The sequence below is a fragment of the Pollachius pollachius genome (assembly GCF_949987615.1).
Source record: "Pollachius pollachius genome assembly, chromosome: 3".
NCBI lineage: Eukaryota > Metazoa > Chordata > Actinopteri > Gadiformes > Gadidae > Pollachius > Pollachius pollachius.
The window spans coordinates 30,807,037-30,879,125 of record NC_136936.1 but is presented as its reverse complement, the minus strand read 5'-3'; the positions used below and the strand labels follow the sequence as shown (position 1 = coordinate 30,879,125).

The window sequence follows — 72,089 nt, the reverse complement described above, 5'->3', positions numbered from 1 at the left end:
TGGAGGTTATAAATCTCCAGAATCATGTTCAGCTTAAGTCCCAGCAACACTCACAACATTTCTGGAGCCTTGTAGACCCAGAAAACTATAAGAACATTCACCAAGCAGCACTTAAAATTTCTGCTTTATTTGGTTCGACATACATTTGTGAAGCTGCTTTTTCTGACATTAATGTCATTAAATCTAAATTCAGAACAAGACTGACAGATGAACATTTAAATGACTGTATTAGAGTGAACCTGAGTGCATACACTCCAGAATACACCTATTTGGTGGACTCCATGCAGTGCCAGTCATCTCACTAACTTTTATAAAGAGTTAGTGTACTTATATCCCATGTGTACAATAAGATGCTTGTAAGATGGTGATAATGGACCTTGAACTTTGTGGCCTATAATAAGAGGTGTAAAATGGTAATGTTTCCTTTGACAATGATGTGAATTTTCAGTGATGTATATGAAAATGTGTAATGTTTCCTTGGACCTTGATTTGAATTTTCAGTGATGTATATGTGGCCCACAAGAAGTGTAAAGTAGTAATGTTTTCTTGGACCTGATGTGAATTGTCAGTGATGTATATGAAAAAGTTAAATGTTTTCTTGGACCTTTGATGAGGAATTATTTTTGATAAGCATTGGGTATTGCAATTTCACACGTGTACAAACAGAAGCTTAAGTCATGAATGATGTAAATAAATACAAGCGATGTGATGCAAGTAGCTCTTGGCCACTTATTTTTTAAGTAGTTAAATTGTTTTGTGTTCTTTAAGTAGCTCTCAGTTGAAAAAAGGTTGGAGACCCCTGATATAAAGACTTCTGTAATTTACACATCATTTTGCCACCTGTTTCAGACTCTTTCTCAAAACCTTGTGGTTGCTCCATATATATTTCACAGTCAATCGGTGCATGCAAATAGGCCGTCTTAATGTCCATCTGGTGCAAGATAAGATTCTCCTGTGCTGCCTTTTGTATGACCACTCTCACACTTGTCATATCTGCTGTGGGTGAAAATGTCTCTTCATAGTCAATCCCTTGTTTTTGACTGTAGCATTTCGCTACAAACCTCGCCTTGTACTTGTCTGATCCGTCGATATCACTCTTGAGTGCATAGACCCACCTACCCCCCACTGCCTGTTTACCCGGTGGCGACTGAGTGAGGCTGTAAGTCTTGTTCTCCTCCAGTGATCGCATCTCCTCATCCATCACATTTTTCGACTGCTTTGACTTTGTTGACGCTATGGCGTCCTGGTAGGTTTGCGGAATGTCGCATACGTCTCTTTAACAGTAGTCAACACATGTTTGCAGTTTGTCAACCTTGTCCTCGGTCTCAAACTCCTGCAGGTGACATGGTCTCCTCCTGTTTCTCGTTGGGTTCCTTCTGTTTACAATCTGTTCAGGTAAAACCTCAGAAGCACCACTTTGAATATCCTGACCTGGTACATTTTCCACACATTCATCAACATATTCTTCCATATTGACCTTGGGATGTACCTCTCTATCACTACATTCTATGTGTGACTCAGGCGTTTGTGTTTCTCTCTCTGTGGCTGCCTTGGTTGGGAATTTTACCAACCTGTTTTTCTGAACCCTCTCTGTGTCAGGATAGTATACCAGGTAAGCTGGGCTGTTTTTGTCATAGCCTATGAACACACCATGCTGACACCTAGAGTCTAGCTTGCCCTTTTCTTCATTGTAGGTAAAACACACTAATCCAAATTTTTGCAGTTTAGATACATTTGGCACCCTGCCATTTAACAGCTCGCATGGCGTTTTCTTTGTGCGTCTGCTGTAACACTGTTTCTCAGGTAAGCTGCTGTCTGGATAGCATAGTTCCATAGCTTGTTTGGTAGTTTACTATCTATCAGAAAACATCTGCCCATATCATACAGTGTTCGCCACCCTCTCTCTGCTGTGCCGTTTTGGTGGGGCGAATAGGGCGCAGACGTCTCGTGCCTGATTTTATTCTTCCTTAAGTGTTTGGAAGTCTCCACATGTAAACCCAGTGCCGTTCTCTGAACGGATACACTTGACTTCTCCATAAGGTGCTATGTCTGCCAAGAACCTTTCTGTGGCCTGTACTGTATCACTTTTGGACCTTAGAAAATACACCAATATGGTACCTGAGTAGTCGTCTGTAAAAGACTGTGTATATTTTTGTCCATCTATGCTCGGTGTTCGCATGGGACCTGCTTAGTCAGTGTGCACAAGTTCCAAAGGTTTCTTAGCCTTACTGTCTGGCTCCCTATTCCTTGTTTGGGTGAATTTGCCCTGTTTACACACTTCACAAAATGCTGGCCTTACTACACCTCCCTTTATCTCCATGCCTTTCACTATACCCTGTAACTTCTGTACATCTTTGTAGTTACAATGACCCAAAATCTCATGCCAGGTTGGTACATCATGACACACACATTGATTACATTGGTCAACATCCATTTCAACAGTTGGCAAGTAAAACAAATTTTGGCTTCCGTGGGTATCAAACCTGCTGCCATCTTTGGTAACAATGCGACTGTCCTCTTTCTCAGGTGAGCGTCGCTCCTCTGTTTATTGCTCTTGCGACCGAAAAGATGTCGTGTGGGTATGAAGGTATGTACAGTGCCTCTTGAAGTTGCGCTCTGTGCTGGCGTCCGGCGTGGTCTAGTAGGTAGATCACCGCCGTTCCTCTCCGTTGTGCTATTCCACTGCACTTGGTTCCGTCGGCCAACTCCACTGAATGGGACTCGGGCCGGAATGAGTCATCGAAGCTCTTGAACTTTCCGATGTCATTGACAATGTGGGATGTCGCTCCTCCGTCCACCATGATGCCCTTTATGTTCACATTGTCCGGTGGTTTCTTTCTTTTGGTGTGGTTGACCTTGAAGAGGTGGTCCTGGTTGGTATTCGGTTCCTCTGCGACTCTTCTGGCTCCATCTTGAGTCCTCTTTTTCCTGCATATAGACTACTGGTGTGAGTTGCTCTTGCAGTAACCGCACCACACTTTTATGGAGCGTGCTCTTGACTTGTGTCCTTTTATTCCACACCTGTAGCAGGTCACGTCGGAATCTTCACTTTTTCTGCTGCTGGCGTGCGTTTTGGCGGGGCCTCGGCTTGGCCTCACACTCGTCTTCATCACGTTGTCTGCAGATTCTACTGTGTTTATTTTCTCAGACTCTTCATAAATCCGTAGCCTTCTCTTGAAGTCTGTGAATGTAACCTTATCCTCATTCTGTGTTACATGGACGGCTAGTGGCTTGAAGGAGTCTGGTAGTCCGTTTAATACCATGGCTATGGTCAGTCCATCACTCATGGTCTCATCCGCATCTCTCAAAGCAGTAATGACGTTTTCCGCTCTTATCATATAGTCAGTAGCACTCTCGTTCTCTGCCATGCTTAACTTGGTCAAAGTCGTGTACAGGTTTATTACTCAAGGCTTGCTTTTTCCCGAATAATGTTGTTCCCTCAATATTCCCAGGGCTTTCCTGCCGTCATCGGCTGCATCGTGCCTGATCAGTGATAGGCTTTTATCGTCTATCAGTCTTACCAGTTCAGCATAGCAATCAGCATTCTTTGCGTCATCTTGGGCTTGCTGTTCTGCGTTGGCGCCGGCAGGCTCATTCAATATTGTCCTTTTAGCTTAAGAATGTGCAAGTGGCCTAGGAATCTTGTTTCCCACAGTTCGTATTTGTCTTCTGATCCATCGAATAAAAGCTTTGCTGCAATGATTCTTGCAATTGTGCTTTCCATTTTTGCTTACGCGCCAATTTCACTAAATTTCACACTATTGGCCTCTTTGCTAGTCTCTTAGGTTGCTATACTTTCAATGCTAAGCTAGGTTGTTATCTTCTTTAGCTTTCACGTTATACGTCGCTACTCACGTTTCACTTCTTCCGAGAATCTAAACGCTCACTTATCTCCAAGCTGGTACACAAGGCATTCACGTTAGCCTAGCATGTCCAAGTTCCGTGTCTATACTGCGTGGCAACTTCTTCCGGTAATCCGTCCGAGATGCTCGTTAACTTGCTTGTGTCCAAACTCTTCCTGGGCCCATAACCTATTAAGCTGAGATGAAGCAGTGACTCCTCGTCCCTGGCATGGGACTAAGCAAAGTGAATAAGAATAAGCAAAGCGATAGATTCTCTTTAGCCTTTATGCCGTATTTATCCTCTCGAATACATGACTGACTACCGTCCAGTCAGTTCAACGACAATGTACAACGTGACAGATTGACCTGCGCGTTACTTCACTACAACATAGTGACATCATCACGTTGTCCCTTCAGAGTAAGGGTGCAATCATATATGAACACTTAACATGTTTTCGTTCTCTGTTATAGGGACACGGTCTCTTTAAGAATCACTTGACTTCTGTGTTGATATCCCGGTCGGTGCGATGTTTGAATTTAACGGTTTTTATATGACAAAATGAACGACCCGCCGTTGCTTGTCGAGGTGAGAAATTGTCTCTTCCCTTATTTTATTGCAATTTCTACAGTCTATAGACAGAACGTGTTACCTGGCAGAGTTTGTCGACGTGTTTAAAAACATAATGTCTTACCTGGGCGAGTGTCGCTTTGGTGTGCGCGCGTGTGTGCGCTTTCGTGTATGTGTCGCTGCCTTTTTGTTGACGTGAGGTGTGTGCGCGTGCTTATGTGTCTGCGTGTGTGCCCATGTTTGTGCGTTTCCGTGTATGTTCATACGCATGTTCGTGCTTGCGTGTGTGTTCTTAATTGCATGTGTGCCGATGGCGGAGACGTTAAACGTCTTACCTGTGTGTGTGTGTGTGTGCGCTTCCGTGTGTGTCGCTGCCATTTGTGTTGACGTGTGGTGTGTGTGTGTGTGTGTGTGTGTGTGTGCAGTGTGTGCGCATGTGTGTGTGTTTCCGTGTATGTTGGTGCGCATGTGCTTGCGGTTTATATATGCCTTTGCGCTTGGCACATGCGCACTTGAGTAACTGGTGCGACAGGCCTGCTATTATTGTAGTAAGATTATATAGATATCTAAATATTATATATTACATTATATATTATATTATATAGATATTATAGTGCTCCAGGAGTCCGCACACGGCAACAATCACTTTTATCTCCATGTTGCGGTTCAATCTGGACTTTAGGGAGTGAACGCTGATTGGCTGTCACGACCAAGCATCAAGCAACCTTCATTTATGGTGTGAACGCACCTTGAGTCTAACTGTCTCTCTGTCTGTGTTACTGTCTCTCTGTCGGTTTAGCTGTCTCTCTAACTGTCTCCCTGTCTGTTTAACTATCTCTCTTTTTTCCCTTGGTGTAATTGTTTCAGTTTAACAAAGATGTTCTCATAAGAATGTAGGCCAACATGCTCCATGTGTGTTAAGTGTCCACCAGGGGTGACATGGAGAGCAGACAGCGTACAGGGTAATGATAGGGGCCAACCAGTGTTCATGTACCAGATACTTATCTAACGCTACTTCCAATTCATCTTAACACATTTAAGGTGAGAAATATGTATCTTGGATGAAAACTATTGGCCTGCGACATCCAAATGACCAAATGACAGCTGCTCATGGTGTAGCCTCAGGCCAGGGAGCCATCTCTAGAGGAGCTCACATCACATCCATCTGTTAGGTATTGGCAAATGGTAGAGTATTTACATTAACCCGTAGATTGTTGTTATCTGCACAGAGGCAGGAATAGCCCATGCACAGCCGAAATTGACCGAGGTCTTCATCTTACAACATCTTGCAGTTGATTCTGTTACAGTACATTATTCAACCGGAGTTGCATTGACCTCTATCTATAATAGCTCTGGTTTAACTGTCTCTCTCTCAGTTTAACTGTGTAGTTTGAAACTAGGAAATTTAATTTAAATCACCCAATAACTATAACCATTAAGGAATATCTCTCCCAAACTCAAAATCATGTTGTATTACAACTAGAGGTAGCGGGTGCAACTTTCAAAATCAAAGTAAAAAAAAAAAGTGAACGTAAGAGTGTGCGTTAATGTGTAAATTTGTATTAATCGCGTTTAAATAAGATTGTGTTAACGCGTTAACTTGCCCAGCCCCAATATATATATTTTTGAAAATCCCGAATGGAAATGTACGCAAACATTTTTTATTGCATCGAGATGCATCGATAATCGTTTTAGAATCGGATCGCTGACCTCTGAATCGGAATCGAATCGTGAGATGCCAAGAGATTCCCACCCCTACTTAACATCTGGTAACATTCTAAACTGTTGGCATATAGTAACACGCTAACCTGATAAAGGGGACATGTTATGAAAACACACTTTTCCTGGGATTTGGGGTGTTGTTTTGGGTCTCCCACTGTTACGTATTTTAAGCACATAAGCTGCCCCCACATAGCCACAAGGAAGCAGGATCGAACACACAAGCTGCATTACCTCCACATAGCCACAAGGAAGCAGGATCAAACATATAAGCTGTAATTACTATACATAGCCACAAGGGGAGCAGGACCAACATATAAGCTGCAATAACTACTCCAGCCACAGATGGCAGCACCTATAGACAGGTGAGGAAGCCGGAGCCAATACATTACATAGGCCACGCCTACTTCACATAGGCCACACCTACTTGATACAAACGGGGAGCGGGAGTCAGATGAGGTCAGAGACATATGGCAGCCTTGTTGAAAGACCCGGGGAAAGACCCCGGGGCTGTAAGATAGCTGTGCGGTACCTCTCTCCACGTGTGTTAAATACAATTCCCTCCTTTTGCTTCATAGTTACCATACCGAAATACTTTAACACATGACTTTTTGAGTGAGATATGCATCTCTGAGAAAGGGTTTCTGCGGGGTTGTAAAAGGTATTAAAAGATAGTAAATTAAATTAGCCCAAATTAAGGCCATTAAAACGTAATAAACGTCATCTGACGAGGTATGAAATTTCCAACAAGGCTTATGAGTTTTTCAATGTTTGTAATTTGTGTGCAGGCCTATCTCCTAAAATTACTAAAATTTGCGTGGATTTATTTTTATGTTGCGAGTAGGACCTGAGTGATATCAATGATGTTACGTGGTGCGTGCGCTTAAACAAACTGGACGTACCCGGATGGCTTGCTGCCAAAACACTTGGCGAGTTTGTTTGTTAGTTTAAAGTAATTTGAAAGACAATAATGGAAAAATGCAAATTTTCGGACCTCTGGCTGGAGGAATCGATATTTAAAGACTTATACGGTATAAACGTATGGGGGATTATTTGTTTATCAACGCGGCGGATACGCGTGCAGATGATTGCAAAAATAACATTTGTTTGACCGGTTGCCATGGTTATCTCTGTGTTGTTCATTTGCAGTTGCGGTGTTAATTAGCGATGTTGTCAGCTTACTGTTACATTAAACTGTAATCAAAAACGCGGTTATATGCTATAGACCCTATTGTATCTGTGGTATAAAGGCTGGGACGAATTTCAAATTATAAATATGTACACTGTACGTTGAAAGTATAGACCGTCGCGATTTCCATTTAAACTAAAGGCGCAGTGATTATTCTTCAAAACGAGACCTGGTAAATTGTGAAAAATGAATTAAACTGTAATCAGACAACGTGGTTATATGCTATAGACCCTAGAGTATCTGAGGTATAAAGGCTGGTACGAATTTCGAATTATAAATATGTACAATCCATAACGTTAGCTCTGTGACTCATAGCTCAGTGGACTAGAATACCTCTCGTTGCCAAGTCGTAGCTAAGGTCAGTCCTATTTATGTGAAAAACTTTATGTTTGGATTGTAAAACGCATGAAAATATAAATTAATGATCTTAATTTCTTTTCTTTGGCAAGTGACCATGTTATAAGCGGGATAATGCCCTTTGAGGTGTCAAAAACATGTTTTATCGATCGTAATTAAAGGGGACTACTTTTTGAGGGAGATGAACTCAAACAGAGTATACATTTAATAAGCATGCATACGAAGAAGAAAAAGAATAATTATTAAAGTATTTGAATAGTTTTATTATGTTGGCAAGCAAGAAGTAGAATAAATGGGATAAACAGTCTTATTAAAATATACTTTTTCCACGTAAAACCTTTTCACTGTAATAACAATGTTTAACTAGGTAATTATAACTTAACTTCAACACTGGACACAAAAACTTTTTCTCTCTGACACTCTGTCTATGTCTACTTTGCAACATATTGATTACAAACTACGGACCGAGTCCCGTTGGGACATCTTGATTAATCCAACTCATATGGTCTCTCTCTCTCTCTCTCTCTCTCTCTCTCTCTCTCTCTCTCTCTCTCTCTCTCTCTCTCTCTCTCTCTCTCTCTCTCTCTCTCTCCCTCTCTCTCTGTTGAAGTCGTGCTGGTATTAAAAAATACGGTGAAGGTATTAAAAGGTACAAATTCAACTTAAGAATTTCTGTTTAAACCCTGTGAGAGTAACCCGCCTATAGTTACCAAACGAGTGAGTCAGTTTCGACGCCCCCTCCTACGTAGGAAGGGGGCACATTTGACATCACCTCCTGTTACGATCTGACCTACCATGCTCGCTATTAACCTGGGTAGACAGCCCGTAACCTAAGTCTGTCTCTACGTGGTGTGCTTAACTTGTCTCGCATGCAATCTAGTTGGCACAAACTGAACCCAGGACTTCTCCAAAACTCTCTGGAGAAGTCCTGTTCTCAGCTTCACCCACAACCCCTCTTGGGCTGCTTTAGGGAGCGTGGCAGCAGAAGAGACCTGGTAACATCCCCCCCCCTCGATCCATAGAGTTGGCTCGGCATCGAGGTTGACATCAAACCATTCCCAAACATGCCGTCCGACTTCAGCACTGCATGGAAAGCCTGCGCCTCGTCCGCAACCTCGACGTACGCCAAACCCTTGGGCCTTTCCGAGCGATAGGCGACCTGTAGGTCATCTTTACCAGTGCCATGGCATTTACACAACTCCTGCAGCTGATCTTCAAGAGACTTCCGAGCCTCAGAGTTCCTTATGTGGAAACCAACCGTTTCCCCTTCCCCACGGTCATCCTCCCCGGATCTCTGACCCATAGCTGCACAGGCTACAGCCGACATGCCCGGACGGCCCTGGTACTCCCTTAATGGGTTAACCAAAGCCTCCCTGAGGTGGCTCAGAGTGGGATCCTCTCTCTGCTCTCCAACCAAGGTGTTGTGACTCAACCCCGGCAGCTGGTCAACAACACCACACCATTGATCATAGACTGAGTTGGCTAAGTCAAACGCAGGCGGGTCCATGACCACCCTGCCCTTCACCTTAGCAGTGGGAACATTCACCACGTAGGCCTGATCATAAGCAAGCTTAACTTTCTCAAAGTCCAGAAACAGCCTCTCATGTTGTCGCTCCCTTTCGGACTCGTCCATGTTATCCTGCTGTTCCCGCTCTTTGGCGTTACAAGTTAATTCGCCAACTGCTAGCCACTGCCCCAGTAGCCTGCAAGTCTAGCCCCACCGAGCTTATAACATGCGCCAACCAAAGTATCCTCCACAAGCTACGATCTGACCTACCTCGCTCGCTATTAACCTGGGTAGACAGCCCGTAACCTAAGTCTGTCCCTACGTGGTGTGCTTAAGTAGAGTATTGTTCCTAATCTTTCCCTGGGTGAGAGCAATCTAACCTATCCAGGGGGTTAGGTGCGAGGTACTCACCACAGGTCCACAGCCACCGTAGGCGAACAGCCCCGCGTCCCGCCGCACCGGCACCTAGTCTGCAGGTGACCAGCCCACGTTCTATATTCTTCTTTCAGTTCACCGTGTATATAAAAATCCAAAAGGTTATCTTATCAAAGTCGCCCAGCAACGTGTCTCCATCGGGTTACTTTCATTCACCCCATCACCTGCTGAAACCAGGCAATCTCCACTCAGTCTCAAAACTCTGAGACCCCCTGCCCACTCAGCTGTTGCAACTTACCTGTGATGAGCACCTCAACACCGCCCTCTCTGTGTGACATCAGTACTGACCCTAACCCTAAGCATACGCTACCCTACCGTAACACTCCCACTTCCCCAACCTCCTCCAATCAGAGCATAGCTAAGATTTTGTGGACCAGCGGACGTGCAGCTCTGGTGGAGGGAGCTCGGCAGCTCAGCTCTGGGAGTACAATCCTTTTCCCTGCCGGACTGCCACCAAGCTACCCCCACCGGAGCTGCCAGACTGTCCATAAGAAGAGACATGGAGGAGAAAGGGATTGTACTTCCGGAGCTGAGCTGCCAGACTGCCGCCGAGCTTCCCCCGCCAGACTGCCTGGAGGAGCCGCGAGGCTTCGGCGGCAGTCCGGCAGCTCCGGCGGGTGTACTCCAGGTGCTGAACTGTCACCTGAAGGGTGACAGTTCTGAAGGGACTGAAATAGCCTTTTTATTGCAAGCTATTTCCAGCAAACAGCTTCAAAAACATGTTTTCTGGAACTCATATACTATGTTTACTTGTTGGGGAAACACCATAATATGTCTCCTTTAACATCTGGTAACATGCTAACCTGTTAACATATGGTAACATGCTAACCTGTTAACATCTGGTAACATGCTAACCTTTTAGCATATGGTAAAAAGCTAACCTGTTAACATCTGGTAACATGCTGTCCTGTTTACATCTGGTAACATGCTAACCTGTTAACATCTGGTAACATGCTAACCCGTTGACATGAAGGTAGTTAGTAGTTCTAATAATTTGTGTACATCCCCATTGACATGGGTCACAGGGCATCACAGCGTAAAAAAAGACCGGATAAAGGTCAATCTGACGTGACACAAAACAACCAACACAGTGTTGCTAAACAAGCCGGTTTGAAATATGAGTCTTTAGTATATGCTACACGTGAACCCCCTAAGATGGCGCAATTTGATTGGTCCGCTATCTCGGGATATTGGGCAATATCCGATGATTGAGATCTCAAACTCGGGATATTGTTTTCATCGCAAAATGTCCGCCTCGTCACGCTAATAAAAACAATGACCGCTAATAAAAACAAATATATCCCGGCAAAAAGTGTTATCTTGTTTATTTTTGGAGTGTTGTATATTGAAACAATTATTCGCCTCAGGCTCCGTGAATAGTGGGGAATAGCCCTCTCGACCTTCAGTCTCTGGGGGCTATTCCCCACTATGCACTTCACCTTTGGCGAATAATTGTTAATTAGCTGCTTTGTAAGAGTGTCCACCGAGTCCAGAGCCCATAAAAGCAAAGAGAGTACCTTCCACAGTGAACGAGCACTGACACAAATGGCGCATTTCCAACGGCGGGTGCGGGTCGGTTCGGTGCGGCTTGCTGGAGTAGTGAAGGTGCGGTTCGGCGCAGCTCAGTTACGGCTCGCTTTTCTACCACCGAAATTACCACTTATCGTAGGGCGGGGTTTAAGCCAGATGGCGATAGCCGCGGCAGGTACGTTAGCATCGTGATCTCATAGCAGCCCGACACAGTGTAGCCTGCTAATATATCCAAAGTAAAAGAAGAACGCGAAACAATGAACAAAGAGCAGGAATGTAGGACGTAACAAAGGACGTTCAACTTTCAGCTCCTGGTCCAGCTTCTGGGCGCAAGCCCGCTGGAGCAGTGCATACTTCCGCAATCCATCAGTGCCCAGTGGCCAAGCCTGGTATTGCAGCTGTTTTAGCGGGCTCTGGACGGGTCCCTCGATTCATGGAGGAACAGAAGTGGATATCCCCGCTCACTCCAATACAAGTGGGGAACAGGAATGTGTCTCTGCAAAAAATGTCTGGATATCAATCAAAGGCTCATAATTATCTTTATATAATGTACTAATAAAATGTAAGTTTTCTGTTTTCATAATGCCTTCTCAAGCGTTTTATTAGCAGTCGTTTGCCGGAGAAGGAGGGGTGGGCATGTGATGGGAGTCGTAGTAAAACAAAGGTTGTTTCGGCCCGGCATCCGAGAGGGGTCAGTGCACGGCTACGTTAACTTCTCGTGTTAGTCTCGAGTGGTAATTGTTTTAAAATACAAAAATGAAATTTATATACAAGGTGTTTTTCTTTATTAGGTCAAAAAGGGACAAACTAATCTAAAATAATCATATAAATAATAATTGTTTCCCAGATGGCAGGAGGAGTGTAATTTAAAGATCACATATAGAGAATCAATGCTAACAATGCTAGAAAACGAGAATAGTTCTGGATCCGGCACGTCATGCACTAGGGCGTGGCTAGGCGCCTATGATGCGGGAGCAAATCTCTCCTTGATGTTGCCCTGCGCCATTGAGCAGTTTTCATAGGAATGAATGGGTGCCATTTTTTAATCCGCTGTCCTTTCTTTAAAAGGACCATGGTGGCTTTGAAAACAAAAATGGCTGCGCCCATAAAGATATTTATTAGGGTGCCAAGCACAAAGTGTGAAGGGCACCTATTGTAATTGTTTGTTTTATTAATGTTATTAGGGTGCCAAACACAAAGTGCGAGGCAACCTATTGTAATCGTTAGTGTTATTATTATTCCGCCACGTTTGACTAACACAGCCTAAACCACTTGCACGCTTTTTATGAAACTTTCTACAGCTTTCTACAGCAGCAGACTCAATAACTCATTAACAGAGAGCAAATATTACACTGACTGACCCAAAGGTGGCGCTATAGCAATAGTCCAAAAATACAAACTTTGAACAAGCATAGCTGGTGATCCCTTTGACTTACAGTCATGAAACTTTGCCCACACATGCATATCCTCATGGTGAACAAATCTGCATCAAGAACCTATGACTTTCTTTGGATATATCTACCCCCATCTTTGTTAAAAACACTAAATTCCTTAAGGATCCTAGGTTTTTTGACTTAGACAAAAATCCTTGTCTAAAAGCACCCAGGAGTCATTGACTTCTAAAAAGGGTGTGGTTTAAAACATGTAAAGACTTAAATGCTTATATCAACATCAAAATGGACTCCTAGGATCTTGAGTCCAAAAAAAAAGTTTTTCAGAATCAAATTCTGAACAAGATCAAATCCACATATACAATTAGGGCGTGGCATCGAAATGGGCATGGCATGTGACTAAAATCACCACAGTTCATAGGCGGAATGTTTGATTTGAGCGGGACCAAGGTAGTGGCTGTTGGGGGCCAAAGTTCCAACTGCTCGAGTACAATGAAGTTGATTGACAAAACAACATGGCCACCAGAGGCTCAAAATCGTCCAAAATCAACTTAATGCCAAAAGGCAAGGTTATCTTAAACCAATCATCATCAAACTCATCAAAGGCACATGGGTCAAGATGAACCCCTCCAAAATGTATCCATATCGGGCTATAGGGAGTGGTTAAACAATTAACTGAAAATGCAACCTCTCCAAATTGTACCCAGATCGGGCGAAAGGGGGAGCTATATCAATGAACAGAAAATGCAGACATATTTTCTGCCCTTTTTCTTCTACAGTCATTAAATGTTGAGCAAATGTTCCTAGGAAACCCAGAACCTGTAACAAAATGGCGGCTGGACGTCCAAATTAGCCCAATCAATGATAGGTGACTAAAGGCGGGGTTAACTTGAGTCAATCATCACCAAACTTGTTGGATTTAAAGAAGTGTAGGTTGAGGTTAACCAGGCTAAAGTTAATCAAACTAGGACTTTAGGGGGCGCTAAAGCGATCAATTGAAAACTTTAAAATATCAAGCCTCCTCAGCCTTTTGACATACGGTCATGAAATGTTGTTCGCCCATCAACAGATCCAAGCTGAAGCTATTCCAGCGTTGTCAAACAAAAATCGGTCTTAATTGTTTTCGTCAGGGTCTTAATGGTCTGTCAGGGTGTTAATGGTCTGACGGGGTCTTATTGGTCAGCTTTAGGCTTGGCACTCGTAAAATGCTGCTTGCAGCTTTAATTTTCTTTTGTATTTGTACCACGTTGGTTATTTAATTTTAAACGATCTTGATTAAATTTGAATACACTTGATTTCATTGCTACTTTATTCCGGTCACCAATTTATGCATTGCACGGTCTTGCTGTGCGTGCAATACAATGTAAATTTGTATTGTTTATTTTCGAGCTGGTTTGTTAAAGAGGCTAATCTAGCTAGCAATAACAATGACTAGCCAATGACATGACACAATCACAAAGACAAACGGGAACGCTATAAGTGCTACGAGACAGGAAATGACGTCCTGTGTTTCTCTATGGGACCTCTTTAGCCTTATGTACGTTTTGAAACTCTTCACATTGAAACAGTCTTGATGATGCAAAGAGATGTTTTCTCCTTCTTGCTTACAGGCAGGAATGGTTGTGGATCTGTCTTTATGGTAACGTGTCTGTCTCCAACCTACCTGTCTGTCTGTAGGTGGGGAGGCTGGACTGTATGGCGGACGCAGAGCTGTGCCTGTCTCTCTACATCCAGAAGTCCTGTCTCGCTGTCTTTAAGGGCATGGGGGTCTCGGACTTTGAGGTCCACCACGGTGGGTCGGCAATACTTATTACTGATATTACTATCAATACTATTACAACTATCAATACTATTATTACTGTTACTTAAGAAATATCACACCAGAGGGAGTGCTGTTGTACTGAATATCAGCATGGCTGTGATTCGGTAATAGCTACGCGGCCATAGGCCGCGTGCCGAAGATAATCACAGCCGTGTGTGATATATATTTTTAAGCACCATTTATTAGTTAACAGCAATAAAGAACAACAGATTATAATTTGTTTGTATATTTAATGATTTATTTGGGTCCGCCAACACAAATAGATCCGCAACTGGACTGGGACTGAAATGCTGCCAAGCAACACATAAACACAATAGCAATCTAAGCTACATAATTGACTGTTAATAACATTAAAGGATATTAGAACACCTGTAAAGCGGAGTGAAACATGTATAGTTAAAAGTCCCAGTGCTGTTATACTCTATTAGCACTCATTGAATGCCTCTTGTCTAATCATATTACTTGGTTGGAACTAACTGTAATACTATTGCAACTATCAATGCTTTCCATACTATTATTACTGTTATTACTATCAATACTATTATTACTATCAATACTATTATTACTGTTATTACTATCAATACTATTATTACTATCATATTTATCAATTCATTTTAGATTAGATTAGATCAACTTTAATGTCTGTTTACACAGAAATTTGTCTTGCATTACACATCTCCTCAATCCTCATAGCAAGACATAAAAACCTCACATAAAAAACATTTACACAACATTTAAGGGCCCAAGAGCCCATACACACAGATAAGTCCATACGAGTCAGGGGTATCACAGTCCAATAAATTAAAGGCCATAGATGTCTCTGGGGTGTGTAAAGTGATATTCACTCACTAAGGGGCAGGGCTGTTCACTCACTAGGGGTTAGGGCTGTTCACTCACTAGGGGGCAGGGCTGTTCACTCACTAGGGGTTAGGGCTGGTCACTCACTAGGGGGCAGGGCTGTTCACTCACTAGGGGTTAGGGCTGGTCACTCACTAGGGGGCAGGGCTGTTCACTCACTAGGGGTTAGGGCTGGTCACTCATAAAGGGGTCAGGGCTGTTCACTCACTAGGGGTTAGGGCTGGTCACTCATAAAGGGGTCAGGGCTGTTTACTCTTAGGGGGCAGGGCTGTTCACAGCTGTATCTAATGTCCTCTATAGAGAGTAACAGCTGTGTTTAATGTCCTCTATAGACAGTAATGGTGTGTCTAATGTTCTCTATAGAGAGTAACAGCTGTGTGTACAATGTCCTCTATAGAGACTAACAGCTGTGTGTTTAATGTCCTCTATAGAGAGCAACAGCTGTGTTAAATGTCCTCTATAGAGAGTAAGAGCTGTGTGTTTAATATCCTCTATAGAGAGTAACCGTGTGTCCAATGTCCTATATAGAGAGTAACAACTGTGTGTTTAATGTCCTCTATAGAGAGTAACGGTGTGTCAAATGTCCTCCCAGGGAAGAACGTGCTGTACAACATTGTGGGCTTTGCCAGGGAGAGCGTCAGCGCCCATGTGACTACACTGCTGCCGGACAACTTCCCCTCGGACAGGAAGGAGCCCTGGCTGGTGGACTTCTTCACTCCGGTGGGAAACTACTTCTACTTCTGCTACCAAGGAACACACAAGAGACCAAAATGCTTCCAACTGATGGTTGTTGAGGGGACTGACCAGGAGGGGGAGACAGGGTGCTGAGACTAGCGTTAGACCAGGAGGGGGGGACAGGGTGCTGAGACTAGGGTTAGACCAGGAGGGGGGGACAGGGTGCTGAGACTAGTGTTAGACCAGGAGGGGGAGACAGGGTGCTGAGACTAGCGTCAGACCAGGAGGGGGAGACAGGGTGCTGAGACTAGTGTTAGACCAGGAGGGGGGGACAGGGTGCTGAGACTAGTGTTGGACCAGAAGGGGGAGACAGGGTGCTGAGACTAGTGTTACACCAGGAGGGGAGACAGGGTGGTGAGACTAGTGTTAGACCAGGAGGGGGAGACAGGGTGCTGAGACTAGCGTTAGACCAGGAGGGGGAGACAGGGTGCTAAGACTAGCGTTAGACCAGGAGGGGGAGACAGGGTGCTGAGACTAGTGTTAGACCAGGAGGGGGGGACAGGGTGCTGAGACTAGTGTTAGACCAGGAGGGGAGACAGGGTGGTGAGACTAGTGTTGGACCAGAAGGGGGAGACAGGGTGGTGAGACTAGTGTTAGACCAGGAGGGGAGACAGGGTGCTGAGACTAGTGTTAGACCAGGAGGGGAGACAGGGTGCTGAGACTAGTGTTACACCAGGCAGGGGAGACAGTGTTAGACCAGGAGGGCGAGACAGGGTTATACCAGGAGGGGAGACAGTGTTAGACCAGGAGGGGAGACAGGGTGCTGAGACTAGAGTTAGACCAGTCTCAACTAACCATTTCATACCGCTGCAACTAACCAGTTGTGATTAACCAGTTCACACCGCTGCAACTGACTAGTCTCAACTAACCAGTTCCCACTGCTGTAACTTTCACTGTTACCAAGGAACGCACAAGAGACCAAACTGCTTCCAACTGATGACTGTTGAGGGGACTGACCAGGAGGGGAAGACAGGGTGCTGAGACTAGCGTTAGACCAGGAGGGGGAGACAGGGTGCTGAGACTAGCGTTAGACCAGGAGGGGGAGACAGGGTGCTGAGACTAGTGTTAGACCAGGAGGGGAGACAGGGTGCTGAGACTAGTGTTAGACCAGGAGGGGGAGACAGGGTGCTGAGACTAGTGTTAGACCAGGAGGGGGAGACAGGGTGCTGAGACTAGTGTTGGACCAGAAGGGGGAGACAGGGTGGAGAGACTAGTATTAGACCAGGAGGGGAGACAGGGTGCTGAGACTAGAGTAAAGACCAGTCTCAACTAACCATTTCATACCGCTACAACTAACCAGTTGTGATTAACCAGGTCACACCGCTGCAACTGACTAGTCTCAACTAACCAGTTCCCACTGCTGTAACTTTCACTGCAACGTTTTTAAACCAGTTCTTCTCGTTTTCCCTGAACTAGGCTTTACATGCGCTCTTAACAAGAACCATAGGTCTATGTTTGAGTCAATGTGTGTGTGTGTGTGTGTGTGTGTGTGTGTTTATTTCTTCAATCCTGGTGTTTTCAGTGGTGCCCTCCCTGCCGCGCCTTACTGCCAGAGCTGAGGAAGGCTTCCATTCAGCTGGCTGGACAGATGAGGTTTGGGACTTTGGACTGTACCATTCACCACCACCTCTGTTCTATGGTAAATCTATATCACACTCAGACTGTACCATTTCTCTTTCCCCATCACATTATTAACGTGTTCCATGTTTATTTGTTTTGTGTCAGTACAAGATCCAAGCATACCCCACCACCGTCATATTCAACCGCTCGTCCGTCCACGAGTATGAGGGACAGCACTCCGCTGATGGGATACTGGAATTTATCCAGGTATGCATTTTACAATATATACATAAACATGAAACACTGAACACTGCAACACACATAGCCCACTACACCAATGGCGTCTGGTGGTTTTTAAAGTTAGGGAGGATGCTTGCACTGTTAGTGGCGTATGGTGGCATAAGTATGTGAGACTCAAGTTGTTTCAGGGTGTTTTGGGGAACTACAAAATAGCAGGGAGGGACAATTATGTGAATAAAATTGATACAAATCCACCAGTGGCAGCATTGTACTTTGAAAGCTGGTGGGCAGCATGTATTTGACTACAAGGGCAGGAGGAAAGGATGCAAAGCCAATTAGTCTAATCAGGCCTACTCTTGATTTGTAAAACTAAATAAAAAAATCAAAGAAATCTGGGCCTACCATAGGGCCTATTTTTGCCATCAATGGCTGAAGCTATTGATGTAATTTGGCTATTTTTATTTTCAGCTACAATTGTTTTAAGAAAAATGAAGACACAAGACCAAAAGCGATGCCATTTAAAATGCATCATGCTCTGAATCATTCACTAACATCCTTTCCCCAATATCAAACAGAACGGTCAGAGTAACAAACAATTAAAAGCCAACAAGAACATTATTTCACAACTATTTACATAGGCTGTAAGCCTAACATTGTTTGAGGCAAATGTGGATGTTAATGGATGTTTCAGAATGTTGGTCATGGTGTTAAGACAATTAAGATTGAGGGACTTCATTCATAGAACAATTCAATCCTCCTTGCTGTTTGTGTTGAAAAGATATCAGTGACCTGATCATACCAAACGGGATATTTTTAAAGTGATTTCAGAATAATGGTGTGTGTAGATCCACGTTTTCGCCACCCTTTCAGGCGGCTTGGTAACCAAACGGAGGAGTGTCGAAAAATATGTAGAATATGAAAATATGTTTATTTTGGGACCTTGCCAAACTTTTGGCGGTGGAAACGCCAACGGAAACAGAGCCGCACTGTACAGTGAATGAACAGTAGCGCACTGTTCGGTGGAAACGAGGCATACGACTGAGCGCCGGGTTCGTTGGTTCTCGTAGCCAAGACTTGAGGGGATAACCCCTCCCTCCGGGCTGCTCCAAAGCCAGGGCTCCTGCTTATTGGTTCATAGCGTAGCCAGGGCTCCAGCCTATTCGTGAATAGACGTTGACGCGATCCAGATCCCTTAGCTAGTCACATCCACTCAGAGGAGGACTTTCCTCCTCTCACGCATTGAACCCCATTGAACCCCAACACTTTCGGGGAAATAAATGGGAGTCAATGGAGGCTGAGGGAGGAACGTCCTCCCTGAAGTAACTGTCAATAGGTGATAGGTGGTGCTAATGTCCCTTTACCCAGCGAAATGAACATTACATATACAAAGGCATTAAAGTAGTCATATTTAAGGGCATTAATTCATTACAGTAGTTTGGGCAATCTACATTTTTTATTCTCAACAATGTTAAGGAGGATCTTCCTCCCTCTCCTTACTGGAGAAGCCTCCACTGCACCACACACAGTGAACAGCCTACACTCTAGGGCTAGAACGGCTCCGTCCTCTACAGGAGGACTCATGACGCGGGTTCAAGCCCAAAGCAGCAGAGAGAGGTCCATTCAGGAGGGGTGAAGCAGAGAGATGTCTGTCAAGAGGGTTGAGGCACAGTGGACCGTTCTCAGTGGACTGGCCAGTGTTAGAACTGCACGACGCTGCAGTAAAGGCTGAAGTCTTTTGACAGGCTCTACTAGCAGAAGTAATGCACTATTAGCAATCAGTGTTTCCCCTAGGATGGAGTTGCCGCAGCGGAGGTGAAATGTCATTATTTTTTGCGCACAATTCTTTTTGTGTGCTCGCAAAGCGCACCCTGCCGGGTGGTTTCTATGTGTCTGCCGGCAACAGACATACAGTACATTTGTGCACAGTAATGAGCTGGGGAAATAAGGAGAGATTGAACATATTACAACTATAATCTTTAAAAACATTTTTTACATTTATTCAACAAAAAATATTTTATATCAACAACCACCCCATACAGTAAAATCACATAACACAAATACTACAACAATCGAAAAGGTCTGTGCCTCAAACCAATGCATCTTTCCACTCCCTCCCCTCTCCCCATCACAAAGGTTGTAGTAGGACCATAAATAGGCCATGCCTCTATTGAACAAGTTTTGGGGCTCTAGAGTCAATAATGGCAACGCTACTGAAATTGTTGCTAAAAAAAAAAAGTATATTGACATTTTTGCTAAAAAGAAATTCCTTAAAAATAAGTAGAGATATATTTTTCAAAACTTAAGGTTGCAGTAAGACCTTAAAGAGCCCATGCATAAGGAAAACATTTTAGGGATCTAGAGTCAATAATGGCTACGCTATTGAAATTGTTCCTAAATAAAAAATCCTCAAAAATAAAGGTTGTAGTAGGACCATGAAGAGGCCATACCTCTATGGAACAAGCTTTGGGGCTCTAGAGTCAATAATGGCGACGCTATTGAAATTTTACCATTGTGGTCGTTTTTAGTTTTGAACTTTGCAGAAGGTCCCTAAGCTCGCGGCTAAAAGCCGACAGCTCGTATAAGCCATTGCAATTCAACGTTCGCTAAAGACGGCTCGTTTGGATGAAAACAATGTTGTAACTGGTTCTCTGGGTTACTACACTCAATTGTGTCGCAACGATGTTTCACTGATGATCTATTGAACCGTGAACACCGAATCTGCAGTTCCTCTCCGTTTATGCTTCGCTCACAGCGGGTATTGACCTGGATATGAAGCGTCCGTAGCGCAAAATAACATTTGTTTCTAAAGAGAAGACGGAGCTCTCCTCTCCGTTTATATGCTTTACTCAGATGTGTGAATTGACCTTGATATGAAGCGTCCGTAGCGCAAAATAATATAACATTCGTTTTTTTAAAGAGATAAGAAGGAGCTCTCCTCTCCTCTCCGTTTAAACAAGTGTGTGAATTGACCTGGATATGAAGCGCATATCCAGCGTCCATAGCGCACGGAATATATTATTTAGCGTAGCGCAAAATAATATAGCATTCGTAATTTAAAGAGATAAACTGAAGCTCTCCTCTCCTCTTGTTAAAAAGTAAGAAATTCAGCAGCGGCTGTCATATTTCAGCAGCGGCGTATCGCCGCTGCCAGGTGCATATAGGGGAAAGACTGTCAACGTTTACCAACGATCTATTCACCAATTGTCTCCTACTGATCCAAGCTAATGTTTGTTTACTTATGGCTGTTTTTCCCCCCAAAATACATCAAATATGTATTGATACGCTTAAGACAAAAAACTCAGAACGAGTACCTAAGCAAACACTGTGTGCCTAAAAAAAAAACTGATTTATCTGATCCGTTAGACACTGACTGCACACTGCATCTCTGTGGGATTAAGTTCCTCTGGGTTCTGATCTGGTACACTGGATGTATATCCGATATGTTCACGTTGTTTATCTGCTGAGTTCCCGACACGCTCACAGCATGTCCTTTGCCAATCTGACCAATGAAAACCCTAAGGCAGTGCTTCTCAAATGGCAGGGCGCCGTGAGGTGTCAGGGGGGACACGAGCGGCAGGGGGGACTTGTCATTTTTTTAATAAGTTACTTATTTCATTTGAATTTTAAATAAACATAATACCAAGGGTCAGAAGTTTTACCAGAATTTTGATCTTACAAAGTCATGACAGAGGGACTTGGGGCCCTATTTTAACGGTCTGAAACGCGCGTGAGAAGCGCCAAGCGCAAGTAGCTTTGTGGGCGGTTCTATGGCGATGTCGCTATTTTACCGGCGCAAATCTAAAAAGGGTTGGTCTGAAGTAGCCTAATTACCCGTAGGTGTGGTGTGGGCGTAACGTGCAATAAACCAATGAGAGTGCCATCTCCCATCCCCTTTAAGAGCCATGAGCGCATTTGAATCTGACGAGTTGATATTTTGACAGCGCGTCTGCAGTCTCCGATGAGACAGATGCACATGAATTTCAAACTTCAAATGGCTCAGTTTATGGCCAAATAATATGGCCTTATTCACACATGGAATAAGGTTTTCTTCCACAACTTCAGAAATACTGATTCCTCAAATAAATTTCGGCAAAGAAAACTTATATGATATAACATATGATATGTGGTTACTGTGGTTCTATTTAATGATATACGCAATACATTATTAACATCGTTTCTTATCCTCTTAAACCCGAGCGCCCCCGGGGGCGGGGGCAGCTGCGCCAATGTGTGCTGTCAACATTTGTAAACAGCACCACCATGCTCCAACATGTCCATGGTTGCATACCCATGTAACAGGAAGAAGCTCGGCTAAAAGCACATTTTTACCTAAACAAAACACAATTCTAACTCCAAGCAACTAAATGAGCCCGTAGCAAAACACGCAAAACGTGCATGCGCGCATACTGGCCGCCGCCGATTTCGATACTTCATACCCACACAAAACAACTATATGTAATTTGAAAGCTGAGCCTCCACAGATTCCAATGATATCACTCTTATCAGTCTACGACGAAAACTCACTGAACTAACAGCCAAAGAAGAGCAAAATAAATAAACAAATATAAAACGTTATACAGTGTGATACTTTTGATTAGCGAATGGTGGTTTTTTTACATGGATTTGGGTCCCTCCATTTGACTGTCCCTCGACTCTATTGGCTCTGACGGTTCGGTAGAGGGGTCAATCATCCAAATTGACCAATGCATACCCAATATATCTTCCCGCGTTTGACTGGAAGGTCAGCATAATTCGCGCCAGAAGCGCTGAGAACATTCTCAGAGCAGACACTCCGGCTAGATAGACATAGGCTCCTACAACACGCTTCTTACAATGTTTGCATTCCTAGTTAGTTAGTATTGTGCTAGTTATTTTGTATTTTCTTGCCTTTTTTTCCATTTTTTTATTCTTTTCAAATAAATAATGGCAGGCAGGAGAATGACCTATACGTTTGCGGAGGCACTTGCTATCATTACTAGCGACAGTGGGGCTACTGTAGTCCCTCTCGAGTCCTCGTCTGACGACAGTGACTTGCTGTTGCCAGAACTGGACACGGATTAATTGTACTGCAGGAAGTGCCAGGTCCCTTTGTGCTTCACTTCCAAAAAGAACTGCTTCCAGCAGTGGCATGACAGCTCTTAGTGTATATAGTTAGTTTTAGTTAGTTAGTTATATTTGTTCAAAGTTGCTGCCAGCGTGTTTATATATATATATCTTTATCCCTAGTGATTGTAGTCTTTAGCTGTGTTTTTACCTTTGTTTTTACAGTTTGGTTTTATTATATGTTGTTCTCAAATATATCTGCTCCAGTTGGAGTCAAACTTCGATTGTATGGTTTTCTTTGACTGGAAAAATGTATAGAGGAGGTCTGGGTGAATTTTCAAAACAAGTCAAAACTGTTGAATTTGGATGGAATGAATACCTATAGTGATATGTCAGTGAAATAAAATTAGTTTTACAGTCTGGTACCTTAGAAAGTTCAAATGGCACTGATGGTGCCCAAATGGCACCATTTAGTCCGCCTTGACCTACCTGTACTAAAACCTCTCTAAAATCACTTTATTCACTTTATTAGCATTTATCCTGGAACTCGGTACTCATCAGATGTTGTTATATGTTTCCCTAAAGGTTCTGGGCTACTATCCCATCATTTCAAGGTGGTATTCACTCTAAATAATGTGTTTTCTCTAGGCGAAAATTGAAAATTGACATTTCTTACTATGTTCTAGCTGAATTTACTCTGACACAGTAACATCTATATTGATTCTGACACTTCTACAGCCACCTCACAGGTGTTACCTTCTTTTTGAAACCAACTTTATTCATATAGACCTTGTAGTTGTGGAGACATACTCTATTCATTTTGGGCATGTCATTTCGGGCAGGAGGCCTGTGAAATAGGCCTAGGGCTTAACAGGTTATCAGTATTGTATGCATTATCGTTATCGACTTGTGTTCCTAATTTGCATGTGTCCCCCCGTTAATATACATTGCCATGGACTGTATTATGCGTTACGTGTTTAGTTTGTGTGTGTTTAAACAGATGGACGCACACACGCGCGCCCGCATTCATTAATTCTTTTACACATACACACGCGCGCCCGCATTCATTCATTCTTTTTAACACTCACTCGCGTTAAAACAATGTTTTCTCACTATCAAATACTTATCAATCCTAAAAGTTATGGGCTTATACACGATGTCTGTGTCAAGAAAATATGTGTTTGCTGTGCGGTGTTTGCAGATGCATTGATTTAAAAGTACAACTTATTACCGCTGTATCAGCTGTTCTTTCCCAAATAATATACCAAGAATGTGTGGCTATGTAGATGAGAAAAGCAAAGTGTATGCGCGAGGTGCACAAGTAACATTATGCATGCGCCCTTAAAATAGCATCTGAACAACGCGCCACTGATTTTAAACCAGGTATTTCCTGGTTTGTGGCGCAAGTGATTTCTGAAACTGCAAAATAGCACCAGGGAACGTTTGCGCCAGAACACGCCTCCTCCTTTCGCCGAACCGCCCCTTGGGGCGCAAGATCATTCCCTAATTTACCGACAGGTGGCGGTGGAGGGAAAAGAACGCTCTGCGCCAGTTGCAAAGTAGCAACGACACATGCGTCAGTGTAGAAAGTCAATTGCGCCGGATGCAAGATAGGGCCCCTTGTGTGGATGCTCTGATGTTGTTTATATGATATGTTTTTCTGCTCCAGGATCTTGCCAGTCCATCGGTGTCGGTTCTGGACCCTGAAAGCTTTCAGAGGAGAGTTAAAGGTAACCCAAGCCAAGCTGCTTGTTCAGGGGACTGTATGTTACACATTGACTATACTGAATCTTACAACGACCATGAAATGTCTTTAGAGGCTAAGGAAACATGTTCAATTTAAATACTGACTGCCTTGTCAACAACGCTACACCCAGAATGTTCTCCATCAAAATGTCTGCTCTGGGTCGAAAAATGTAATTTGTCTTGAATTGGTGTGTGTGTGTGTGTGTGTGTGTGTGTGTGTGTAGGTCGTGCTGGAGGAGAGATCTGGGCTGTAGATTTCTATGCCCCCTGGTGTGGCCCCTGTCAAGCCCTGCTGCCAGAATGGAGACGGATGGCCAGGGTACATGTCCAACCTGTCGCTCTCTCGCTGGTGCCTAACCTGTCTCTCTCTCGCTTGTGTCCAACCTGTCTCTCTCTTGCTGGTGTCTAAGCTGTCTCTCTCTCGCTGGTGTCTAACCTGTCTGTCTCGCTGGTGTCCAACCTGTCTCTGTCTCGCTGGTGTCTTACCTGTGTCTCTCTATCGCTGGTGTCCAACCTGTGTGTTTGGGTGTCTCCCTCTCTTTCTCACACTGGTGTCTTACCTGTCTTTCTCTAACTGGTGTCTTACCTGTCTCTCTCTCTCTCTCGAGCTGGTCTTTAACTTGTCTCGCTCTTGCTAGTGTTTAAACCGTCTGTCTCTAGCTGGTCTGCAACCTGTCTGTCTGTCTGTCTGGTCTGTAACCCCTCTGTTGGTCTGTAACCTGTCTGTCTGGTCTGTAACTTGGCTGTCTGGTCTGTAACCTCTATTTCAGGAGAGTCAAACTGAAGCCCCCAGGGCTGGCTGCTTCATCCGGCCCTGGGTCCACATGTCTGTCTCTCTAGCTTGTATCTAACCTGTCTCTCTTTTAAATCTAACCTGTCTGTCTCTTCAGCTTGTATCTTACCTGTCTCTCTAGCTGGGGTCTAACCCGTCTCTCTAGTAACCCGTGTGTCTCTCAAGCTGGTGTCTAACCTGTCTCTCTAGCTGGTAGCAGGCCATGTGATGGTGTCTAACCTGTCTCTCTAGCTGGTAGCAGGCCAGGTGATGGTGTCTAAACTGTCTATCTAGCTGGTAGCAGGCCATGTGATGGTGTCTAACCTGTCTCTCTAGCTGGTAGCAGGCCATGTGATGGTGTCTAACCTGTCTCTAGCTGGTAGCAGGCCAGGTGATGGTGTCTAAACTGTCTATATAGCTGGTAGCAGGCCAGGTGATGGTGTCTAACACGTCTGTTCCTCCAGCTGGTGGCAGGCCAGGTGATGGTGTCTAACCCGTCTGTCTCTCCAGCTGGTAGCAGGCCAGGTGATGGTGGGCTCCATGGACTGTCAGAAGCACCAGTCATTCTGCCGGAGCCAGGGCGTGAGGGCGTACCCTGAGATACGCCTGTACCCCAGCCAGCCCAGCCCCGCAGACACATACATGTATGGCTCCATATCGGTTATTCTGGGCTTATCGTCACAGTGTTGAAGAGATCACCTCAATTATATAGAATAAAACATGTCTGTCTGTCTTTGTGTCTGTGTGTGTTTGTGTGTCTGTCTAGGACTTACAGCGGATGGAACAGAGATGCTCAGTCCCTGAGGATGTGGACACTGAGGTAAGAAATGTATATAACTAAATAAATACATATGTGATGTATGTCATTGAATGAGTTGGCTTGTTATTAGTCTGCTAGATGTAGCTAGTAGATTTGAACAGCTAGTTAGTTCTTTGTCTCCCTGTCTATCTGTCTCCCTGTCTGTCCGTGTAGTGCTCTTCCCAGGGTCTCGGTGGACCTGTCTCCAGAGTCCTTCAGAGACCTGGTCCTACTGGGTCCAGACCACTGGGTCTTGGACTTCTACGCCCCCTGGTGCGGACCATGCCAACACTTTGCTCCCGAGTTTGAAGTCCTGGCAAGGGTGAGAGAACCCTTAACCTATAACCCTTAACTTATAACCCTTAACATATAACTATAACTAATCCATAACCTATAACTACAACTATACTAACCCCTAAACTATAACTAAAACTTACCCATAACCTCTATCGATATTAATCTATAATTATTTCTAACCCTTAACCTATAACTAACCCGTAACCTAGGATTATAACGAACCCTCAACCTCTATATATAACCATCTATAATAACCCTTAATCTTTAACTAGAACTAACCCTTAAACCTATATCTATACTAACACTTAAACTATAATTATATGTTGCTCTTGACCTGTAACTATAAATAAATCAACCCTTAACCTATAAATATGTCTATAAACTTAATAAATAACACTAACCTAAATGTAACTATATAACTAACCTTTTACCTATTCCTATAACTAACCTATAACCGTTAAACTATAATTTACCCTTAATCTATAAATATATCTATAAACTTAAACCCATAACTCTAGTATAGTTCAGTTGTATATTCAGCTGGTTAAAGGAGAGGTTATATGTTCAGATAATTAAAGGGGAGGTTGTATGATCAGAAGTTTAACGGGGAGGATGTATGTCCAGATGGTTAAAGGGGAAGTTGTATTTTCTTTCAGATGGTTAAAGGGGAGGTTCTATGTTCAGCTGTTTAAAGTGGAGGGTGTATTCAGACGGTTAACGGGGAGGTTGTATGTTCAGATTGTTAAAGGGGAGGTTGTATGTTCAGATGGTTAAAGGAGAGGTTGTATGTTCAGATGGTTAAAGGGGAGGTTGTATGTTCAGATGGTTAAAGGGGAAGTTGTATGTTCAGATGGTTTAAGGGGAGGTTGTATATCCTTTCAGATGGTTAAAGGGGAGGTTGTATGTTCAGATGGTTAAAGGGGAGGTTGTATGTTCAGATGGTTAACGGGGAGGTTGTATGTTCAGATTGTTAAAGGGGAGGTTGTATGTTCAGATGGTTAAAGGAGAGGTTGTATGTTCAGATGGTTAAAGGGGAGGTTGTATGTTCAGATGGTTAAAGGGGAAGTTGTATGTTCAGATGGTTTAAGGGGAGGTTGTATATCCTTTCAGATGGTTAAAGGGGAGGTTGTATGTTCAGATGGTTAAAGGGGAGGTTGTATGTTCAGATGGTTAAAGGGGAGGTTGTATTTTCTTTCAGATGGTTAAAGGGGAGGTGCGTTCTGGGAAGCTGGACTGTCAAGCTCACCACCAGACGTGTCAATCAGCTGGAATCACGTCATACCCCACGGTCCGCTTCTACCCCCACCTGGGGACCAGGAGGGTAAGGCTGCTAGGACTATAAGGGAGGGTTAGGAGGGTAAGGTTACTAGGACTATAAGGGAGGGTTAGGAGGGTAAGGCTACTAGGACTATAAGGGAGGGTTAGGAGGGTAAGGTTACTAGGACTATAAGGCAGGGTTAGGAGGGTAAGGTTACTAGGATACTGTGGTTCCCCACTGTGCAGTGGTTCCCGACTGTGCAGTGGTTCCCCACCTCTCATGGGTTCCCCACTGTGGAGTGGGGAACCCATGAGAGGTGGGGAACCACTGTGTAGTGGGGAACCAATTGATGCCCTTAGCTACAATGTATACAGTGATGACATTCTGGCTGGCAAAGCCAGCGTTGAACTCTGGCCTGTTGGCTACACTTTATAGCTAGGTTTGGATATATGTAAGGGATAATGTATAGAGCGCCGGTCATTATCGGGAAAATAAGCCCAGACAGGGCGAACCCTTCCGTCCCTTCAGTTGCTTCGCACTGAAGGGACGATAATGGCCAACGTTCTGTACATTATCCCTCTTATTATACGGCTACTTGCCAAAAATAAATAATAACTTAACTTCACACAGTGTCTTTTAACATTTTTTTGTAGCCAGCGGGGTTAATAAATTACTGGACTACTTGTGATACAAAAGACATGAATCAGAGGCAAAAAATCCACTTTCCTTGACAGCGGTCAATTATGCTTAGCAACTGTCAATTATCAAAAAAATTATTGACCGCAGAACGTTGGTAAGGCCCATGCAAGTGACCGGAGCATTCTACAGCATTAAAGGTTGTATCAGCGATTCTAGGCAAAAACATAATTGATCACATTCAACCGATCTTTCACTCACGATCCGCTAGCTGCCTGCCCCATACGCAGGCCGTCAAAAAAACGCGTCTCTGTGGGCAGCCTTTGCGCCGAGATCGCACACGACAACAAATGGTACTACCAACCACTCAAAACCAAAATAAATAGTATTCAGACCAATCATCGACAAGAGGTGGGTGTTGTGGGGTTTTGCGCTGCATTCATGATAGTTTTTACTTGATGCACGAAACACTGAAGGGAGGGGCGAGCTGGCTCTGTTTGTTTGGGATCAATTTCCAACAGAGGTGACGTCACCCAACATCGTTGATACAACCTTTAAGAAAAGCTGTGTAATAAATATATATATTACCGTATTTCCCGCACTATAACGCGCACCGGATTATAAGACGCACCTTCAATGAATGACCTATTTTAGAACTTTTTTCATAAATAGGGCGCATAGCATAGAAGATACTGCAGTCAAACGTTTGACTGGGGATGCGTTATGCATCCACTAGATGGAGCTGTGCTAATTGTATAGCTCGTCACGCGCAACGCAACTGTGAGGACGAGTTGCTGCATTTAGCAGATATAAAACTGGAACCTTTATGACAAAAAAGTAAAACACAATTACGCAGTTCCAAACCTTAGATTTTTTAAATATCTTGCAAACGTGAATGATACAAAGTAGAGCATCGCACCCTCGAATCTTGTAGTGTGGCCAGTCTTCCGCCCGATTTCCTGGCTCTGTGATCGTATAGTGTGACCTTCCGTGAGTAAGCGCAGTAAAATGCTGTGTGCACTGACTACGATAGCCGTAATGCTGCAAGCGGTGTGGCTTTATCGTAGTCGTAGTGAAACATTTTATTATTATTATTAAATTGTTTTTATTGGTTTTTCATACTGAAACATTTTGACAGAGCGCCGTTTACAACCAGTATGGATCAACCAATTAACCAATTGATCCATATATAAGGCGCTCCGGATTATAAGGCGCACTGTCGTTTTTTGAGAAAATTACCGGCTTTTAAGTGCGCCTTATAGTGCGGAAAATACGGTATTTATATATATATATATATATATATATATATATTAAAAAAATCACAACACTGGTTAGCTATGTATGTGTATATATCTAATCCCTAAACCCTATATGTCCGGGGTATCTCCTCAGCGTGACCAGGGAGGAGAGGTTGTCAACAGCCGCGAGGCCACCGTCATTGCCACAGTCATCAGAGAGAGGTTACAGCGATTGTTGCCACTGCTACACAACAAACTCAATGTAACTATTTGTTTTTAATTTGCATATTTGTCAGGGTCAGATGTAACAGGTTTAAAACATGTGTGTGTGCGTGTGTTTGTGTGTGTGTGTGGTGTTGTTGTGTTGTGTGTGTTACAAACTTGTTTTAATGTTAAATTACCTCCTATGGTCAGATGGTCTACTGGATCAAGCCCCACTATAGGGGCACAGCTAGGCCTTGCTTCCTGTTCCGTAGAGTAGATATTCTACCGAAGAAAACCCACTTACACGAGTGGACGATGCTCTCAGAAGGGGAGGTTTATTACTACGTTTCCTACTGCTGGCTGAGTGTGTTTAAAGGCGTGATATCATGCTTTTCGGCTTTCCCCTTTGCTTTAGACAGAGTTATGTGACATAGTTATATGATGTATGTATACGTGTTTTACGTCTGCAAAGCTAGAAAAATCTAAGTCTGGGCAAGGGAGATTATTTACGCCCACGAGAACGCCCATCAATAAGTGCGTGAATCAGCTTGTCTGCGCTCAAACTTTACTTCCGTAACAGTGTGACGTCAGTGCAGTGGGCAATCCTGAAGTGTGAAGTGAATTTGCTGACACACGCGCAAAGCATTCGATCGCAACAGAGGGGGTGTGCTGACCAATTACAGCAGACTGGGCTACTCGGGAGGGGGGCCTTAAAGCGACATGATACAAACCAAAATGTTTTTGAAAGATGCTGAAATTGGTTTTGCAGAAATGAACAGTGTGAGAATAATAAGAGGTATTGTTAACATACAGGCATGTGACCCTATTCTAGTAGTACCCTCAAATGCAATTATTAACCCTAAATAGCATGATATGGGATCTTTAATCAATCATGGGCCCTCACACAGCCTCCTTCATCAACAGGGGGGGTCGGAACAAACATGAAGCAAAGAGAGGGAAACTGCCCGTTCACAAAGATCTTTGAGATCTTTTAGGAATATTTTTGAAGTCTTATTAGACTCAGTTGTGTATCGCTCAGTATGTACGATGGATTCAACATCATCGACGATCAACATGGAAAGAATGATATCATCATTTATGAGTGGAAGTTGTGAATCAACGCTTGTGTTCAACATCGAGAGGTAAAGCTTGATGTTGGGTTTTTGAACTCTTTGACGGAGCCGTCACACCCGCCGACACAACCCTGCATCTTGGGCGTTTTCACCGGCCGTTTGAGCGCCAGCGAGCCGCCACTCCTCTGATCGCCCTCAGGACCGGGCCGCAGAGAGCTTAAGGACCGCTGCAATGTTTCAGTTGATGTAGGAGCAGTTAGCAACACAACGGATTTGAGCAGAAATTAATAACCAAAGAAAAACATTGTTTCCTAAAGTAAATATTTTAAATTACCTTCAGGTCATGTTGTGACCTGAAGGTCGAGCGTTCGAGCAGGATCTATATTATACGTTGGTAAACATTTTCAAACATTTAATAATGAAATATGATACATAAAGAGGCTTGATAACTACTGGTCATGGGAAAGGGGGTGTTTTCAAACATTTAATAATGAAATAGGATACATAAAGAGGCTTGATAACTACTGGTCAGGTGACAGGAGGTGTTTTCAAGGCTTTCTCGTTATAAAACCACAAAGCCAACCGTTAACCTTTTCTCCATCTTCTCTCAACAGGATGAGCTTTGAGGATCTGGGACTAATAAAGAACAAAGTCCTGAAGCAGATAAGAAATATCCAAAATAACAAGAACCTTTCAATTTGGCCAATCCATAGAGCCTCTCCCCAACCCTGAAGCACATAACGCTCCTCCATGACTCCTCCTTGATCTCCTCTATGACTCCTGCTCCTCCTCCTCCATGACTCTTCCTCCTCTGACTCCTCCTCCTCTATCACTCCTACTCCTTCTCTATGACTCCTCCTCCTTCTCCTCCTGCTCCTCCTCCTTCTATAACTCCTCCTCCTCCTATATGACTCCTCCTCCTACTCTATAACTCCTCCTCCTCCTCTATGACTCCTCCTCCTCCTCTATAACTCCTCCTCCTCCTCTATGACTCCTCCTCCTCTATGACTCCTCCTCCTCCTCTATAACTCCTCCTCCTCTATAACTCCTCCTCCTCTATGACTCCTCCTCCTCCTCTACTCCTCCTCCTCCTCCATGACCGGTTGCAGATTGTAAATGGACACCAGTTTCTCCCACTCATCTCTGGAAGTATTTAATGTATTCAAACAGTGTTATTGGTATTTACTCTGTGAGGTAAAACACTGAACTTCAGATAAGATGTTACTGAACACTGATATTTTATGTAAGCACATTGTTATGTATTAAATATCTTTTACAATTTCAACAAAGTCTGATATCGTTTACTACAAAATGGTTTCTTTTGGGCAAAGGATGTAAAAAGTTCTTAAAATGTTTAAGGTGTAAGTGAACTGAGGTTCATCCAATTCGCCCACAGCGGTTCACCTGGCAGAGTTCAGAGCCTCTGATGGGGGTGCTGGGGCCCAGGGCACCATCCACGCTGGAGGCTACGTCTGCATTCAGCCCTGACACATTATGCCATTTTGATAAGGTCTTTGTTAGGGACGACCAAGTTTATTTTCACAAGACGGAGCAAAGCCACCCTCTGAGAGTTTGGCAACAGTCTGGTTTGATAAAAACCTGTACTCGGTCCTCCTGTAGTCTACGCCTATCCATTGATGACGCGTTATGACGCAAACAATGCCAGAACCCCTGGACTATCTGGCAGAAGATCCACCCTTTTAAAATCCTGTTTTTGGTGAGCGACTGCATTTTTGTCTCATGACCACAGAGTGGCAGCAGACCACCAGGTTCGTGTTCATGTTGATTTTATCACAACGCAAACATAGATCTAGTTTCAGTCCATCTGTCTATTCACATGGTTTCAGTCCGTCTGTCTATTCTGAGTGTCTGGAAAGGGTTCTGATAGTGATGGTATTCAGGGTTAAGTGGTTCTGATAGTGATGGTGTTCAGGGTTGATTGGTTCTGATAGTAATGGTATTCAGGTTGGGTTCTGATAGTGATGGTATTCAGGGTTAGTTCTGATAGTGGTTCCGATAATGGTTCTGATAGTGATGGTGTTCAGCGTTGGTTCTAATAGTTGTTCCGATAATGGTTCTAATAGTAATGCTGTTCAGGGTTCAATGCTTCTGATAGTGCATCCTCCTCCTCCCTGTGTCAGTGAAGGACTCCATCACCCCATGACCCCTGCTGTGGTCATTCTCCTCCTCCTCCTCCTCTCTGTGCCAGTGAAGGCTCCTTCACCCCATGACCCCTGCTGTCGTCCTCCTCTCTCTGCCAGTGAAGGCTCCTTCACCCCATGACCCCTGCTGTCGTCGTCCTCCTCCTCTCTGTGCCAGTGAAGGCTCCTTCACCCCATGACCCTGCTGTCGTCGTCCTCCTCTCTGTGCCAGTGAAGGCTCCTTCACCCCATGACCCCTGCTGTGGTCATTCTCCTCCTCCTCCTCCTCCTCTCTGCCAGTGAAGGCTCCTCCTTCTCCAGCTCCTTGCTGTGTCAGGGTTCTCTGAGACTCTAACCTCTGTTAGCTGGTACAACCCATCATATCATAAATATATAACAAATACATCATTTATATCTTCAACTACTTTACTAGCAATTTTTTTTCGAAATAATTCATATGTGCAATACTTTGGGACTCATATTGCAATGATTTATGCTGTAAATTTTAACTAGCTTATATTCTTACTCATACTATTCTTGCATCATAAAACATATCCAATTTCTTGGTATAAATATGAATTTGAAATATTTTATTTATTGTAGTATTGTGACTTTAGTTTATGTATTGAAGTGTAAAGCACATATTTTTACATACTACTTTGCTTTTTTCTTATACGTTTTCTATGCTTTTATATATCTATATCTATATATATATATATCATTCTAGAATGGGAGCAGCTGTACTGGACCCAGTTCCCCGATACCATCTATAAAGTTTTTCTGATCCTGACTTTTTTAATAAAAAACAATGACATGGTTTTTTCCTTTCCACATTGGAATAACTCTCCCTTGCTTACACAGCTGAGACAACACCATTGCTACTGCGCACACACACACACACACACACACACACACACAGGCTGAGGTTAGTGGTGTGGACTCACAGAGAGCTTTATTTAACCCTAATGAGCTCTCTCACTTGCTCTCCTTTCTGTTTTTCTCTCTCTCTGTCTGTCTTTACATATTATGTTTCTATCTGTCGGTCTCTGTCTGTCGCTCCCTCTTTTCTTTCTCTCTGTCTCTTTCTCTTTTCTGCTTCTCTCTGTCTCTTTATGTTTTCTGTTTCTCCCTCTCTGTGTCTCCGTCTGTCTCTATCTTTTCTGTTTCTCTGTCTGTCTGTCTCTCTTCTGTTTCTCAATATTTTCTGTTTCTCTCCCTCTGTCTGTCTGTCTCTTCTGTTTCTCTCTCTTTGTCTTTCTATCTCTTTTATATTTCTCTCTCTGTGTCTGTGTATCTCTCTCATCTTAATCTGTTGACAGCAGGTTCATAAACTGGTTTTATTTCCATTTAGGGATTCAGCTAACTATCCATAACTTAGTTATCAACATACTAACCAGAAACTACCATTACCTAGTTTACGACTAAAACTCAAACCTAGTTGTCGACTAACTAACCCTAACCAAGTGGTAAACTACTAACCCTAACATAGTTATAAACAAACTAACCCTGACCCAGTTAATGACTACTTAACCCTAGCTGTAGTTATTTCCATAGCCCAACCCATTATGTAAGTAAAGTCACTTCAGTGCAAGCAGTAACTATTGATGACTTAACATAGTGCTCTATATCCTAGTCCATAGACTCATGCTGGAGACGGCTGTGTTTCAGAGGGAGAACATGTGTTTTGGATCTAATCGCATACTGAGGAAATTCTGCTGTACGGGAGAGAAAGTGAGGAGGAGGAGGAGGACAGTGAAGCTATTTATCCTCACAAGGCCTTTGTCACATTCCCGTTTCAGTCTCTCTCTGCTGTCTGCCTCTGTTTCCTGTCTCTTTCTATGTGTCGGTCTCCCTGCTGTCTCTCCCCTCAACAGATCCCTCCCCCCTGAGCCTTGTTGAAGGTACTTCCCCATATTCTATGGGGTGGATATGCTGCTATGACACTTTGTTGTCATAGCAGCATAAATGGTTTGATAGCCTGGCCCTAAACAATTTATTTACTATCTATAAAAGGTAAGACAATATGTCCATAGTGTCTTAGAATATGGAGATACGTCCAATGGACATATATATTGTATGTCCATTGGATAAGACGCATTAAGTGTTATACAGCGCTGCTGCCTGAGATGTACAAGGGAATGACTTCACAGGTTAAAGGACTGCCGTAATGCCCAGAGGGTCAGCTCATCACCCCTCGCTCCTTCTCAGAAACCCTTTGAATCCATTTAATCATCATCCAGGTGCCCTTAGGAGGACAGGGTTGGAACTAGTTGTGCCCTTACCTGAATCCCAAAGTAAAGACTCAGAGACCGGGGCCCTTAAAGTGTAATTCCATTCAAATGGCTTCCATGTTATTGGCTAGGGGCACAGCGAACGCTTCCAAATCTGTGTTTTTTAACCACTAACATTGCTAAAAATAGCACCAAACCTCTGCAGTAGCATGATATGGGTCCCTACACATAAAACGAAGCATCAACAACGTAAATAATATAAGAGGCACCAACAAATTTTAAACAGCGTAGTATCAAGAGAGGAGATTTTTAAGTTAAATTGTTTGGTGCCTCTATTCAATTATTTACGGGAGCCGGTAATCGACTTGTGTAGACTTCCTGAAAACATGGACCTACCGGTAAGCATAGACTTGGAAAACAGTCTTTTTTAATAAATCCCGGTATGCTAACTAAGTGTTGATGGTTATTTTTATGTGCAGGGACCCTAATCATGCTACTGCAGAGGTTTTGTGCTATTTTGAGCAATATTAGTGGTTAAAAAACGCAGATTTGGAAGCGTTCGCTGTGCCCCTAGACAATAACATGGAAGCAATTTGGGGTTTGACATTGCTCCGGGCAACTTTGGGCAAGCTCTATACTCAATTATGAACGAAAAACCCATTTTATGGGTTTTCATGCCGAAAAAGACCCTGGGTTAAATTTTCGCTGGAATTACACTTTAATGTCCACTGTGACCCGGAGCCTTTCGCGCTCCTCACTATGAAACAGAACCTCAGTGTACAGCGGGGGCACGAGCAGCACTACTCTTTGGTTAAGAATGAAGGAATCAACGTTTGCCAATACAGTTTTATTGTACCAGGGAGGGGACACTGCAGACCGAAACCTGCAGTGAGCGGACGTATAACACAGGACCCTCAACTCTAAGATAGTACAACACACAACCCTCAAACTCTATGATCGTACAACATACAACAGTCAAACTCTATGATCGTACAACACACGACAATCAAACCCTATGATTGTACAACACACGACAATCAAACTCTATGATCGTATGACACACACAATATATGCATTAACCTGCCCTGATCAATCACCTAGGTAATGCCCAGTTTATCAAATCCCTTGACCTCACCAAAGGCTTTGGAAGGTTCCATTTACCACAACTGCCTCAGAAAAACAGCCTTTGTAACCAGTGAGAGCCTTTCCACCACGAAAATGCTGCCATTTGGTTTGCACACGTTGTTATTTCAGAGACAGTTGTGTTTTACTGCCCCAGAAACCATCGGCAGCAGCCTACATGGACAGTTTTGATCCATTGCTTGGACTTGGAGGCAGGCAGGACTCACAGTGAACCCCAGCAGGTGCAAGCTAGCCTGCAGCGAGACCAAGCACTTGGGGAAAAGCATTGGTTGGGGCCTTGTCAAACCACAGGGGGAAAAGATAGAGACTATTCCAAATTGTCCTGGAAGCAGATGAAATCCTTATCGGGGATGGCCAACTTACCATGGTGCGTTTCCACCGAGCAGTGATCGGTTAGGTGCAATTAGGTGCGGTACAGTTTACGTTTCCACCGCCAAAAGTGGGAAGGGTCCGAACTTAGCCATGATTAACCGTACCTATTTGTCAGGACCCTTCGGTTGGGATACCAAGTGGTCTGAATGGGTGCCGGAAAGTTGGACCTACACACGCCATCCTTTGATTGGTCGACTGAATCATCACTTCCGTGCCGATTCTGGACAACTGGGAATGCTTTGTTTATTGAAGAAAATGTTGAGCAAAAGCTTGCCGTCCTTCTTGGACGTCCTCCATTGTTACTCTTTGTTTAATGTGTTGCGTTTTTCTTTTTCATTGAATTTATTAGAAGGCTACACTGTCGGGCTGCTATGATGTCACGATGCTTACGTAGCTGCCGTACCATAAGGGTAGAAACCTGAGCCGTAACTGAGCCGCACCTAACTGTACTACACCTACCGCACCTAATCGTACCGGACCTGAGACTTATACAGAACCGTTTTACTTAGTGCTTGACATTCAGAAGGGCTAAGTGACACCCTAAGATGGTGACACTCTAAGTGACACTCTGATATGGTGACGCTTAGGGTGCGTTCACACCAAACGCAACGGGGCGACACGGCTTCATACAAAGTCAACGTAGACACGCATATCAGGCGACATTTGTCACTAGAAAAAACTGCGGCAAGATTTGACAAGTGGCGCGGCATGAACGGCCTGGTTCATTGAGCGCGTAGGGATTTAGTAGAGCGACACAACGCGACACACCGCTCCAGTTGAAATATTTGAACTTTTGCCGCGACAGTTGCGTGATGACAGCCAATCAGCGTTCACTCCCTGAGTGACGTGATATTTTAACAGCGCGTTTGCGGTCTCCACTGAGACAGATGCATGACCACATGAATCTCAAACTTCAAATGGCTCAGTTTATGGCCAAATAATAGGCCTAATTTACACATGGAATAGACTTTTCTTCTACAACTTCAGAAACACTGAGTCGTCATGTCAATTTCGGCAAAGAGAACTTAACACATATATGATATGTGGTCCTGTGGCCGCAACTGTGGGTGACACTCTAAGTGACACTCATAGATGGTGACACTCTAAGTGACACTCTGAGATTGTGACACTCTTAGTGACACTCTAAGATGGTGAAGCGGGCTGCAGCTGCAGAAGAGGCTCTGCTGTCAGCTAGTGCTAAGGCCCTCAGGTTTGTGGTGCAGGCTAACGCCTCAGAGCTGGGTCTAGGAGCAGTCCTCTCCACAACAGTGGGTAATACTCTGTGATATACATAGGCAGGAAGTTGGCACCCTGTGAAAAGTGATATGCTACAACGGAAAAGGAATGTCCATTGTCCCGGGACTATCCGCGCTGACCTCCTGGGACAGACATTCAGCTGAGTCACAGACCAGACCCCCTACAATGGATTTCAAAGTATCATGAAAGCAGCAGCAGAGTAGCACATCAGTTTTCTCAATCTGCAAATCTTCAAAGTTTTGTACGATTTAAGATGATCATGGAAATGCTTCCCTGCCACTGGCGCCTAGACGTCCTGAGGCAGAGGGATGGTGTGACGTGATGAGGGTCAGGGTTTCGCTGGGTTCCCTCCTGCTGGCTAAAGGACTACTATTCAACATGGTTCCCCTGATGACCTGCAATCCAAGGAGCAGCCAGACTCTCACCCTCCTGTCCACTCATAACTATCGACACAAATCCCTATTAGTATGGTTGTAATAGTTGTCATGTTGATGGTCGCATTATCTCCTGTCCTTCCCTAAAGGAAGATCCAGTGTACGCTATGCTAAAATAGACAAGAAAGGAAGCCTCGAAGCACCTTTCCTCATCATTTAAAGAATTCAAACAGCTATCATGGCCACTACTTCGACCGCAGCTCTAGTGTGAGGGACAGCGCCAGACATTTGATCAGTTAACCTTTGTGTCATTAAATAAGATGACTATTCTTACCTTCATTTTGAGTTAACCTGTATAGTTTCTAATTAAACAGGCTTTTCTTTAATACCATTGGTTTTGGCAATTTTCTGGTCACCCACATTATAGAACACTAAGAGGAGCAACCAGCCAACCAAATATATATGTATACATTATTATATATGTATGCCTTTAGATATATACGTATATGTTTATAATAATTCTCCAGATATTCTCTATTATAGTTAGTATACTCCATGAGTGGTATGGTTGCTGGGAGAATTCAGACAAACCACTGAAGTTACCTTTGAGCTAAAGTTCAAACATTTGCACATTATTTTTCTGCCTGACCGTTTTCACTGTTTCCACTCATTGTGTTTGGTTATCGGAAAGCTTTCACACCCAGCTAAACCTTTCACAATCAAAGCTAAGTAACAAATTCTTTTGAATGATATGGTAAATATTTATTCACTTTATAAATGTAGCCCATTTAGTGAATATAACCTCTTTATGCCTAAAATAGACGGAATAAATAGTTGTAATAGTCATTGTATCTAGAATATTTAGATTGTTGGGGCAAATCTGATTCACTTGTGAGTCAGTATTGTACGTTCATGTTGCTATGGTAACATGTAGTATAGTAGTGCAGTATTGTACGGTCATGTTGCTATGATAACATGTAGTATAGTAGTGCAGTATTTTACGGTCATGTTGCTATAGTAACATGTACTATAGTAGTGCAGTATTTTACGGTCATGTTGCTATGGTAACATGTAGTATACTAGTGCAGTATTGTACGGTCATGTTGCTATGGTAACATGTAGTATAGTAGTGCACTATTGCAGGGTCATGTTGCTATGGTAACATGTAGTATAGTAGTGCAGTACTGTGGTCATGTTGCTATGGCAACATGTAGTATAGAAGTACAGTATTGTACAGTACAATGTTATGGTAACATGTATTATAGTAGTGCAGTATTGTACGGTCATTTTGCTATGGTAACATGTAGTATAGAAGTACAGTATTGTAGGGTCATGCTTTATTAGTAATAATAATACTTATAATATATATATATGTATATATATAATAAAAGTGTTATTCAAGTTTATCAAAGAAAATAGTCTGTGGACCTCATAGTGTAGTATTGTAATGTTGGTCTCATATAGTGTAGTATTGTAATGTTGGTGCAGTATCGTGTAGTATTACCATTTGGTGCAGTATGGTGTAGTATTTTATTGTTGGTGCAGTATAGTATAGTATTGTCATGTTAGTGCAGTATAGTGTAGTATTGTCATGTGGGTCTACTGTGGTATAAGAGTAGTACTTTGGTTGTGGTTATATTTGTATTGTATTGTGTATGTCGTGTTGTGTGAGCGCACACACAAGTTCTCAGTGGTGGACGCCACGCTGAGCTCCTCTCCCTGAGGTCCTCTCCTGGAGCACCTGGTCCCAGCGCTGCAGAGAGACGGACAGGGAGGATGATAGACAGGTAGAGGGACAGACAGGTAGAGGGATAGACAGGTAGAGGGATAAGAGAGGTAAAAAGAGGGGAAGGGAAGCAGGTTAAAGAGAAATATTTCCCGAGAGACAAGTTAGATAAAGAAAGACAGGTAAGAGAGATAGGTGGAGAGACAGGTAGAGACAGAGTGACAAACAGATTAGAGAGGTAAGGTTCCCCGGTGAGAGACAAGCCTAAAGGTAAGGTTCCCCGGTGAGAGATAAGCCACATCCCAGCAGACCATGGTGTCCAGACACCAGCACTGATGAGGGAATTCTGGTGGAACACCACCGTAGGACTGCTTGATCCGGGATAGAATAAATCAACACCGTAGTTTCACAACAGTCCTTCACAAGACATTCCCTCCATACCGATCATTCTGAGGTTGGTTTTGTATGAATGAAAAGATCCAGCTGATTAGACCTACTGCAATGTCTCTGTTACCCTGAAGTCCATCATTAATTCATTACGTTATCTACTCTTTTAAAAAACAGTCTGATTTTAGAAATTGATACTGATACTTATAGTGGTACTATAGTTTTGCGTAGCTCAGTATATAGTAAAGAGTGTATTTAGAGTGTATCTCAGTATATTTTGAGTGTATTTAGAGCGTATTTCTTCTTACCTTCACCTTTCTTCCTATCCTGTCTTTCCACTTCTGGGCAACAGAACCTTCAATAAGGAGCAGTCTGACAGACAGACAGACAGACACACACACAAACACACACACACACACACACACACACACACACACACACACACACACACACACACACACACACACACACACACACACACGTAATTCAGTTGATGGATAGGGATAATAATGTCTTACTACTGCTATCAATGCTAGTACTAGGACATGTATTAATATACTACTAATCCTAGTATATGAAGCGATTCGGCTGCATTATGGGAGGAATGGACTTTATTATTCCTAACCATGTTTTAATTACCGTATAACATAAAAGTGTTTTTGTTACCTTAAAATCAGGCCATTAAACATGTACATATATCTACATAGGGGTCCTCTTCCAGGGAGCCATGTTTCTCCTGCCTGTTAAGGGAGTAGAATGATGTTGATATGTGGAGTATTTTTACCTGGACCTCTCCTCGTTCTCGTAGCCCAGGATGATGTAATCCACCCCTGGGGAGAGCGGGGGGCAGGGGCAGGGCGAGGTGTAGAACAGGGTTTGGGTTTCTCTGGGGATGTTCACCAGGGAGGACTTTAACACCTCCTTCACCTCCACGGCGGCCGTGAGCTCCAGACCCCGAGTCCTCACCTCCTTCACCCTGGCCCTGATCACTGAGGGAGAGGATTCACTGATTACAACCAGACCCCCTCAGCTCCTTCACCCTGGCTCTGATCACTGAGGGAGAGGATTCACTGATTACAACCAGACCCCCTCACCTCCTTCACCCTGGCCCTGATTACTGAGGGAGAGGATTCACTGATCACAACCAGACCCCCTCAGCTCCTTCACCCTGGCCCTGATCACTGAGGGAGAGGATTCACTGATCACAACCAGAGCCCCTCAACTCCTTCACCCTGGCTCTGATCACTGAGTGAGAGGATTCACTGATCACAACCAGACCCCCTCACCTCCTTCACCCTGGCCCTGATCACTGAGGGAGAGGATTCACTGATCACAACCAGAGCCCCTCAACTCCTTCACCCTGGCTCTGATCACTGAGTGAGAGGATTCACTGATCACAACCAGACCCCCTCACCTCCTTCACCCTGGCCCTGATCACTGAGGGAGAGGATTCACTGATCACAACCAGAGCCCCTCAACTCCTTCACCCTGGCTCTGATCACTGAGGGAGAGGATTCACTGATCACAACCAGACCCCCTCAGCTCCTTCACCCTGGCTCTGATCACCGAGGAGAGAGGTCACTGATCACTGAGGGAGAGGAGTCACTGAGCACAACACCAGTAACTCTTGATGAAAATGGAGCTGGACATGGAAGGTGTGGTACGACCAGGGATCTAAGGAGCTCAGAGTCACCACAGGGCCACCAGGAAGTTGCATTCTAGATTCAATCATTTGAAACCTTTGATGCAATTCAATATTGAAATCTACATTTTGAAAGTAGAAGTAGATTGTTCTGCACAATGAACAATGAATTCAGGAATAAACTTGTTTTTGTATGTATTAATTAAAAACTTAAATTAAAAACTCACATTCAAGGTGCATATTCAAAATTCTATTGGGAAAAATGTGTTAAAACCTAATTTGGAACGTTGTTCATTCCTTATAAACTAATAAGTTATCATATTTATATTCACTGTGGATTGAGATCCACTCACCATGGTTAAGCACCAGACTTGGATTAAGAAGATATGGTATTGTATTGCGCCTTTATCTTGTCCTTCCAGTACATAAATTCCTGTGCCAGGTGTTTTTTGAATGTAGGTTTTGAATTTGAAGGTGGAATATTAGTTTTGAATTAAAATGTTAAAAGTTTCAAATTATTACATTTAAAATGTAACCTTCTGGTGGCCTTGTTCGGACCCCATATTACTGATTTGATACATTGAGCTTAATGTTGGGAGAGTGGGAAAGATTTAAATATGGTTGTTAAACTCTCTGGGTTTACATGCTACAGCTACAGCTCCTCAATCTTCAAAAGGTATATCTCCTGACCGCTTAACTTATAGTCATGAAACTTGCACACAAGTCTAAATCAGGATTCACAAATTTGCGTCTTGCCGCTTCAAAACTTTGTATTTGTATATAGACCTCTGAAGAATAAGTCGTAGAATACGTTTTGAACTACACACGTTTTCCATCTAGATTTCACTTGGGTTTTGGATTGTCGGTGCTGTTAAAGTTGCATTTATAATCGTTTACTACTTTAATGGCACCGACAATCCAAAACCCAAGTGAAATCTAGATGGAAAAAGTGTGTAGTTCAAAACGTGAGCAGCTTTTACTTTTTCGCCACCTACAGAGTATGTTATGTACGATTTTTCAAAAACCCCATGTTATTTCCCATAGACATTTGACCGATGGAACCAGGAGCCTCGGAGGCAGGACTTATTCTTCAGAGGTCTATTGCAACTTGTAACTATTCTGTTTTTGTTACCTGGCTAGTGTCTGTTGAGGTATATGAGCATTTAGATCAACATTGGCCAGTCTAAATCTTAAATGTATTTACGTATTTTATCTGATGTTCATTGATGTGCTCCGTCCATATCAAATAATCAAATGAAATGCAGTCATTCAGAGTAAGATTCAAAGTTTTTGTCAATAGTGGCATCACAATTTCCCTGGCTGGTGACATAAAATACCACCAAATTGCCCAAATGTTGGATTTGAGTGGAAGCATTTTTGGGATGGTTGCATGATGGCTTTAACTGCTCAGAAAGGACAATAGAAGTCGATTGACTAAACAACATGGCCCAAAGGAGAAAAGGAGGGGTTTACTTGAGCAAATCATCTTCAAATGTAGTGTACTTAAAGAAACATGGGCAATTAGGTACAGGGAGCCTACGTCCAGTAGCACCACCCAGTCTACGTCCTGTAGCACCACCCAGCCTACGTCCTGTAGCACCACCTAGCCTACCTCCTGTAGCACCACCTAGCCTACGTCCTGTAGCACCACCTAGCCTACGTCCTGTAGCACCACCTAGCCTACGTACTGTAGCACCACCCAGCCTATATCCTGTAGCAGCATCCAGCCTATATCCTGTAGCACCACCTAGCCTACGTCCTGTAGCACCACCCAGCCTACGTCCTGTAGCACCACCTAGCCTACGTCCTGTAGCACCACCCAGCCTACGTCCTGTAGCACCACCCAGCCAATATCCTGTAGCACCACCTAGCCTACGTCCTGTAGCACCACCCAGCCTATATCCTGTAGCACCACCCAGCCTATATCCTGTAGCACCACCCAGCCTACATCCTGTAGCACCACCCAGCCTATATCCTGTAGCAGCACCCAGCCTATGTCCTGTAGCACCACCCAGCCTACGTCCTGTAGCACCACCTAGCCTACGTCCTGTAGCACCACCTAGCCTACGTACTGTAGCACCACCCAGCCTATATCCTGTAGCAGCACCCAGCCTACGTCCCTGGAGTACAGTTTAGATTCCCTGCCCGAACCCGACCCTGACCCGACCCGCGGGCCAGGACGATATTTTCCTCAGGCCGGGCCGAGCCAACTTGTGCAACTTTTGTGTACAAAGTTGCACAAGTTGGCTACAGTTAAAAAAAACGCAACACATGTTGCACTCACAATGCATAATCACACCAGGCCTGCATGCTGTGCTGTATTGTAGTAGTGTATTGTGTAGTAGAGATGTGCGGATGAGCTGTAATGTCATCCGCATTCCGCACCCGCTGCTTAATATCAATAATCCATCCGCAATCCACCCGAAGCAATGTTTTTTTCAACAATGGACACCCGCCCGATCATCATTCATTATAGTATATCATCATTCATTATAGCATCCAGCATATGATTTCAACAATGTTTCAGGGCATACGCAACAGGGATGGTCGCACAGTGGAATGCTGATATAAACCAGTGGACGAGCACTGGGCGGAGATGTTCTCGCATTTCAGAAGCAGGGAGATTCTGTAAGAAAAATGTATGTCAAATTTGTCAGTTTGCCGTGTGTCTAGTCAATATGTTAACCTACTTATTATTTAGGTTATTAATGTATTAATACAATTGTCGGGTTTAAATCGGGCTCGGGCTCATAATTACAGTTAATGTGTCGGGCCGGGCCGGTCTCGGTCACAAAGTGCACGGGCTCGGGTAGGGTCGGGCTTAATTTTTTGGGCCCGATCTAAGCGCTGCCCTGTAGCACCACCCAAACAGGATGTTGGTTGCTGTAAATAGGATGTTGGTTGCTGTTAAAGGATGTTGGTTTCTTCCTCAAAGTCTGCTGGCTGTGTTTTAACTTCACTAAACCCTTAAAGTGATCAGAAATTCTTTATTTATCTAAGCATTATAAAATGATTTTCCACAAAAAACATTGCAATTTCTGTTTCTTGGTTCAGGAAGTAGTTTACTTTATTGCCACCCTGGTGCTTTCACTGCCACATTCGGACATAATTGGTCTCCCACAAAGGATGTTATTCAGCACCAACCAGCTGGATCTGGGTTTGGGTATTTTTGAGTGGAGGTAAAACGTCCTGATTTCTACTTCCCCATCAAATACTGGAACTGCTTTTCAATAACGTGTCCCTCTCTCATCAGAATAAGAGAGTGGAAAGAATCCCTTGAATCCATTCTTCTTCGGGTCTGGTTAGTAAAGGTACTATTTTAACATTAATACGATTGTAAGGTAATTAAAAAAAAATAAAGTGGCAAGTTGCTATTTCATGTTGCCATATGTTACCTGTCTGACCTAAAATGAGTTGTAGGGTTAGAATTAGTCTGTTGTGGTGGTTCGGGATAGTAAGGGTTGGGGTCGTGGAGGTTAAGGTTAGTTTGAATAGTTAGTGTATTGCGGAGATTACATTACCATAATTATAGTTGTTCTTTAGGTAAGTCTTCAAGCCCAGTCGAACTGTCTTACAGGTACATTGATCTGCTCACACACACACACACACACACACACACACACACACACACACACACACACACACATAGTAGTAAATATGAGATAAATACCTAACTAAACTATAATATAAACTATTATTAGCCAACTATTAAGTAAGCAATTGATTGATTCTGCAGGCTAGTGGCTCTGGATGTCAGAGCTTTGAGTCCTTTCACATAAGTGTGAAAAATAAATACGCTGGTCACCCTTATTAGGTCCTTTGCAGTGGAGGTTGTTGGGAAAGTCTGGACTGAGTTCTGAAATGAAAAGGACGTTTTCAGACTGAAAGCCCTCAGCTCACAGTACACAATGCGACGCTAATGCTCAAGGGCGTAGGAACCGGGGGGGACGGAGGGGACGTGTCCCCTCCAATATTGGAGACAGGCGCATTTGTCCCACCTAAAAATTATACCGGGGGGAGAAGGATATTTTATTTTATTTTGAAAGCGCAACACAGCGTCTTGTCACCGCTTCTTATTCTACAAAAACTGGATGATTGAGCGTGCAATTAAAGAATTGATTTGATATTTGTCAGATCATTCCTGCCATTCAAAATGTATATTTGTGATCAAAATATATTTTTGAATTTTTTCAGTGTAGTTCATTTATGACATATTTCTGTACAAACCATTAACGGATCTGTCAGGTTTCTGATATGTGTACCCCCCAATGTTAAACTCATTCCTACGCCCCTGCTAATGCTATATACATCTACATACATCTAAAACCATAAAGACGTGCTATGTAGCGTTAGTGTAGCATTGGGTTCGATATAGACATGCATAATGTTCTGATGCATTAGCGTAGCATAGGGTTAGATATAGACGTGTTCTGATGCATTAGCGTAGCATAGGGTTAGATATAGACATGTTCTGATGCAGTAGTGTAGCATAGGGTTAGATATAGACATTTTCTGATGCAGTAGTGTAGTATAGGGTTATAGACATGTACTGATGCATTAGCGTAGCATAGGGTTAGATATAGACTTGTACTGATGCATTAGTGTAGCATACGGTTAGATATAAACATGTACTTGCCTGGGGCACACCTGGCTGGGTCCTGATAGTACGGATCTGGGAAACATAACAATAGTCATCATCAAGTATTATTAACAACTAACTTCTGTCTATATACATAACTGGAGGGTTGGGTTGGGTTGTATGGGTAAGGTTTAGGTTATATGGATTACAGTTGAGGTGTATTGGTTAGTGTTGTGGTCAGGGTTAGGTTGTATGGGTTAGGGTTAAGGTGTTTATGTTAGTGTTATGGTGAGGTTTAGGTTGTATAGCTTCGGTTTGTATGATTTAGGGTTAAGCTGTATGGGTAAGGGTTACCTTAAAGCCGATTGGAGAAATGATTGCCTCTACCATCCATGCTGATTGGTCAATCCACTTCATGATACTTGACCAATAAGACAAATTATTAGTATGTGAAAACCCAACCGTGTTCCCCACTATCCAACTGGGTGAATAGGGGGGAATAAAGGAGGGAATAATAGATCCTTTGGGATTTAAGCATTAGAAAAAACAAAAAAAAAATTAAGGAAAATGTAAGTAAACTGAAATTATGGGTTCTTCTTTAAAATGAGTTCATCATGAAGAGAGACATATGTACAAGTTGAACTGCATATCAGGACATGCTGGTTCAAAGTTTTCCCTTTGAGTCGATGGCTAAAGTGCCAATAGGTAAACGTTTGGCCGTGGCCTGTTTAGTGACCTTCTACTATTGTGGATAGCTTCATTTAAAGTGACCGGGCCATTCAGGACGAACCAGAAAAAGGGGTGGAATATGACCAGTACCATACGAGTGCCCACATCTCCAGTACTTGGCCCCCTCATAATGAGTGCTGCCTGGCCCCCTGATAATGAGTGCTGCCTGGCCCCCTGATAATGAGTTTTACCTGGGACCCTGATAATGAGTGTTACCTGGGACCCTCATAATGAGTGTCACCTGGCCCCTCATAATGAGTGTTACTTTGTTCCTGATAATGAGTGTTACCTGGGCCCCTCATAATGAGTGTTACCTGGCCCCTCATAATGAGTGTTACCTGGACCCTCATAATGACTGTTACCTGGACCCTCATAATGAGTGTTACCTGGACCCTCATAGTGAGTGTTACCTGGGCCCTCGGCCTTGACGATGGCCTCGGGGGAGATGCAGACGCCCCGGTCATAGAGGGGCAGCTCACTGCAGGACAGGCTCTCAGGCCAGCTGTGGTTGTAGAGCTTCATGACGGGCTCGCAGCCCGACTTGGCCCTCTCACACACCGCCTTGCAGGGCTTGATGGGCTCGTGCTGGAAGTCGATGGTGCAGATGGGAGCGTACATGGCACACAGGAAGAACAGTAGGTCCGGACTGCAGCCTGTACCTGTAGACAACATGGAGGATCATGATCAACCTGTCTGTTCATCTACCTGTCGGGCTGTCTGTTCAGTTACCTGTCGGGTTGTCTGTTCATCTACCTGTCGGTCTGTCTGTTCATCTACCTGTCGGGCTGTCTGTTCAGTTACCTGTCGGGTTCTCTGTTCATCTACCTGTCGGTCTGTCTGTTCATCTACCTGTCGGTCCCTTCATCTAACTGTCAACCATATATCTATCTTGCTGTTTTAAAAAAAAACCTTCTTGATTTAGCCCTCTTGTTTACCCCTGGTTGGCCCCCCGTTGGCCTCCTGTTGGCCCCCCGTTGGCCTCCCGTTGGCCCCCCGTTGGCCTCCCGTTGGCCCCCCGTTGGCCTCCTGTTGGCCCCCCGTTGGCCTCCTGTTGGCCTCCTGTTGGCCCCCCGTTGGCCTCCTGTTGGCCCCCCGTTGGCCTCCTGTTGGCCTCCTGTTGGCCCCCCGTTGGCCTCCTGTTGGCCCCCCGTTGGCCCCCCGTTGGCCTCCTGTTGGCCCCCCGTTGGTCTCCCGTTGGCCTCCTGTTGGCCCCCCGTTGGTCTCCCGTTGGCCTCCCGTTGGCCTCCCGTTGGCCCCCCGTTGGTCTCCCGTTGGCCTCCCGTTGGCCTCCCGTTGGCCCCCCGTTGGCCTCCTGTTGGCCTCCCGTTGGCCTCCTGTTGGCCCCCCGTTGGTCTCCCGTTGGCCCCCCGTTGGCCTCCTGTTGGCCTCCCGTTGGCCTCCTGTTGGCCCCCCGTTGGCCTCCCGTTGGCCCCCCGTTGGCCTCCTGTTGGCCTCCCGTTGGCCTCCTGTTGGCCCCCCGTTGGTCTCCCGTTGGCCCCCCGTTGGCCTCCTGTTGGCCTCCCGTTGGCCTCCTGTTGGCCCCCCGTTGGCCTCCTGTTGGCCCCCCGTTGGCCCCCCGTTGGCCTCGTGTTGGCCCCTGGTCCGTTCCAAGCGCTCAGGATTATGAAACAACCAGAGCAGCCCTTCAGGGATTCTCTGCCTAAATTCCCAGATTCAACTGTATATTAAAACACATAACAAGGACGGCCCGGTCAGAGGCTTTCAAAAACACTAGCTGTTCTCTGGGTCATACAATACTAGGTGCTTCCTCTCATTTCCCATTTGGTAACCGCTGTTTGAAGAAGCCAATCACAAACTGCCCACTGCCTCTCTTAGTTGAACACCAGCAGGACGTGATACCTGGGTGAGAATAGCCAAACCAGACCAGTAGGTCAGTGGAGGATCTCTTGTTTGAATGATACATGCAGGAAAGCCATTGAATGCTGAACCATCTATCTATCTATCTATCTATCTATCTATCTATCTATCTATCTATCTATCTATCTATCTATCTATCTATCTATCTATCTATCTAAATATCTAGCTGTCTGTCTGTCTGGTTGCTGTCTGTCGTATGTACTTATAGCCACTTTAGCACATATTTCCTGGTAAATAACTGGGATAACCTTTCAGTCACAGCAAGATATTTTCAATAATCCCACATGCAGCTGGAATATTTCCTTCTTGCTCCCTTTCACACATGGAATAGCAATGGGCCAAGGGAGAGTCCAGCAGAGGGCGTTAATGCAGCACTCAGACCCGCCACCATGAACCCTGTGGAATGAGAGCCCCATTATTTCGGAACTCGTCCAGTTTCCAGCCATTCCTGAAAAAAACGCTGGTTTGCAAATAAAATAAGCTGCATTGATATCGGAACACCAGAAAAGCATCGGCCCGTTAAAATCAACAAAAGGATTCAAAGACGTCCTCATCAGAGCTTTGGCTTGCTGGCTGCTTGGTTTGCTCCATATGCCGGCAGTAATCCAGAATGGTACTGGGCTTTGAGCAGGCAAATTGCCGTTGCAGATGTCCTAGAATATTGACCCATTTACATTTGCATTTTGGGCATTTAGCAGACGATTTAATCCAAAGCGATTTACAATAAGTACCTTCGACAGAAGAAAGAGAAACAACTCTAATTTATATATATATATATAAAGTGGTCGAGTTGTAAAAAAAAGCCAGGGGGGATGGTGGATTTTAACTTTTCGGTGCTCATTTGTGCTGATGACAGCGCATATGGTGGGAGAGACCAACGGTGTGATAATTATTATTATTATTATTATTATTATTATTATTATTATTATTATTATTATTATTATTATATTATTATATATTTTTTGGGATAAAATAGTCATCGCTCTTATTTTATCCCCAAAAACGCAGCTGATCGGACGCATCAAACGATTCGGAGGCATGCATCCCATTTAAGGATTTTAAAAACTGATTCTTATTCTTTTTTTTGTAAATACGTTCGGCAGAGGAGGGAGACTAGCGTTGCTCACGGGTTGGAATGAAAGGGAGAAAAGGGGACAGAGTTGCCTACGGAAGCGATGTCTGAGATGCAGAGACAGCATCACGCTACCAGCGTCTGTCTCGTACGGTGTGGAATGAGAGCTCGTGAAGGCACTATTGCGCAAGCACGCAGGCACGCAGCAAGCGTGCCTGCGCAATAGCATCCTGCCCGAGAATGCAGTATCGCTGTCAAATCTGTCCCTGGGAAAAATAACGTTGCGCCGAATTGAAAAAGGAAACCTCTATAATGAAATAGCAGTAATATTTCCACATTAATTGATAAAATAACAGGGGATGGGAAGGGGGATGGCTGTTTCAGAAGGGGGATGATTTTGATCATTTTAATTCCAAAGGGGGATGCCATCCCCCCTCGACTCGAGTGCTGTATATATATATATATATACAGAACAGGACCTTAAGAATGAAAGTCACTAGCATGGTCACCCTTCGAGGGCTGCTTCTGTCCTATGGTCTACTCTGTGAGGAGATCAGCTCCTCACAGAGCAGACCCAGGTGATTCCTCTGTCCTCTGGTCTGCTCTGTGAGGAGCTCAGCAAACAGGGGAGGAGAACGTGCTACTCCATGCCAAAAGCTGTTTTATTAAGGTGTTTTCCCCGAGGACTGCATCATTCCAGCAGGAATTTAAAAACATATTTTACATTCCAATTGAATTAAGAATTCAATGTCAATTACTCTTTGAAAGGGTGTGGCCTACTTGCACTACGTTATAATGCAATAACATTATCATTATATCAGTTGCATAACATGGTTGTTTGGATGTTTAGTGCCATTATTCCTGGGAAAATGTATCATACAACAAAAACAGTTATGGTGACAGACCCATTCCGAACCTCTGATTTATGCTCTGGCTTCGTGTCCAAGAGAGGTTCAGGAGTGTGTCTGTCACCATAACTGAGTTGGCTCCCCACCCTCCACTATGGCCTTCAGGGCTGATTCCACTAAAACCCAGAAGACCTGGTGCCAGTCCTTCCTAAATGCTCCCACTAACAGCCCAAAGACCTGGTGCCAGTCCTTCCTAACTGCTCCCACTAACAACCCGAAGACCGGGTGCCAGTACTTCCTCACTGTCAAAAAAACAACAGCTGATGCCGAGAAGCTTATCCATGTATCTATCGCCTCCAGGTTGGATGACAGCAAAGGTCTCCTGGTCGGTCTTCCAAACATCACACACACAAAACTGCATTGCGTCCCAAACAGCATGTCTCTCAAGACGCCCCCCCTGCCTGAAAGACCTCCTACAGCTCCACAACGCCTCCGCCCCTCACATCTGCCAGCTGCCTGCTCCTCATCCCAGGAGGTCTCCAGGCTCCTCAACCTGAAGACCAGGAGACAGAGCCTTCTGTGCAGCTGACTCTGGAAGTCCCGTCAGAAGCACTGTCTCCCGATTCAATCTCAAAACCTTCTCCCCATTCAATCTCAAAACCTTCTCCCCATTCAATCTCAAAACATTCTCTGGACTAATCTCAAAACCGTCTCTGGACTCAATCTCAAAACCTTCTCCGCATTCAATCTGTCCTAGCCTACCCTTGCGTTTTAGAATCTATATATCTATAATATGATTGTTTAATGATAATAATACATAATAATAACAATAATAATAATAATAATAATAATAATAATAATAATAATAATAATAATAATCACAATACAGAGTTTAAGTTGTGTGTGTGTGTGTGTGTGTGTGTGTGTGTGTGCGCGTGCACAGAGAGAGAGAGAGAGAGAGTGAGTGAGTGAGTGAGTGAGATTGAGTGAGTAAGTGAGTGAGTGAGTGAATGAGTGAGTGTGTGTTCAAATCCGTACCTCAGTCAGTCAGTCAGTCAGTCAGTAAGCAGCCTTACCCAGTAATCCTTCAAACTGCTCTATGGCTAGCACCGCGTTGGCCTGGGTGCTGTGGTGCAGATGGTTGGGCATCTTGGTCATGTTCCAGGGAATGGAGCCACACAGCGGGATCCGGACCGGCTCACATGCGGCGGCGCTGGCGCGTGACGGCATTCCTAGCAGGCAGGCGAACGCCAGGAGCATTGGCAGCGCGTGAGAGGTCATCCGTTACTCGGAGATGGGTCTGCCGGGGCAGGTAGGTCCGAGACAGGTAGACCTGGGACAGGTAGGGCCGGGACAGGTAGGTCCGGGTAGTTCCGGGACAGGTAGGCCCGGGACAGGTAGTTCTGTTACAGGTAGGTCTTGGACAGGTGTGTCTGGGACAGGTTTGTCCGGGACAGGTAGGCCTGGGACAGGTAGGTCCGGGTAGGTCCGGGACAGGTAATTCCGGGACAGATAAGTCCGGGACAGGTAGGCCCGGGACAAGTAGGTACGGGTAGGTCCGGGGAAGGTATAGGCCCGGTACAGGTAGTTCTGGGACCGGTGGGTCCGAGACAGGTAGGTCCGGGACAGGTAAGCCCGGGGCAGGTAAGTCCGGGAAAGGTAGGTCCGGGACAGGTAGGACAGCTGTATTCAACACGTTGATGATGTCTTCAGCCCGTAGTGAGGGTCAGCGAAGGGTTAGTGGTCCAAGGAGTCCTGGGTTAGTCCTGTGTCCGGGACCAGAACGACTTGAGCTGTCGAGTGTAACTTAATTGAATGACTAGTTGTGAGAGAAAACTAAATTAAGTTACTTGTCGATTGAGTTTACAAAACAGCAAGTTTACAAAGTGCATGTCGAGTGAGAGTGTACAGAGTGTTACAATTGTGCCTGTCTAACTCTGCGGAGAGAAATGTGCTGCTTCTGATTTTCCACCTAAACGGGAGTGACCTCATAGCGAGGAGCTGGCTTCTGATTGGCCCGTTAACCCAGCCTCCTCTCCTCTCTCCTCCTCTCATCTCTCCTCCTATCCTTTCCTCTCCTTCATCCTGTCCTCTCTCTCTCTCTCTCTCTCTCTCTCTCTCTGTATATATATATATATATATATATATAGAGAGATATAGAGATATATATATATAATATAAATACAGGTTCTAGGTTCCAGGTCTTCCAGAACCCTTCATGGTGACAGTGGTTCCAGGCCTTCCAGAACCCCTTCATGGTGAGAGGTTCCAGGTCTTCCAGGTTCCAGGCCTTCCAGAACCCCTTCATGGTGACAGGTTCCAGGGCTACCAGGTTCCAGGCCTTCCAGAACCCCTTAATGGTGACAGGTTCCAGGTCTTCCAGGTTCCAGGTCTTCCAGGCCTCCAGGTTCCAGGTCTTCCTTAACTCCTTCATGGTGACAGTGGCTCCAGGTCTTGGAGCTTTCACACTGCCTCAACAAACACCAACACCCAACTCCAGAATGTCGGTGGATTCAAGATGTTGGCCAACAGGAACCCAGCGACAGGAGCCAGGGATCAACACTGGGCCAGGGATCAACAGTGGCCCAGTGTTGTGTTGGTGAGGCAGTGAGCAGCTCTACAACCTCATGGCAACACGCTGTGAGGGTGAGGTTTAAGAACCAGGTTGTCTGCAGATAACACACATTTTATTTGTCCATTGTGTAATTGAACAGGAGCTGTGCTTTTACCTCTCTCACCCTCTCTCTCCCTCTCTCTCTTTCTCTCCACTAACCCTAACTCTCTCTCTCCCTTTCTCTCCCTCTTTGCCTCTCTCTCTAATAACCCTAACTCTCTCTCTCTCTCTCTCCACTAACCCTAATGCTCTCGTCCCTCCCTCTCCGCCTGACTCAGCACTTTTTCTTCCGTGTCCGCTAGGTATCTCCTTACTAATCTAGAGAGAGAGAGGGGGAGAGAGAGAGAGAGAGAGAGAGAGAGAGAGAGAGAGAGAGAGAGAGAGAGAGAGAGAGAGAGAGAGATAGTTGGCAGGCAAAGCCCTGCAACCATGAAATAAACACACACATACACACACACACACACACACACACACACACACACACACACACACACACACACACACACACACACACACACACACACACACACACACACACACACTCACACACACACACATGAAATGGAGCAAGGCTGCAGGATCACATTTCACCATCCGTTAAGTTTCTCTCTAGCTGTCTGTCTCTCTCACTCTTTCTTTCTCTCTCCATCCAACCATTTCTCTCTCTCTCTCTGTCTGTCTCTCTGTCTTCCTGACTGTCTGTCTGTCTGTCTGTCTGTCTGTCTGTCTGTCTGTCTGTCTCTCTGTCTGTCTGTTTCTTTATGCCTGCCTGTCTGTCTCTCTCTCTGTATGTCTTTCTCTCTCTGCCTGCCTGTCTGTCGCTCTCTGTATGTCTTTTTCTTCCTGCCTGCCTGTCTGTCTCTCTCTCTCTCTGTATATCTGTCTCTCTCTGTCTGCCTATCTGTCTCTCTCGCTGCCTGTCCCTCCCATCTCTGTGTCTATCTCTGCGTTACTCTCTCTCTCTCTGCCTGTCTGACTCTCTGCCCGTCTGACTCTCTCTGCCTATCTGAATCTCTGACTCTCTCACTTTCTCTGGCTGTCTGTCTGCCTGTCTGACTCTCTGATGCTCTGTCTGTCTGACTTTCTGATTGTTTGACTCTCTCTCTCTGTGCCTGTCTGACTCTCTGCCTGTCTGTCTCTCTCTTTGCCCTGCTCTTAAAGAGATTTCTTGGAACAGCAGGAATAATTTCCAAGATAAACAAGACTGCAGCTGTACACACACACACACACAGACACACACACACACACACACACACACACACACACACACACACACACACACACAACACACACACACACACACACACACACACACACACACACACACACACACACACAGAGGCACACACAGAGGCACACACACAGGCACAGATGCAAAGACACAAACACACCTCTCCTCTTTCCTCTACTCCTCTCCTCTTCTCTCTTCTTTTCCTTTCCTCTTCTCTCCTGTCTGCTCCTCTCCTCTCTCGTCTCCTCTCTCCTTTCCTCTTCTCTCCTCTCCTCTCTCCTCTCCTTTCATCCCCTCTCCACTCTTCTTTATATGCTTCCACTCAAGTCAAAGTACATTTATTATTTTATATCTGTATATTGTAAAATATTATATCCTATCTTTATAATGAATATATTATATTGTATTATTAAATTATGTCAGTGTATTATTATATGTTATATCAAATTATACGTTTATTATGATATACTATATTACTTATAGTACTTATTATTATTATTATTTTTGATATGCATATGACCCTACTCCGAACCTACATTACTGTAGTGCTACAAGAAAGTACCACAGGTTACAACCTACAGGACCTGAGAATTAAACACAATCTTTATCTCCATCTAATGGTCACTTCCAGGAGTTACACGAAAGAGCGTCCGGCTTTTTAAAGGAGAACTATGCAATTTTGGCCACTTCTTCCCTGTCTTTTGGTTTGCGCTCGCATTGAGCTCCCCCTACAGCTTCGGAGGAGATATTTTACAACACTGTCGTAACAACTAGTTGACGACCCTTCCCCATCCACTTCTATGCTAGCCATGTGCATTTGTTTTCAAAGAAGCCGGCGAATGCATGAAGCCATGTCCGAGGTAGATGTTCATAAAGATTAGAGAAGGTTATACATTTTGAAAGGGTGTGTGTGTTACAATAAACCCATCCTTTTTTATAGTTGACGGGGAGATGTTATATCCTAGATTAGAATTGTTTTATCTTTGGTTGTTGAATAGAACGACGGTATGCTGTCGCTAATCTCCGCAGGAGAGTTGTCATAGGCAGATGCTGTGTCTGGAAGATTACCGACACATTTACGTTTACGTGTAAATGCCTGCAAATAAAAATTGTAAATAAATATAATTGTATACGTTTTTAAAATGTTTCCATTTTTTTTTTAAATAACATGTTTTCACCACCTTTCTTTCATTTGTTCAATAATACACACTTTGTTTATAAAAATATTTATTTTGGATATTGAAAGAAATGCAAGTGACAGTTCTTCATGGTTTGTTTTTTTGCCTTACGACTATTGTGTAACATCTTCTTTAGGGTTCTCTGGATTTCCTCGTGACACTTGTTCCCGGACATGTCCGGATGCGGGTGGTGGCTGTACCGGGGCAGGCAGGCCGAGCCGTCTTGGGTCATCAAGCCTCATAACAATGCTATTTGCCAATGCTTGTAACTAAGAAAAAAATACAAAGCAATCTTTTTACAAACATGTTTACAAGCGGGGAACTACACCAAAGGTATAACATGGCTAAAGCTATGATAGAGGTGCAGTATCGTAACAGTTCTGTTACCGACGAATATGCTAATTTGCAGCTCGTGCAGGGTACTGCATAATATGGTCAGCCGGACTTATCACATCATATAGGCTATACACTCTTAGAAAAATCGGAGGCATTCGAATAGCGGTCTAGCTGTCTAAACAAACAAGAGCCTGGATTCGGGGATTTAGCCTGTATCTGGGAGACGAGACAGACAAACAGCAATACAACCATGAAAACAAACGTGTTTGGTAGCGAGTACGCTAACACCCCAGCAAGCAAGCTAGAAACATACAGGGCTCACAACAAAACAGTCGAGCAAACACATTTTTACAGAGACTATCAACATCAAGAAGCCACAATACAAAGAGGACAAAGTTCACCCAAGGGTACTGTCAATTACGACGCTGAAGTTGGCATCCGATTCGGCAGTTAAGGGATTATTAACGAGCGGCATGGAGCGACTGATTCTTCGTTGTTTAACCTCTTCAGTCGCGGTAAAGCCGCTTTAATTGGTCTAGATTATCTAAGAGAGTCTAAACAGTATTTAAAACAGTTTACATTTTATGTAACCTTTATTTGATTAGTTTAAATACCAAAAAGGGGAGATTTCACTGCTTTTGCATCTGGACCATTTTAGAACTGGTCCTGATTGAAAACCACTACACCTACTAGACTCTTCAAATCTGGACTAGATTATCACACTGAGGCTATACATTGTATAAAACATAGTTTCAGATTTGTGAAACCTAATCCCTATTTGTGAAAATGCCATAAAGGCACATTTTCATGCTTTTTAGGGGTCCAGACCACATTAGAACTGGTCCTGATTGAAAACCACTACACCTACACTCTTCAAATCTGGACTAGATTATCAAAGTAAGCATATACATGATTAAAAACATAGTTTCAGATCTGTGAAACCTTTAACCTATTTGTGAAAATGCAGTTTTAACATTTTAATGGTTTTAAGGGGTCCAGACCGCATCAGAGCTGGTCCTGATTGAAAACCACCATGTTTTTAATCATGTATAGGCTTACTTTGATAATCTAGTCCAGATTCGAAGATAGTAGGTGTAGTGGTTTTCAAGCAGGACCAGTTCTAATGTGGTCTGGACCACAAAAAAACGTTGAAATGTGTCTTTATTGCATTTTCACAAATAGGGAAAAAGGTTTCACAAATCTGAAACTATGTTTTATATAATGTATAGCATCACTGTGAGAATCTAGTTCAGATTTGAAGAGTCTAGGTGTAGTGGTTTTCATTCAGGTCCAGTTCTAATGTGGTCTGGACCACAAAAAAGCGTTGAAATGTGTCTTTATTGCATTTTCACAAAAAGGGAAAAAGGTTTCACAAATCTGAAACTATGTTTTTAATCATGTATAGCCTCACTGTGATAATGTAGTCCAGATTTGAAGAGTCTAGGTGTAGTGGTTTTCAATCAAGACCAGTTCTAATTTGGTCTGGACCACAAAAAAGCGTTGAAATGTGTCTTTATTGCATTTTCACAAATAGGGAAAGGGTTTCACAAATCTGAAACTATGTTTTGTATAATGTAGAGCCTCACTGTGATAATCTAGTCCAGAGTTGAAGAGGGAAGGTGTAGTGGTTTTCAATCAGGACCAGTTCTAATGTGGTCTGGACCACAAACAAGTGTTGAAATGTGTCTTTAATGCATTTCCACAAATAGGGAAAAGGTTTCACAAATCTGAAACTATGTTTTATATAATGTATAGTCTCAGTGGGATAATCTTGTCCAGATTTGAAGAGTCTAGGTGTAGTGGTTTTCAATCAGGACCAGTTCTAAAATGGTCCAGATGCAAAAAAAAGCAGTTAAATCTCCCCTTTTTGGTATTTAAACTAATCAAATAAAGGTTAAATAAATTGTAAACGGTGTTTTAAAGACTGTTTAGATTCTCTTAGATAATCTAGACCAATTAAAGCGGCTTTACCGCAACCAAAGCGGTTAAACGACGAAGAATCAGTCGCTCCATGCCGCTCGTTAAGAATCCGTCAACCTTTTCCTTAACTGCCGAATCGGATGTTGTGAATCGGATGCCAACTTCAGTGTCGTCTTACAATTTCAAGAGCAACACGGCCATGGCAAGTCGGCATCCGATTTGCAGTCTTCTCTTTCTTTCAGTTTAAGCTATTCCTGAGAAGCTCGCCCAACGTTTACGCATGTCTGGCCTCTCTGTCCGTCAGTCTCCCTTTTCTCTCTCCGACATTGGGTTTCTCTGTCTCTTTTTAGTCGGCTGATCCATGATGAATGTAACAATCCCTTCGCTACTTGTGTTTATATCAAGCCGATTCCGTGTTTGGGGGTCTGTAGTGCCGTAAAGCAATTCAGTGCTTCGCGAGACCCGAGACTCCCGCGAGAGTGGGCGGTGGGTCGCCGGCAGAAACTTGCATATTCCCTTTTTCCGCCAAAATGCGCCAGGGGGAGTCGAAACAGCGACAAATCGACCCATAAAGTGTTATAGAACCTGTTATGTTAATGTAAATTAAGCCAAAAAAGTTGCATAGTTGCCCTTTAAAGGACCATCTTTTACGAAATATTTGTTATAATATTATGTTATATTAGACTAGTTCTACTCATTTATTTATTTTTATACTGTAAATTGTCATTGCTAATTTTGCTCTACCATTACAAACTTCAAATTGTTGGCCAATTGTCGGACAATAAAGCAGTGAAATGTAAATGAAAAGAGAGAGAGACCAAATGGGGGAGGGAGAGGCCGAGAGGGGGTGGGGGGGAGAGGGGGAGGGGGGGAGAGGGGGAGGGGGGGAGAGGCTGAGAGGGGGAGGGAGATGCCGAGAGGGGGAGGAGCCTAGGGGACAGGATTGAACAGCAGGCTGGACACAGAGAAACCGAGTGTGTTGTGTAGAGACCAGGTCTGTCCAGGTGATCTGCCCAGGTGATCTGTCCAGGTGATCTGTCCAGGTGATCTCTCCAGGTGGATCTGTCCAGGTGGATCTGTCCAGGTGATCTGTACAGCTGGATCTGCCCACGTGGATCTGTCCAGGTGATCTGCCCAGGCGTATCCCCCAGGGTCTGGATCCGAGCATGTCTTCCCTCACAGAGGAGATCCAGTCGTTCTCGCGGAGCCGCCTGCGGAGGCAGTGCACCAGGGTGACCTCTCTGAGCGGGCGGCGCATCATCGAGACCTGGAAGGGCTCCACCGTCACCGTCGTGGAGGAACCGGCCCCCCCCGACAGCAGCATGGGCTACGTCCCGGACACCTCCTGGGACCTGCAGATAGGAACCATCAAACCCTTCTTACTACTGGGTGAGTAGAGGACTCCTACTGCTGCCTCACACTCATCCTAAGGGGCTGATTATGGTTCCACGTTCACGCAACGTAATGACCACGCAGACGCTTCGATGCAGTCGTGAACCTTTATGGTTCTACATCAGGTTTAGTAAGCGGACCAATCACAGCCCTTGCTGCTGCGTCGCATCAACGGAAGGTTACAATTTTTGGGAGGCGCACGTCAGGCCCTTGCGTTGGACGCAAGGAGGGTCCGCAAGGACGTAAGGGATCCGTAACCTCCTTGCCTTGCGTGAACGTGTGACCATAATCAGCCCTTTACACTCAATCGTAACTCAGGATGCTAACATTACTATCATTAATACATTGTTTATGGTATTGGTATTGATTACAGTGATTGCTAAAATAATAATCTTGCTTAATATTGTGACGATTATTGATTGATAAGACAATACTTCATATTGTATGGATTATTGATCATTGATTAATAAACTACTGCTCAATACGTTTTTGTGTGTTAGGTTCTCAGGATTCAGCCCATGACTTTGGAACTCTAAAGAAGTACAAGGTATTGATACTTGATGAGTACCATGGCAATAGGCCTCCAGTGAAACAGATAAAAGAACTGGTGTTTTACGAGGTCCCTGATCAGAATGGCCCCAGCAGTTGAACCCATGCTTCTTGGTTACCTGGAACTCAAGGCTTCTGCCAGGGGCCAATGGCTGAAACGATGAGCGAGGGGGTCATTATAGACCTGGGGGCCCTTTGGTTCTGGACTTTTAGGTTCTGGAGTTGCTCTTGTTAGTCTCTGGGGTTGTCTGGCCTGGGGCCACCGGGGTCACCCTATATCGTTGTCTAACTCAGAGGTTTTCCAGGAGACAGTGTTAATAGTGGAGAACAGCGCCCTTTAGGCCGATGTGAGGGGGGGGGATGGAGCGTTGGAACTGGTATGTTTCCAGTGATGAGTCCTGTGATTGTTCCATATGTTTAAAGTATGAAACGTGTTCCACCTCCTGCCACAAACAGACTAGTATTCTGGTCATGAGGGCCCCTGAGAGCCAGTATAACAGACTAGTTCTCTGGTCGTGAGGGCCCCTAGGAGCCAGGCTTAGAAAGGGTTGTGTCTGGTAAAAGGTTGTTGGGTCTAGTGGTCTGGTAAAGGTTGTTGGGTCTAGTTGTCTGGAAAAGGTTGTTGGGTCTAGTGGTCTGGTAAAGGTTGTTTGGTCTAGTGGTCTGGTAAAGGTTGTTGGGTCTAGTGGTCTGGTAAAGATTGTCAGGAGTAGGTCTGGTCTGGTATAAGGCTGCTTGGTACTGGTTATATTGGGAGCCGCCCATTAAAGGCACATTCTTCTACTTGTAGCTGCCCAGTACAACCACAGCCTTCTACTGGTGGACACTGCGAGCTGACCAGTATCTTGTTTCAGTTTGGTTACATTTATGTGTGTTGTGTCTTCATGGACAGAACATATCTCAGTAGCCTAAACAATAAACTACTCTGAGGGCTCCTCCTCTTACTGTTCCCAGGTGTCCCACATCCTGAACGTGGCCTATGGGGTAGAGAACGTGTTTCCTCTGCTCTTCATCTACAAGAGCGTTCAGATCCTGGACCAGCCCGACACCGAGCTGACTGCCCATCTCAAGGACTGCTGCCACTTCATCACACAGGCCCAGGAGGAGGTCTCACAAACACCTCCACCTCTCCACTCTCTACTGCTACTGCTACATCACTACTTCTACACCTCAAAACACATACCTCCAAACCTCCACTCTCTACTGCTACTGCACCTGTTACATCACTATTTCTACACCACCAAACACATACCTCCACACCTCCACCTCTCCACTCTCTACTGCTACATTACTACATCTACTCCTCCAAACACATGCTTCCACACCTCTCCCCTCGTACACCTCCACCTCTCCACTCTCTACTGCTACACCTTGACCTCCACCTTTCCACGCTCTACTGCTACACCTCAACCTCTCCACTCTCTACTGCTACACCTCCACCTCCACTCTCTACTGTTACATCTCCACCTCTCCACTCTCTACTGCTACACCTCAACCTCTCCACTCTTTACTGCTCCACCTCTGAACTCTACTGCTACACCTCCACCTCCACCTCTCCACTCTCTACTGCTACACCTCCACCTCTCCACGCTCTACTGCTACACCTCCACCTCTCCACTCTCTACTGCTACACCTCCACCTCTCCACACTCTACTGCTACACCTCCACCTCTCCACTCTCTACTGCTACACCTCCACCTCTCCGCTCTCTACTGCCTCACCTCCACCTCTCCACTCTCTACTGCTCCACCTCTGAACTCTCTACTGCTACACCTCCACCTCTCCGCTCTCTTCTGCTACATCTGTACAACTACACCTGCCGACCACCACCTCCAAACGCATACCTCTACACATATACCAACACCTCGACACCCACCCATCTACACTACTATTCCTAACCCTACATCTACAACTTTACACCTCTACACTGCTCCAAATACACAGCTACATGCTACACCTACACCTCTACGACTACACCCCTACACCTCTATACGTACTCCTCTAAAACTACACCACTATAACTACACCTCCAAAACTACACCTACATAACTACACCCCTAAAACTACAACTCTAAAACTACATGTCTAAAACTACACCTCTATAACTACACTGCTATTCATACACCACTAAAACTGCAACTGTAAAACAACACCTCTCTACTTCACCATTTCCTCTTCTCTCCTCTTAACTTCTACTCTCTTTTATTTTACTCTTTTCTGTCATTATCACTGAATAATTCAGGTGGCCTTGGGGTTAGGTGATGTATTATTGAGTCTATACAGATCAGATATCACTGGGTTCATAGGTGTCACAGATTCTCTCTCTCTCACACACACACACACACACACACTCACACACACACACACACACACACACACACACACACACACACACACACACAAACAAACAAGCAGTCATGCGCCTCTATCCATGGCTAAGTGGGTCTTAAATTACAGGTTGGTTTGTGTGTGTGTGTGTGTGTGTGTGTGTGAGAGCAATGGTACCTTATAGCTTAAACTAATGGGTGTCCGTACTCAAGTAAAGACTTGTTGACAAAAGGAGCAGCATTTAAGGGCACACAGTGGGCAGTGACCACTAGTTTAGGGAAGGCTACTAGGGATTGCTGACCGTGAACACCATTATTTATCACCACAGCCTGCAGATGTGCCCTCATCTCCTGGGGGAATAGTTAGTCAGGTTGGGGGTCCTGGCTTCATTACAATTCTTTCTTTTCCTTTTCCTCAAATGATTTGAACCCTCCTTTACTTTTCTCGGAACACACATGTCTTTTTTCTACCATATTTTAAATCACAATCAATTCTGAAAATGTTTTGACATATTGGCCAGCATATGGATTTTGTGACTAGATGGAGTACAAACAGCATTAATGTATGACATTATATACATCTACAAATTATATTTATAAATATATATGTATCTATATAATGTATTAAAAGGTATATATATGACAATCGGGCTTTTTATGCAGGAAAAAGGCTGTAATAATTTCCAGACCAGTCTTGCCCTCTCCAAGTGGCTATGACGTTGACATCAAATCCAAAGAACAAGGCCTGTTTGAATTCCTTTGCCACGTTTCTTACCTCATTTTCAATTACCTTTTCAATTCACGTTTTAGCTAACGGTTATAATGGATACCTAAATCCTTAGAATTGTCCAGGTAAAGTAATTTTGGTGAATCAATTTGATTAGTTTGATTGACGTTAGTTTCAACAGGTGTTTGGTCTTAATACTTAAAGGCCTACGTGCAGGTAACCGGAAGTTTTGATTAATGGGTACATAAAGCACTTAAAATATGTGTATCATTTATAATATGTCTCCAAAATAGTGTTAAAGTCCAGTTTTTGTCGTTTTTGGCAGTAACGGGTGTTTTCTAACGCCATTCGGCGATGACGTCACGTTAGGGAGACATGGTGGAAGGTAGCCTCAGCCTAGTACTTGAACTATGGCGTCCAAGAGGTGGCAAGAACCACAAATAACATGTATGATGGCCCACAGCCGTATAATTTCGAACCTGTCAGACGTGAGAGGGCGAATGAGGAATTGCCGAGAACTGATGGCGGTCAAAGCCAATTAAATGCATGGTCAGAGGAGAATGAGTGGAGAGTTGCAACGCATTTAGCAACGCAGCAACGAGCGCTGGAGCTAGTCAATGAACAGCAGTGCACACAATAACAACACTTTTATTTGATTTTACTGTCAGTGAATAGCACCGAGTGAAAGTCAACGTTTTCTTTATATCTAATGACAGCGATTATGTCGTTCAGATAAGTACAGGTAAACTTAGTCAGAAGATCTAGAAATAGAAGGCATAATGCTAGCTATGGGCTAACAGCCTATCAGACACGCAAACAGTGCACTTGCAATGAGTGCCTGCAAGTATAACCGATCGTGGTGTGACATTATTTAACCATCAATCTACCGCAAATACGACCAGACAGATGTACATAGAACACATACACAAAGCACATCGTCCAACCCGGCGGATGCTGACAGACAGCCCACAACAAGCCAAACATCACCACGGCGGGTGTGCACTTTCTGTCGCTCTCGCACGCCCGTACACAATCACTCCAACTTATCCAACTCCAAGGCTAGGCTGCTTCACTAAGACCACAACTAACCACAAGGCCTTCTTAACCATGCAGTATGACGAAGGCGGAAAGGACACAGCACAGTCGCACACACTCATCTTATGTGAAACAATCCGTTTTATCATCAACATTCAGTCACTGCAAAGATTTAAAGACTAGCCTCTTACCATAAGGTAGAATGGACCCAAAGTATGTGATTGATACATTCTGGTTTAGCTTTCGATTGCTATCCGTTTTTAGTATGACTTCTCAACATTGTCTTTCTTGTGTTAGGCGCACGTGGCTAATTTGCATACGCGCACAGGATTGGCTGGCTCCGCAAGGCAAATAAAATAACATATTTAATTATCTTATCCTATCTATCTATCTATCTATCTATCTATCTATCTATCTATCTATCTATCTATCTATCTATCTACGCATGTGTCTAGTTTTAATGTGATGTATTTTGTGTATGTCCAGTCAGACTTGTTGTCTCCCTTGTTCTGTGTGGTCTTGTAGGCTATACTGTGTGAGCCGAATCACCTTAATGAATTCCCGGCTTGGTATTAATAAAGACTTGACTAGGCTATCTATCTAGGCCAGGGATGCCAGGGTGAAATCTGTCAGGGGGCCAGATTGTTTTCAAGTGGGACCTCGGGGGGCCAAATTACCGGTACACTTTTGGCCTGGCAAGACCAAACACTAAACAAATAGACATGCTATTTGATATAATTAATGAAGGCCTGCTATACATTAAAAATTAATTGCAATACACAATAGCCTCGCAACGAAGCATACAATTATATGGCAGCCAAAAGCAATTTACCCTTTTTAACTGTGTAACATCAACCTCTGTATGTCAGTAACTTACATTTAAAATATTTTAAAAACAACAAGTTGACTAGGTCACATACATAACACAATAAACTGTAAATTACTTTCATCAAATTTATTGACAACTTGCACATAAAATCATCTGGATGCACAGGCCTAATTAGGCAAATTAAAAAGATGGCCAGGCTAAGTAGCCAAGGCCTAAAGAAGTCAAAATATGTACCAAGGTTAAGTACTCAAACAGGTCAGGTGACTAAATATTAAGTAGAAACTGATAATAAAAAAAATATTGCAACATTACAACAAGCAACTGATAGCACATTAACTTTGTCAATCAACTCCCACAAATATTTCCACATACCTATCTCCTTTATTTCCTCCCCATCATTACTTCCCTGCACTATGAAACATGAGGAAGCCAGCTACATTTTACATGTCGAAGCCAGAAGCCTTTTAGTTTTCACCAGCTTGTCCACATTGGGGGACAGGCTCTGGGCCGTGGCTATTTTCATGACATCATTGAGATGTCCATGTGTCAGGCGATTGCGCACTTTCGATTTATTAAAATTCATTACTGAAAATGCCTGCTCGCATAAATATGTTGTGCAAGGATTTTACCTGCAAAGGCAGTGATAATTGGGTACTCGGGTGGCAAAGACTGGTAAAATGATTCAATACCAGTAGATGCATACGCATCTTTCAACCGCGCACAGCATTGCAAGTCTATCAGTTCCATTTGCATCCCCTCTGGGACCTCGGAAGCATCCGTCGTGAATGGAGACCGAAAAAGCGCAAAGTCCTTTTCCAGTTCAGAGAAAACCGTGAATCGTGAGTCAAACTCGTGCATGAGGCCGGAAAGCAAGCTTGCATACTTGACCATGCTCTGATGGTTGACAGACAGAGATTTTAAACATGGGAAATGGGCTGCATTGCGCTGGCTGAGCTGTGCCTTCCATAACGCAAGTTTATTTTGAAAGGCACGGACACTGTCATAATACTCGGTAACGAGTTTGTTACGACCTTGCATAGTAACACTCAAGACGTTTAAATGTTCGGTAATGTCCACTAAGAAGGCAAGGTCTCTGATCCATTCGGGGTCGTCCAATTCCTCCACAGGCTTCCCTTTAGCCTGCATGAACTCGTCTATCTCTTTGCGTAATTTGTAGAACCGTTTGAGCACTGCGCCTCGGCTCAACCAACGCACATCGGTGTGATAGGGAAGGCCCTTGTAAATGTCATTTTCAAATAAAAATGCATCGAATTGCCGATGGTTAAGCCCTCTGGCCCTGATAAAATTGACAGTGGCAATAACAACACTCATAACATGCTCCATTTTCAGACTTTTGCAGCACAACGCCTCTTGGTGTAAAATACAGTGAAAGTTCCAGAATACCTGGTCTGGGTTTGCCTCTCGTACCTTTTCTCTCAACTTCACGACCACCCCGGCCTTTCTTCCTACCATGGAAGGTGCACCATCCGTAGCCACACTGACAGCGCGACTCCAGTCCACCTCCAGATTGTCAAGGGCCCCGACAAGGCTAACGAAAACGTCGTTAGCTGTAGTCGTGTCTGTCATGGGTACCACGGAAACAAACTCCTCCGTGAAATTCAAGGCAGCATCCACTCCGCGAATAAATATCGCCAACTGGGCCGTATCAGTCACATCAGTGCTCTCGTCAAGGGCAATAGAGAACGCGATGAATGACTTTATCTTCTCTTTAAGTTGGCTGCGCAAGTCGCTGGAGAGCTCTTCCACTCTCTCGGTCACTGTAGGTCGGGATAAGCTGATGTTCGCTAGGGCTTGTCGACTTTCTGGACACACTAGCTCGGCTGCCTTTGTGATGCACGTCCTCACGAATTCCCCCTCAGAGAAAGGCTTGGAAGCTTTAGCTATCTCCCATGCGATGACATAGCTCGCCTTCACTGCCCCTAAACATGAAGTAAAATGTTATGTTAGTATACAGAAATCCCCATTCGAAAACAACTAGGCTACAGTTGTCGTAAAAATAAGACTTTGAGAAGAATTAAAACGAACCTTCATATGTCTCTCGGCATTTCGAGAAAGCGGATTGCTGTTTTCTGAGGGATGAGGCTAGCTCGTTTAGCTTTTGTGCCCTGCGCGGCCCTGTGTACTCGTTGTACTTCTCCTGATGGGTCTCGTAATGTCGTCTGATGTTGTACTCCTTTGGCACAGCCACTTGTTGCGAACAAATTAAACATACAGGTTTGCCCCCCACTTCCCAAAAGAAATACTTTTCTTTCCATTTCTCCTGAAAGACACGACATTCAGAGTCAACCTTCCGCTTCTTTGATAACATCCTGACTGATATCGAGCGGGAGACACGTGTTCCTTAGAACGTTGGTCAGTGCACACGCTGCAACTGAGACGGGCAAAACAAACTGTTGGATTACGTGGAAAATAATTAATCATATAATAATAATAATCATTATACTTAAAACCATTAAGTAAGGATAAAAAACAAAAGTACATTTACATTTGTTGATATTGTATCATAATTTTATTTATAAAAAAAAAAAAAAAAATTAAAATTTATAAATAAAAAAATAAAAATAAAACTCTTCCCAACCACTGATGTAACGGGGCCGAATGTGATGTCAATTCGGGCCGGATCCGGCCCGCGGGCCGCCACCACGGCATCCCTGATCTAGGCTATTAATCAACAATTATTCGCCGAAGGCGAAGTGAATAGTGGGGAATAGCCCCCAAGACCGAAGGCCGAGGGGGCTATTCCCCACTATTCCCCACTATAATTAACTATTGTTAATTAAATGTTTTAGTATATACTACACATGAACACTCCAAAAATAAACAAGATAACACTTTTTGCCGGTGTTTATGTTTTGTTATTAGCGGTTTATTTTATTTTATTTTTTAATTTATTGCGATGAAAACAATATAGAGTTTGAAATGTCAATCATGGGATATTGCCCAATATCCCGAGATAGCGAACCAATCAAATTGCGCCATCTTAGGTTCACGTGTAGCATTATACTAACTATATATAATATCTGTTTATTTATCTATGTATCTGTATAATCTGCTGAACACTCTCTTACTAGTCTCTACACTCAAGGGTCTAACAAGCAAATTGCACAAATTCGTCAGAAAATAAACCCTGCAACACGGCCTTTAAGTCTTGGACTGAAGACGTGTATGGTCGCCCTCACACACCAACGATTTTGAAGTAAAGAGACATCACAGCCATTAACCCAGTTTCATAATATATAAAACTTACCACAACCTTTCAAAAATAAACATATGGGCCAGCAGAGGGATGGATCATTGAGTATTCATTATTTTCACCAGTCTGGGCAGGATTAGGGATGGGAATTGTGAGTCGGTTCTACTATCAAAATCGTACGCCTCCTGGGCAAATGTGTTCTCCAGTAAACAAATTGTTGCCAAGAAAATCATAAAAGACTATGTTGAGCAGTCATGTTGTTCAGAGAATGTACAACAATAGGTTTGTTCCAACGCGCTGCACAGGCTTTACAAAGCCCGCTTACGAGGAATGTCCTGACACTAAACTGACAGTGAAATGTATAGCAGTGTAGCGCTGCTGTCGTGGTGTATACTAACAAATCACACATCTAAATTCCCGCTTTTGGCTAAACCACCGATATTCCGGCCAGAGGCGTAGCCACGGGCGGGCCTGGACGGGCCTAGGCCCGCCTACTTGTCAGTCTTGCCCGTCCAATCAGAGGGCTTTCCTTCGTTTACGTTCTCCATCTGAAAAAGACGTGCAAGTCAGCACTCCGCTGAGAGCTCAAAAATCAGTCAAATCGCGTACAGCCGGCAGCTTCTCCCCCTCCCCTCCTGGACGTTGCTGTGAGAGCCCTCCCACTATACAATGGAGTGAAGCCTTTATTTTCTGGCCGCTGAGCCATCTGCAGTGCAATTGTGGGCTGAGAAATATAGCCATTAGACATTAGGCCTGTCTGTCGGATGAGGAGGACTCTCTGAGGAGGGCTTCACGACCTGGAACAGGGAGCTCCTAATCTGCATTATTAGTGAGAGAGAGGGCGCTCTATACTATATTTCATTGCGGCCCTAAAGGAGAACATGTGCTCTATGAGAAAGGAGTAAGTCCAGCCCCAGACCGGTTGAGGTTGTGCTGCTCGCCAGGTTCCCACAGAGGGCGTCCAGTCTGCTATGCCGGCCACCTTGGATTAGTGATGGCTGACTCTGCCACAACAGGTTTCTGCATTACCCAAGATAACCCATCCCTCAGGTTCTGCAGTTGATTCATACACTGTTTCTGGTTGTATGTGATGCAGAAAGCCCCTCTGTCTCCTTTCTCTGTAAGGCCTGTTGTGGTCTAAGGTCTAAGAAGTTATGGTTTCGCGAGTCGCATTGTTTTACCTGTTCAATAGGTAGGTAGTGTTTCAACAGATGTTCCTGGATGTTGCAGCTGAAACCTTGAACCAACTATTCCTTAGTCTTCTTCTTAATCTTAAACCTAAAATAATGTATGGTATTCATATATATTTAATCCATAGTTAGGGTGGCACCTAATCATGTGAGGCATACTATATCATTTGAGTGTCCTCTGTAAATGTTGAGTGAATATATATCTGATAGCTTTCTCTCTGTCTTGCTTTCTTAGAACGGTGTGGTGTTGGTGCACTGCAACACAGGAGTTTCCAGGGCAGCAGCGGTGGTGATTGGCTATCTGATGTCATGTGATGGCCAACCTTTTGAAGAGGCCTTGTCATTGGTAAAAACAGCACGGCCGACCTCCTGCCCTAACCCTGGCTTCCTGGAACAGCTGCAACGATACAGACAACCCTGACCCTGTCCCTAGCCCTAGCACTAGAGACAGGGTTAGGGTCATCACCGAACACCCTATCGTAGCACTAGAGACAGGGTTAGGGTCAGTACAGACCACCCTATCTGTAGCACTAGAGACAGGGTTAGAGTCGATACAGACAACCCTATCGTAGCACTAGAGACAGGGTTATGGTCGATACAGACCACTCTATTCGTAGCACTAGGACAGGGTTAGGGTCAGTACAGACCACCCTATCTCTAACCCTAGAGATCCATGTTGCTGACCACCTACACTTCCTCCGTAATACCAACCTATACCGCTAGGGCTCTGCAGACCAGCAGAACACAGATATTTTATATTAAATAAAGAAACCAAAAACATAATTTCAATTTGTCATAAAACAAAGCAATGTATTTTTGAAGATATATAGTAAGTATAAAAATTACAAATAAAGGTAACTTGGATTCCACTCCTTCCTGGCAGAGGTCGCTCATGATTGCCTCCTCCTCCTTCCTCTACCCCTCTCCTCTCCCTCCTCCTCTGCTCCTCTCCTTGTGTTCCCAGGGTCCTATGTTCCCAGGGTCTTGTGTTCCAGGGTCTTGTGTTTGCCATATTGCCATATTGCTATATGGTCAAATGGGCATATGGTCACATCGTCACATCATCATATATTCCCATGGTCACATCGTCATATATTCCCATCGTCATATATATTTTAACAGCTATTAAAATCTTACTTAAATCCCCTTCTAAAAGCTCTGACTTAAAAGTTGTGTATAGATATCTTCATAGCAGGAACTAAGGCATTACTTCAGCTTAGGGTTTCCAGGCTCGATGCCGTATCCCGCACAGGGTCTGCTGTAAGAGGACTTCTGGATCCTTGATGATGGATATGGATATCTGTGTGTGTATATATATATATCTCATTTTTTTATTTTATTGGTTTATTTGAAACACTTTACAAGGTAATGAACTCCATTTTGATGAAGGTACACTGGGATCAGGATCCTATGATATATATATATATATATATATATGGATCATAGGATCCTGACCATCCAGTGTACCTTCATGCTCCTATGCTTCCAAAATGGAGTTCATTACCTTGTAAAGTGTTTCAAATAAACCAATAAAATAAAAATAATAATAATAAAAAAAAGACCTGTAATATGTGTGTGCCGTTTTTGGGGTAGGCTATAAGCCAATGGATTGATTCTGAATAGTGTTATTTACCAAGCAGCAAACTAAAGGTGTGATGGAGCGTAATGTTGATGCCTCTGGTACGTTGCTGTCGGGGCTAGGTGACTCAGAGTGAAGGTTCAACATGTGCTTCATGATACAAGGTGGTTCATGAAGCATCTCCAGGACCTAGGTAAGAATTCAGTCTGTATTGGTATGGGAGCAATGGTTAATAAGCCACGCCTACAGGGTCTGATTTACCAGGTAAACCTTCAGTCTGTTTTGGTTGTTGGCGGGATGATAAATTTGCCACGCCTACAGGGTCTGACTTATCTCAGCCCGGTACAACTTTATATGTTGTGTTTCCCACAACAACATATAAGGGGTAGATGCAGAATCTAGTCAGAACTGGTGTAAGCGCTATGAATGGGTTGTCCAATGGGGTTCTAATGTTAGCTTTAATATCGTGGGTTCTAATAAGGTGGTTTTTAATTTACATATTGTTCTTTCATTCCAATTACTTTTACTCATTAAGCGTTTTTACACTGCCATGTATGCCCATCTTATTTGAAACCTTTCCCCGGCATGGTCCGCGCGTTTACACAGGCCGAGGTATATGCCGTCTTGATTTCGCACCCAAATATCCCCAATGAACCCTATACAGATGACGCCTTCAACACAGCTCGGAGGTTCGGACGCTTTTACGTGTCTACGTAAACCTTCCCTTCCGAAATAAGAGCCTTCCGCCGATATCCCGGCCAGAGGCGTAGC

At 44.1% G+C, this 72,089-nt stretch overlaps 3 protein-coding genes across 4 annotated transcripts in view; 2 read left to right on the top strand and 1 right to left on the bottom strand.

Moving 5' to 3' along the window:
* The window catches only part of dnajc10 (DnaJ (Hsp40) homolog, subfamily C, member 10), a 46,871-nt gene extending 15,173 nt beyond the window's left edge, over nt 1–31,698 (top strand). For both annotated transcript variants that reach the window (XM_079731597.1, XM_079731598.1), the window contains 12 exons: nt 14,216–14,330; nt 15,811–15,938; nt 17,476–17,592; nt 17,679–17,780; nt 24,466–24,526; nt 24,767–24,861; nt 25,825–25,958; nt 26,081–26,134; nt 26,288–26,435; nt 27,609–27,731; nt 29,697–29,804; nt 31,434–31,698. In XM_079731597.1, the coding sequence (XP_079587723.1) occupies nt 14,216–14,330; nt 15,811–15,938; nt 17,476–17,592; nt 17,679–17,780; nt 24,466–24,526; nt 24,767–24,861; nt 25,825–25,958; nt 26,081–26,134; nt 26,288–26,435; nt 27,609–27,731; nt 29,697–29,804; nt 31,434–31,445 (1,197 nt within the window). In that variant the 3' untranslated portion in view covers nt 31,446–31,698. The remainder of the gene's footprint in view (nt 1–14,215; nt 14,331–15,810; nt 15,939–17,475; nt 17,593–17,678; nt 17,781–24,465; nt 24,527–24,766; nt 24,862–25,824; nt 25,959–26,080; nt 26,135–26,287; nt 26,436–27,608; nt 27,732–29,696; nt 29,805–31,433) is intronic.
* Nucleotides 31,699–39,097: 7,399 nt separating this feature from the next.
* frzb (frizzled related protein) lies at nt 39,098–53,162 on the bottom strand. The gene is made up of 8 exons (XM_079731151.1): nt 52,275–53,162; nt 47,811–48,059; nt 46,729–46,764; nt 45,898–45,948; nt 45,614–45,679; nt 41,235–41,439; nt 40,759–40,822; nt 39,098–40,090 (listed from the first exon to the last, which is right to left on the bottom strand). The coding sequence occupies exons 1-8, from the start codon at nt 52,477–52,479 to the stop codon at nt 40,025–40,027; spliced, it is 942 nt and encodes a 313-aa protein (XP_079587277.1). The 5' UTR covers nt 52,480–53,162; the 3' UTR covers nt 39,098–40,024.
* A 6,481-nt stretch (nt 53,163–59,643) lies between these two features.
* Nucleotides 59,644–70,160, top strand: dusp19a (dual specificity phosphatase 19a; the record flags this gene model as incomplete). Its single annotated transcript, XM_079733776.1, has 4 exons — nt 59,644–59,866; nt 60,370–60,416; nt 61,373–61,525; nt 69,975–70,160. The coding sequence occupies 4 exons, from the start codon at nt 59,644–59,646 to the stop codon at nt 70,158–70,160; spliced, it is 609 nt and encodes a 202-aa protein (XP_079589902.1).
* Nucleotides 70,161–72,089: the final 1,929 nt, after the last annotated feature.

Bases quoted from the DNA above. Each gene is read 5' to 3' on its own strand.
- frzb (XM_079731151.1), bottom strand. From the start codon at position 52,479: ATGACCTCTCACGCGCTGCCAATGCTCCTGGCGTTCGCCTGCCTGCTA. The intron at 45,680-45,897 runs GTGACCAGCGTA...GTGTGTGAGCAG, and splicing joins CTGCAAAGGACCTAATAAGG to ATCAATGTACCTGTAAGACA. The intron at 40,823-41,234 runs GTAAAAATACTC...TCTGTCTGTCAG, and splicing joins GAGAACGAGGAGAGGTCCAG to ACTGCTCCTTATTGAAGGTT.